We start from the raw sequence: 72089 nt of genomic DNA, 5'->3' as shown, positions 1-72089 counted from the left end.
TAGGTCCTTGTACAACTGTCTACTATGTGTTGACTAAATTTACATGATTTGTTGATCTGTACCCCCCAGGTACATTATCATGTCTCTCGTAGCAACTGTCCACATAGCATTAGGTTTATTCTACCCATCATTCTTCTGCCTGTTAGTGTAATGTAATTTATAATATGTATTAAATTTTATTAGATATAAATATTTTTTTTTTAAATGTTCATGTGTTACCAGTTTAATTGACTTTGTAGATGTGTTTCACTTAAATAAAAATACATCTTCATTAAAAAAATATTTTTGGATGTACTTTTTTTAATAAAGAATGCTGCTCTTAGTTTTTTAGCGAATAAAACATGTAATGACATAAGATATTTATTGAATAAGTTATTAAATTTATATTTGCATTTTTTAATATTGTTTAATACAGGGAATCTACATTTGATCGCATTAATGTTTAATAAACAAAATTATTTTTGCAGCACCTTTTAAAACAATAAAAAAGTAATTATATTTGACTTTATCTGTTTTACTGATAATTTACATCCTTGGTTCAGAACATCAAGCATTTGTATCTAATTCAAAGAATTAGGGCTTGATACAGCTACCCTTTTTACTGGATTTCCATAACAGTCCTATGTTAAAGAACAATTCCCATGAGAGCTTGAGCGTTACAAATAATCCAGTCTACAATAATTACATTAACATTATTAAAAATATCAGCCATTAAAAAATACAAACACCTTACATTACAGTTATATTCAGCTTCTCGCATTCAGTCTATGAGAACCTATTTATTAAATATCTCTGCCATTACCATATATCTTGACTAAAGTTTATGTACTTTTCAAACTTGAGTAATTTTTAATAAAACTTTTAATTAATAATATAGTAGTAATCAATCTAAGAAATTGTGAGTCCACAGTATGAAGTAAGTAGAGGAGTTAGTTTTTGAGATAGTCATTAATAGGTTTTAGGCAGAGCTTACCAAAAAAAGAAGAAAATAAATGATTCAGTTTGTTGATGACAGAAAACATGTTCCTATATCATTATCACACAATAAAATTGTTTTATAATGATAATGTAATACGGGAAAACATCTAATAAACTTAAATAATAAGTTAACTATAAGCTTATATAATATTACTTTTTTCCAGTAAGCTGGAGATGTAATAAAAATTTTACAATATTGGTAAGTTAAAACAAATCTCACAAAAGCTTATTTGACATTTATAGTTTATTCTTGGTTTAAGGAGGAACCTTTAGTCTTCAGTGAAAAGGTGTTCTCGCAGGATGCACCATTCATTACATTTAAGCAATGGAAAAACTGCTAATGAAATAAATGCTGGTAGGTAGTATATATAATAAGCATAGGCTATTATCCAGATGGCAGGATAGATGGAGAGAGGAGGAACCAGGTCCGACTATGTCCTTATTGTAATAAAAATTTTACAATATTGGTAAGTTAAAACAAATCTCACAAAAGCTTATTTGACATTTATAGTTTATTCTTGGTTTAAGGAGGAACCTTTAGTCTTCAGTGAAAAGGTGTTCTCGCAGGATGCACCATTCATTACATTTAAGCAATGGAAAAACTGCTAATGAAATAAATGCTGGTAGGTAGTATATATAATAAGCATAGGCTATTATCCAGATGGCAGGATAGATGGAGAGAGGAGGAACCAGGTCCGACTATGTCGTTCCCGGGCCCTGCACGACGGCCGGGTCTCTGTCTTGATTTTATCTCTGACCTACGCTAGTCCTGGCGCCCACTGCTGCTCATCGGAACCGGCTCACCTAAGCATACTGGCACTCAGATGGGGCTGTCCACCCTTCCCTACACCAAAGTCTACGGCATCTCCCTTCAGCGCCCTTGCCGTGTAACACCTTCATAGCATACGTGTCAAGGGCCCTTCAGTTCTCTTCTGAGGACAGCATGAAGGACACCAGGTTTTCAGGTCTTAATCTGTCTAGGTCCGCCAAAGGTGCCATTGTGCACACATAAATATGGTGTGCTCCGCTGTGTCCTCTCTGTTGCAAAACATGCAGCACGGAGTGTCCCGTCTGCCAAATCGATTGAAGTAATGTTGAAACATTTCTTGGCCGGAGAGCAATTGTGACATATAAAAATCTATATCGCCATGTTTCCTTTACGTCCATATGTCTAAGTCTGTGATTAATCTCCTTGTCCAGGCTGCTTCATTTCCAGTCATCTATCTTTCATGCCATGTCTCCATTACATTAGCCTTGTCCTCACGCTTCCCCATACCATCGTAGCAAAGCTCTTGCACTCTAACTTGAAGGTCAATTGGCAAATCTGATGCCAACATGCTCACTGCACTGTATGACAGTTGTATAACACGCCGTAACACACCCAACAACGTTCACCTGTGGACTGTGTAAACATGCCCAGTTCCTCATGACTCTCATTGCTCCACTCCAAACCGAGGCAGCATACAATAACACTGAAATTATCGTTGACATGATTAATCGGCTTTTGGAAGCCCTTGGAGCCGACTGAGTAGTGATCAACACATTCAGTGATTTCAAGATTTTTTAGGTCCTTGTACAACTGTCTACTATGTGTTGACTAAATTTACATGATTTGTTGATCTGTACCCCCCAGGTACATTATCATGTCTCTCGTAGCAACTGTCCACATAGCATTAGGTTTATTCTACCCATCATTCTTCTGCCTGTTAGTGTAATGTAATTTATAATATGTATTAAATTTTATTAGATATAAATATTTTTTTTTTAAATGTTCATGTGTTACCAGTTTAATTGACTTTGTAGATGTGTTTCACTTAAATAAAAATACATCTTCATTAAAAAAATATTTTTGGATGTACTTTTTTTAATAAAGAATGCTGCTCTTAGTTTTTTAGCGAATAAAACATGTAATGACATAAGATATTTATTGAATAAGTTATTAAATTTATATTTGCATTTTTTAATATTGTTTAATACAGGGAATCTACATTTGATCGCATTAATGTTTAATAAACAAAATTATTTTTGCAGCACCTTTTAAAACAATAAAAAAGTAATTATATTTGACTTTATCTGTTTTACTGATAATTTACATCCTTGGTTCAGAACATCAAGCATTTGTATCTAATTCAAAGAATTAGGGCTTGATACAGCTACCCTTTTTACTGGATTTCCATAACAGTCCTATGTTAAAGAACAATTCCCATGAGAGCTTGAGCGTTACAAATAATCCAGTCTACAATAATTACATTAACATTATTAAAAATATCAGCCATTAAAAAATACAAACACCTTACATTACAGTTATATTCAGCTTCTCGCATTCAGTCTATGAGAACCTATTTATTAAATATCTCTGCCATTACCATATATCTTGACTAAAGTTTATGTACTTTTCAAACTTGAGTAATTTTTAATAAAACTTTTAATTAATAATATAGTAGTAATCAATCTAAGAAATTGTGAGTCCACAGTATGAAGTAAGTAGAGGAGTTAGTTTTTGAGATAGTCATTAATAGGTTTTAGGCAGAGCTTACCAAAAAAAGAAGAAAATAAATGATTCAGTTTGTTGATGACAGAAAACATGTTCCTATATCATTATCACACAATAAAATTGTTTTATAATGATAATGTAATACGGGAAAACATCTAATAAACTTAAATAATAAGTTAACTATAAGCTTATATAATATTACTTTTTTCCAGTAAGCTGGAGATGTAATAAAAATTTTACAATATTGGTAAGTTAAAACAAATCTCACAAAAGCTTATTTGACATTTATAGTTTATTCTTGGTTTAAGGAGGAACCTTTAGTCTTCAGTGAAAAGGTGTTCTCGCAGGATGCACCATTCATTACATTTAAGCAATGGAAAAACTGCTAATGAAATAAATGCTGGTAGGTAGTATATATAATAAGCATAGGCTATTATCCAGATGGCAGGATAGATGGAGAGAGGAGGAACCAGGTCCGACTATGTCGTTCCCGGGCCCTGCACGACGGCCGGGTCTCTGTCTTGATTTTATCTCTGACCTACGCTAGTCCTGGCGCCCACTGCTGCTCATCGGAACCGGCTCACCTAAGCATACTGGCACTCAGATGGGGCTGTCCACCCTTCCCTACACCAAAGTCTACGGCATCTCCCTTCAGCGCCCTTGCCGTGTAACACCTTCATAGCATACGTGTCAAGGGCCCTTCAGTTCTCTTCTGAGGACAGCATGAAGGACACCAGGTTTTCAGGTCTTAATCTGTCTAGGTCCGCCAAAGGTGCCATTGTGCACACATAAATATGGTGTGCTCCGCTGTGTCCTCTCTGTTGCAAAACATGCAGCACGGAGTGTCCCGTCTGCCAAATCGATTGAAGTAATGTTGAAACATTTCTTGGCCGGAGAGCAATTGTGACATATAAAAATCTATATCGCCATGTTTCCTTTACGTCCATATGTCTAAGTCTGTGATTAATCTCCTTGTCCAGGCTGCTTCATTTCCAGTCATCTATCTTTCATGCCATGTCTCCATTACATTAGCCTTGTCCTCACGCTTCCCCATACCATCGTAGCAAAGCTCTTGCACTCTAACTTGAAGGTCAATTGGCAAATCTGATGCCAACATGCTCACTGCACTGTATGACAGTTGTATAACACGCCGTAACACACCCAACAACGTTCACCTGTGGACTGTGTAAACATGCCCAGTTCCTCATGACTCTCATTGCTCCACTCCAAACCGAGGCAGCATACAATAACACTGAAATTATCGTTGACATGATTAATCGGCTTTTGGAAGCCCTTGGAGCCGACTGAGTAGTGATCAACACATTCAGTGATTTCAAGATTTTTTAGGTCCTTGTACAACTGTCTACTATGTGTTGACTAAATTTACATGATTTGTTGATCTGTACCCCCCAGGTACATTATCATGTCTCTCGTAGCAACTGTCCACATAGCATTAGGTTTATTCTACCCATCATTCTTCTGCCTGTTAGTGTAATGTAATTTATAATATGTATTAAATTTTATTAGATATAAATATTTTTTTTTTAAATGTTCATGTGTTACCAGTTTAATTGACTTTGTAGATGTGTTTCACTTAAATAAAAATACATCTTCATTAAAAAAATATTTTTGGATGTACTTTTTTTAATAAAGAATGCTGCTCTTAGTTTTTTAGCGAATAAAACATGTAATGACATAAGATATTTATTGAATAAGTTATTAAATTTATATTTGCATTTTTTAATATTGTTTAATACAGGGAATCTACATTTGATCGCATTAATGTTTAATAAACAAAATTATTTTTGCAGCACCTTTTAAAACAATAAAAAAGTAATTATATTTGACTTTATCTGTTTTACTGATAATTTACATCCTTGGTTCAGAACATCAAGCATTTGTATCTAATTCAAAGAATTAGGGCTTGATACAGCTACCCTTTTTACTGGATTTCCATAACAGTCCTATGTTAAAGAACAATTCCCATGAGAGCTTGAGCGTTACAAATAATCCAGTCTACAATAATTACATTAACATTATTAAAAATATCAGCCATTAAAAAATACAAACACCTTACATTACAGTTATATTCAGCTTCTCGCATTCAGTCTATGAGAACCTATTTATTAAATATCTCTGCCATTACCATATATCTTGACTAAAGTTTATGTACTTTTCAAACTTGAGTAATTTTTAATAAAACTTTTAATTAATAATATAGTAGTAATCAATCTAAGAAATTGTGAGTCCACAGTATGAAGTAAGTAGAGGAGTTAGTTTTTGAGATAGTCATTAATAGGTTTTAGGCAGAGCTTACCAAAAAAAGAAGAAAATAAATGATTCAGTTTGTTGATGACAGAAAACATGTTCCTATATCATTATCACACAATAAAATTGTTTTATAATGATAATGTAATACGGGAAAACATCTAATAAACTTAAATAATAAGTTAACTATAAGCTTATATAATATTACTTTTTTCCAGTAAGCTGGAGATGTAATAAAAATTTTACAATATTGGTAAGTTAAAACAAATCTCACAAAAGCTTATTTGACATTTATAGTTTATTCTTGGTTTAAGGAGGAACCTTTAGTCTTCAGTGAAAAGGTGTTCTCGCAGGATGCACCATTCATTACATTTAAGCAATGGAAAAACTGCTAATGAAATAAATGCTGGTAGGTAGTATATATAATAAGCATAGGCTATTATCCAGATGGCAGGATAGATGGAGAGAGGAGGAACCAGGTCCGACTATGTCCTTATTGTAATAAAAATTTTACAATATTCGTAAGTTAAAACAAATCTCACAAAAGCTTATTTGACATTTATAGTTTATTCTTGGTTTAAGGAGGAACCTTTAGTCTTCAGTGAAAAGGTGTTCTCGCAGGATGCACCATTCATTACATTTAAGCAATGGAAAAACTGCTAATGAAATAAATGCTGGTAGGTAGTATATATAATAAGCATAGGCTATTATCCAGATGGCAGGATAGATGGAGAGAGGAGGAACCAGGTCCGACTATGTCGTTCCCGGGCCCTGCACGACGGCCGGGTCTCTGTCTTGATTTTATCTCTGACCTACGCTAGTCCTGGCGCCCACTGCTGCTCATCGGAACCGGCTCACCTAAGCATACTGGCACTCAGATGGGGCTGTCCACCCTTCCCTACACCAAAGTCTACGGCATCTCCCTTCAGCGCCCTTGCCGTGTAACACCTTCATAGCATACGTGTCAAGGGCCCTTCAGTTCTCTTCTGAGGACAGCATGAAGGACACCAGGTTTTCAGGTCTTAATCTGTCTAGGTCCGCCAAAGGTGCCATTGTGCACACATAAATATGGTGTGCTCCGCTGTGTCCTCTCTGTTGCAAAACATGCAGCACGGAGTGTCCCGTCTGCCAAATCGATTGAAGTAATGTTGAAACATTTCTTGGCCGGAGAGCAATTGTGACATATAAAAATCTATATCGCCATGTTTCCTTTACGTCCATATGTCTAAGTCTGTGATTAATCTCCTTGTCCAGGCTGCTTCATTTCCAGTCATCTATCTTTCATGCCATGTCTCCATTACATTAGCCTTGTCCTCACGCTTCCCCATACCATCGTAGCAAAGCTCTTGCACTCTAACTTGAAGGTCAATTGGCAAAGCTGATGCCAACATGCTCACTGCACTGTATGACAGTTGTATAACACGCCGTAACACACCCAACAACGTTCACCTGTGGACTGTGTAAACATGCCCAGTTCCTCATGACTCTCATTGCTCCACTCCAAACCGAGGCAGCATACAATAACACTGAAATTATCGTTGACATGATTAATCGGCTTTTGGAAGCCCTTGGAGCCGACTGAGTAGTGATCAACACATTCAGTGATTTCAAGATTTTTTAGGTCCTTGTACAACTGTCTACTATGTGTTGACTAAATTTACATGATTTGTTGATCTGTACCCCCCAGGTACATTATCATGTCTCTCGTAGCAACTGTCCACATAGCATTAGGTTTATTCTACCCATCATTCTTCTGCCTGTTAGTGTAATGTAATTTATAATATGTATTAAATTTTATTAGATATAAATATATTTTTTTTAAATGTTCATGTGTTACCAGTTTAATTGACTTTGTAGATGTGTTTCACTTAAATAAAAATACATCTTCATTAAAAAAATATTTTTGGATGTACTTTTTTTAATAAAGAATGCTGCTCTTAGTTTTTTAGCGAATAAAACATGTAATGACATAAGATATTTATTGAATAAGTTATTAAATTTATATTTGCATTTTTTAATATTGTTTAATACAGGGAATCTACATTTGATCGCATTAATGTTTAATAAACAAAATTATTTTTGCAGCACCTTTTAAAACAATAAAAAAGTAATTATATTTGACTTTATCTGTTTTACTGATAATTTACATCCTTGGTTCAGAACATCAAGCATTTGTATCTAATTCAAAGAATTAGGGCTTGATACAGCTACCCTTTTTACTGGATTTCCATAACAGTCCTATGTTAAAGAACAATTCCCATGAGAGCTTGAGCGTTACAAATAATCCAGTCTACAATAATTACATTAACATTATTAAAAATATCAGCCATTAAAAAATACAAACACCTTACATTACAGTTATATTCAGCTTCTCGCATTCAGTCTATGAGAACCTATTTATTAAATATCTCTGCCATTACCATATATCTTGACTAAAGTTTATGTACTTTTCAAACTTGAGTAATTTTTAATAAAACTTTTAATTAATAATATAGTAGTAATCAATCTAAGAAATTGTGAGTCCACAGTATGAAGTAAGTAGAGGAGTTAGTTTTTGAGATAGTCATTAATAGGTTTTAGGCAGAGCTTACCAAAAAAAGAAGAAAATAAATGATTCAGTTTGTTGATGACAGAAAACATGTTCCTATATCATTATCACACAATAAAATTGTTTTATAATGATAATGTAATACGGGAAAACATCTAATAAACTTAAATAATAAGTTAACTATAAGCTTATATAATATTACTTTTTTCCAGTAAGCTGGAGATGTAATAAAAATTTTACAATATTGGTAAGTTAAAACAAATCTCACAAAAGCTTATTTGACATTTATAGTTTATTCTTGGTTTAAGGAGGAACCTTTAGTCTTCAGTGAAAAGGTGTTCTCGCAGGATGCACCATTCATTACATTTAAGCAATGGAAAAACTGCTAATGAAATAAATGCTGGTAGGTAGTATATATAATAAGCATAGGCTATTATCCAGATGGCAGGATAGATGGAGAGAGGAGGAACCAGGTCCGACTATGTCCTTATTGTAATAAAAATTTTACAATATTGGTAAGTTAAAACAAATCTCACAAAAGCTTATTTGACATTTATAGTTTATTCTTGGTTTAAGGAGGAACCTTTAGTCTTCAGTGAAAAGGTGTTCTCGCAGGATGCACCATTCATTACATTTAAGCAATGGAAAAACTGCTAATGAAATAAATGCTGGTAGGTAGTATATATAATAAGCATAGGCTATTATCCAGATGGCAGGATAGATGGAGAGAGGAGGAACCAGGTCCGACTATGTCGTTCCCGGGCCCTGCACGACGGCCGGGTCTCTGTCTTGATTTTATCTCTGACCTACGCTAGTCCTGGCGCCCACTGCTGCTCATCGGAACCGGCTCACCTAAGCATACTGGCACTCAGATGGGGCTGTCCACCCTTCCCTACACCAAAGTCTACGGCATCTCCCTTCAGCGCCCTTGCCGTGTAACACCTTCATAGCATACGTGTCAAGGGCCCTTCAGTTCTCTTCTGAGGACAGCATGAAGGACACCAGGTTTTCAGGTCTTAATCTGTCTAGGTCCGCCAAAGGTGCCATTGTGCACACATAAATATGGTGTGCTCCGCTGTGTCCTCTCTGTTGCAAAACATGCAGCACGGAGTGTCCCGTCTGCCAAATCGATTGAAGTAATGTTGAAACATTTCTTGGCCGGAGAGCAATTGTGACATATAAAAATCTATATCGCCATGTTTCCTTTACGTCCATATGTCTAAGTCTGTGATTAATCTCCTTGTCCAGGCTGCTTCATTTCCAGTCATCTATCTTTCATGCCATGTCTCCATTACATTAGCCTTGTCCTCACGCTTCCCCATACCATCGTAGCAAAGCTCTTGCACTCTAACTTGAAGGTCAATTGGCAAAGCTGATGCCAACATGCTCACTGCACTGTATGACAGTTGTATAACACGCCGTAACACACCCAACAACGTTCACCTGTGGACTGTGTAAACATGCCCAGTTCCTCATGACTCTCATTGCTCCACTCCAAACCGAGGCAGCATACAATAACACTGAAATTATCGTTGACATGATTAATCGGCTTTTGGAAGCCCTTGGAGCCGACTGAGTAGTGATCAACACATTCAGTGATTTCAAGATTTTTTAGGTCCTTGTACAACTGTCTACTATGTGTTGACTAAATTTACATGATTTGTTGATCTGTACCCCCCAGGTACATTATCATGTCTCTCGTAGCAACTGTCCACATAGCATTAGGTTTATTCTACCCATCATTCTTCTGCCTGTTAGTGTAATGTAATTTATAATATGTATTAAATTTTATTAGATATAAATATTTTTTTTTTAAATGTTCATGTGTTACCAGTTTAATTGACTTTGTAGATGTGTTTCACTTAAATAAAAATACATCTTCATTAAAAAAATATTTTTGGATGTACTTTTTTTAATAAAGAATGCTGCTCTTAGTTTTTTAGCGAATAAAACATGTAATGACATAAGATATTTATTGAATAAGTTATTAAATTTATATTTGCATTTTTTAATATTGTTTAATACAGGGAATCTACATTTGATCGCATTAATGTTTAATAAACAAAATTATTTTTGCAGCACCTTTTAAAACAATAAAAAAGTAATTATATTTGACTTTATCTGTTTTACTGATAATTTACATCCTTGGTTCAGAACATCAAGCATTTGTATCTAATTCAAAGAATTAGGGCTTGATACAGCTACCCTTTTTACTGGATTTCCATAACAGTCCTATGTTAAAGAACAATTCCCATGAGAGCTTGAGCGTTACAAATAATCCAGTCTACAATAATTACATTAACATTATTAAAAATATCAGCCATTAAAAAATACAAACACCTTACATTACAGTTATATTCAGCTTCTCGCATTCAGTCTATGAGAACCTATTTATTAAATATCTCTGCCATTACCATATATCTTGACTAAAGTTTATGTACTTTTCAAACTTGAGTAATTTTTAATAAAACTTTTAATTAATAATATAGTAGTAATCAATCTAAGAAATTGTGAGTCCACAGTATGAAGTAAGTAGAGGAGTTAGTTTTTGAGATAGTCATTAATAGGTTTTAGGCAGAGCTTACCAAAAAAAGAAGAAAATAAATGATTCAGTTTGTTGATGACAGAAAACATGTTCCTATATCATTATCACACAATAAAATTGTTTTATAATGATAATGTAATACGGGAAAACATCTAATAAACTTAAATAATAAGTTAACTATAAGCTTATATAATATTACTTTTTTCCAGTAAGCTGGAGATGTAATAAAAATTTTACAATATTGGTAAGTTAAAACAAATCTCACAAAAGCTTATTTGACATTTATAGTTTATTCTTGGTTTAAGGAGGAACCTTTAGTCTTCAGTGAAAAGGTGTTCTCGCAGGATGCACCATTCATTACATTTAAGCAATGGAAAAACTGCTAATGAAATAAATGCTGGTAGGTAGTATATATAATAAGCATAGGCTATTATCCAGATGGCAGGATAGATGGAGAGAGGAGGAACCAGGTCCGACTATGTCCTTATTGTAATAAAAATTTTACAATATTGGTAAGTTAAAACAAATCTCACAAAAGCTTATTTGACATTTATAGTTTATTCTTGGTTTAAGGAGGAACCTTTAGTCTTCAGTGAAAAGGTGTTCTCGCAGGATGCACCATTCATTACATTTAAGCAATGGAAAAACTGCTAATGAAATAAATGCTGGTAGGTAGTATATATAATAAGCATAGGCTATTATCCAGATGGCAGGATAGATGGAGAGAGGAGGAACCAGGTCCGACTATGTCGTTCCCGGGCCCTGCACGACGGCCGGGTCTCTGTCTTGATTTTATCTCTGACCTACGCTAGTCCTGGCGCCCACTGCTGCTCATCGGAACCGGCTCACCTAAGCATACTGGCACTCAGATGGGGCTGTCCACCCTTCCCTACACCAAAGTCTACGGCATCTCCCTTCAGCGCCCTTGCCGTGTAACACCTTCATAGCATACGTGTCAAGGGCCCTTCAGTTCTCTTCTGAGGACAGCATGAAGGACACCAGGTTTTCAGGTCTTAATCTGTCTAGGTCCGCCAAAGGTGCCATTGTGCACACATAAATATGGTGTGCTCCGCTGTGTCCTCTCTGTTGCAAAACATGCAGCACGGAGTGTCCCGTCTGCCAAATCGATTGAAGTAATGTTGAAACATTTCTTGGCCGGAGAGCAATTGTGACATATAAAAATCTATATCGCCATGTTTCCTTTACGTCCATATGTCTAAGTCTGTGATTAATCTCCTTGTCCAGGCTGCTTCATTTCCAGTCATCTATCTTTCATGCCATGTCTCCATTACATTAGCCTTGTCCTCACGCTTCCCCATACCATCGTAGCAAAGCTCTTGCACTCTAACTTGAAGGTCAATTGGCAAAGCTGATGCCAACATGCTCACTGCACTGTATGACAGTTGTATAACACGCCGTAACACACCCAACAACGTTCACCTGTGGACTGTGTAAACATGCCCAGTTCCTCATGACTCTCATTGCTCCACTCCAAACCGAGGCAGCATACAATAACACTGAAATTATCGTTGACATGATTAATCGGCTTTTGGAAGCCCTTGGAGCCGACTGAGTAGTGATCAACACATTCAGTGATTTCAAGATTTTTTAGGTCCTTGTACAACTGTCTACTATGTGTTGACTAAATTTACATGATTTGTTGATCTGTACCCCCCAGGTACATTATCATGTCTCTCGTAGCAACTGTCCACATAGCATTAGGTTTATTCTACCCATCATTCTTCTGCCTGTTAGTGTAATGTAATTTATAATATGTATTAAATTTTATTAGATATAAATATTTTTTTTTTAAATGTTCATGTGTTACCAGTTTAATTGACTTTGTAGATGTGTTTCACTTAAATAAAAATACATCTTCATTAAAAAAATATTTTTGGATGTACTTTTTTTAATAAAGAATGCTGCTCTTAGTTTTTTAGCGAATAAAACATGTAATGACATAAGATATTTATTGAATAAGTTATTAAATTTTTTATTTGCATTTTTTAATATTGTTTAATACAGGGAATCTACATTTGATCGCATTAATGTTTAATAAACAAAATTATTTTTGCAGCACCTTTTAAAACAATAAAAAAGTAATTATATTTGACTTTATCTGTTTTACTGATAATTTACATCCTTGGTTCAGAACATCAAGCATTTGTATCTAATTCAAAGAATTAGGGCTTGATACAGCTACCCTTTTTACTGGATTTCCATAACAGTCCTATGTTAAAGAACAATTCCCATGAGAGCTTGAGCGTTACAAATAATCCAGTCTACAATAATTACATTAACATTATTAAACATATCAGCCATTAAAAAATACAAACACCTTACATTACAGTTATATTCAGCTTCTCGCATTCAGTCTATGAGAACCTATTTATTAAATATCTCTGCCATTACCATATATCTTGACTAAAGTTTATGTACTTTTCAAACTTGAGTAATTTTTAATAAAACTTTTAATTAATAATATAGTAGTAATCAATCTAAGAAATTGTGAGTCCACAGTATGAAGTAAGTAGAGGAGTTAGTTTTTGAGATAGTCATTAATAGGTTTTAGGCAGAGCTTACCAAAAAAAGAAGAAAATAAATGATTCAGTTTGTTGATGACAGAAAACATGTTCCTATATCATTATCACACAATAAAATTGTTTTATAATGATAATGTAATACGGGAAAACATCTAATAAACTTAAATAATAAGTTAACTATAAGCTTATATAATATTACTTTTTTCCAGTAAGCTGGAGATGTAATAAAAATTTTACAATATTGGTAAGTTAAAACAAATCTCACAAAAGCTTATTTGACATTTATAGTTTATTCTTGGTTTAAGGAGGAACCTTTAGTCTTCAGTGAAAAGGTGTTCTCGCAGGATGCACCATTCATTACATTTAAGCAATGGAAAAACTGCTAATGAAATAAATGCTGGTAGGTAGTATATATAATAAGCATAGGCTATTATCCAGATGGCAGGATAGATGGAGAGAGGAGGAACCAGGTCCGACTATGTCCTTATTGTAATAAAAATTTTACAATATTCGTAAGTTAAAACAAATCTCACAAAAGCTTATTTGACATTTATAGTTTATTCTTGGTTTAAGGAGGAACCTTTAGTCTTCAGTGAAAAGGTGTTCTCGCAGGATGCACCATTCATTACATTTAAGCAATGGAAAAACTGCTAATGAAATAAATGCTGGTAGGTAGTATATATAATAAGCATAGGCTATTATCCAGATGGCAGGATAGATGGAGAGAGGAGGAACCAGGTCCGACTATGTCGTTCCCGGGCCCTGCACGACGGCCGGGTCTCTGTCTTGATTTTATCTCTGACCTACGCTAGTCCTGGCGCCCACTGCTGCTCATCGGAACCGGCTCACCTAAGCATACTGGCACTCAGATGGGGCTGTCCACCCTTCCCTACACCAAAGTCTACGGCATCTCCCTTCAGCGCCCTTGCCGTGTAACACCTTCATAGCATACGTGTCAAGGGCCCTTCAGTTCTCTTCTGAGGACAGCATGAAGGACACCAGGTTTTCAGGTCTTAATCTGTCTAGGTCCGCCAAAGGTGCCATTGTGCACACATAAATATGGTGTGCTCCGCTGTGTCCTCTCTGTTGCAAAACATGCAGCACGGAGTGTCCCGTCTGCCAAATCGATTGAAGTAATGTTGAAACATTTCTTGGCCGGAGAGCAATTGTGACATATAAAAATCTATATCGCCATGTTTCCTTTACGTCCATATGTCTAAGTCTGTGATTAATCTCCTTGTCCAGGCTGCTTCATTTCCAGTCATCTATCTTTCATGCCATGTCTCCATTACATTAGCCTTGTCCTCACGCTTCCCCATACCATCGTAGCAAAGCTCTTGCACTCTAACTTGAAGGTCAATTGGCAAAGCTGATGCCAACATGCTCACTGCACTGTATGACAGTTGTATAACACGCCGTAACACACCCAACAACGTTCACCTGTGGACTGTGTAAACATGCCCAGTTCCTCATGACTCTCATTGCTCCACTCCAAACCGAGGCAGCATACAATAACACTGAAATTATCGTTGACATGATTAATCGGCTTTTGGAAGCCCTTGGAGCCGACTGAGTAGTGATCAACACATTCAGTGATTTCAAGATTTTTTAGGTCCTTGTACAACTGTCTACTATGTGTTGACTAAATTTACATGATTTGTTGATCTGTACCCCCCAGGTACATTATCATGTCTCTCGTAGCAACTGTCCACATAGCATTAGGTTTATTCTACCCATCATTCTTCTGCCTGTTAGTGTAATGTAATTTATAATATGTATTAAATTTTATTAGATATAAATATTTTTTTTTTAAATGTTCATGTGTTACCAGTTTAATTGACTTTGTAGATGTGTTTCACTTAAATAAAAATACATCTTCATTAAAAAAATATTTTTGGATGTACTTTTTTTAATAAAGAATGCTGCTCTTAGTTTTTTAGCGAATAAAACATGTAATGACATAAGATATTTATTGAATAAGTTATTAAATTTATATTTGCATTTTTTAATATTGTTTAATACAGGGAATCTACATTTGATCGCATTAATGTTTAATAAACAAAATTATTTTTGCAGCACCTTTTAAAACAATAAAAAAATAATTATATTTGACTTTATCTGTTTTACTGATAATTTACATCCTTGGTTCAGAACATCAAGCATTTGTATCTAATTCAAAGAATTAGGGCTTGATACAGCTACCCTTTTTACTGGATTTCCATAACAGTCCTATGTTAAAGAACAATTCCCATGAGAGCTTGAGCGTTACAAATAATCCAGTCTACAATAATTACATTAACATTATTAAAAATATCAGCCATTAAAAAATACAAACACCTTACATTACAGTTATATTCAGCTTCTCGCATTCAGTCTATGAGAACCTATTTATTAAATATCTCTGCCATTACCATATATCTTGACTAAAGTTTATGTACTTTTCAAACTTGAGTAATTTTTAATAAAACTTTTAATTAATAATATAGTAGTAATCAATCTAAGAAATTGTGAGTCCACAGTATGAAGTAAGTAGAGGAGTTAGTTTTTGAGATAGTCATTAATAGGTTTTAGGCAGAGCTTACCAAAAAAAGAAGAAAATAAATGATTCAGTTTGTTGATGACAGAAAACATGTTCCTATATCATTATCACACAATAAAATTGTTTTATAATGATAATGTAATACGGGAAAACATCTAATAAACTTAAATAATAAGTTAACTATAAGCTTATATAATATTACTTTTTTCCAGTAAGCTGGAGATGTAATAAAAATTTTACAATATTGGTAAGTTAAAACAAATCTCACAAAAGCTTATTTGACATTTATAGTTTATTCTTGGTTTAAGGAGGAACCTTTAGTCTTCAGTGAAAAGGTGTTCTCGCAGGATGCACCATTCATTACATTTAAGCAATGGAAAAACTGCTAATGAAATAAATGCTGGTAGGTAGTATATATAATAAGCATAGGCTATTATCCAGATGGCAGGATAGATGGAGAGAGGAGGAACCAGGTCCGACTATGTCGTTCCCGGGCCCTGCACGACGGCCGGGTCTCTGTCTTGATTTTATCTCTGACCTACGCTAGTCCTGGCGCCCACTGCTGCTCATCGGAACCGGCTCACCTAAGCATACTGGCACTCAGATGGGGCTGTCCACCCTTCCCTACACCAAAGTCTACGGCATCTCCCTTCAGCGCCCTTGCCGTGTAACACCTTCATAGCATACGTGTCAAGGGCCCTTCAGTTCTCTTCTGAGGACAGCATGAAGGACACCAGGTTTTCAGGTCTTAATCTGTCTAGGTCCGCCAAAGGTGCCATTGTGCACACATAAATATGGTGTGCTCCGCTGTGTCCTCTCTGTTGCAAAACATGCAGCACGGAGTGTCCCGTCTGCCAAATCGATTGAAGTAATGTTGAAACATTTCTTGGCCTTAGAGCAATTGTGACATATAAAAATCTATATCGCCATGTTTCCTTTACGTCCATATGTCTAAGTCTGTGATTAATCTCCTTGTCCAGGCTGCTTCATTTCCAGTCATCTATCTTTCATGCCATGTCTCCATTACATTAGCCTTGTCCTCACGCTTCCCCATACCATCGTAGCAAAGCTCTTGCACTCTAACTTGAAGTCAATTGGCAAAGCTGATGCCAACATGCTCACTGCACTGTATGACAGTTGTATAACACGCCGTAACACACCCAACAACGTTCACCTGTGGACTGTGTAAACATGCCCAGTTCCTCATGACTCTCATTGCTCCACTCCAAACCGAGGCAGCATACAATAACACTGAAATTATCGTTGACATGATTAATCGGCTTTTGGAAGCCCTTGGAGCCGACTGAGTAGTGATCAACACATTCAGTGATTTCAAGATTTTTTAGGTCCTTGTACAACTGTCTACTATGTGTTGACTAAATTTACATGATTTGTTGATCTGTACCCCCCAGGTACATTATCATGTCTCTCGTAGCAACTGTCCACATAGCATTAGGTTTATTCTACCCATCATTCTTCTGCCTGTTAGTGTAATGTAATTTATAATATGTATTAAATTTTATTAGATATAAATATTTTTTTTTTAAATGTTCATGTGTTACCAGTTTAATTGACTTTGTAGATGTGTTTCACTTAAATAAAAATACATCTTCATTAAAAAAATATTTTTGGATGTACTTTTTTTAATAAAGAATGCTGCTCTTAGTTTTTTAGCGAATAAAACATGTAATGACATAAGATATTTATTGAATAAGTTATTAAATTTATATTTGCATTTTTTAATATTGTTTAATACAGGGAATCTACATTTGATCGCATTAATGTTTAATAAACAAAATTATTTTTGCAGCACCTTTTAAAACAATAAAAAAGTAATTATATTTGACTTTATCTGTTTTACTGATAATTTACATCCTTGGTTCAGAACATCAAGCATTTGTATCTAATTCAAAGAATTAGGGCTTGATACAGCTACCCTTTTTACTGGATTTCCATAACAGTCCTATGTTAAAGAACAATTCCCATGAGAGCTTGAGCGTTACAAATAATCCAGTCTACAATAATTACATTAACATTATTAAAAATATCAGCCATTAAAAAATACAAACACCTTACATTACAGTTATATTCAGCTTCTCGCATTCAGTCTATGAGAACCTATTTATTAAATATCTCTGCCATTACCATATATCTTGACTAAAGTTTATGTACTTTTCAAACTTGAGTAATTTTTAATAAAACTTTTAATTAATAATATAGTAGTAATCAATCTAAGAAATTGTGAGTCCACAGTATGAAGTAAGTAGAGGAGTTAGTTTTTGAGATAGTCATTAATAGGTTTTAGGCAGAGCTTACCAAAAAAAGAAGAAAATAAATGATTCAGTTTGTTGATGACAGAAAACATGTTCCTATATCATTATCACACAATAAAATTGTTTTATAATGATAATGTAATACGGGAAAACATCTAATAAACTTAAATAATAAGTTAACTATAAGCTTATATAATATTACTTTTTTCCAGTAAGCTGGAGATGTAATAAAAATTTTACAATATTGGTAAGTTAAAACAAATCTCACAAAAGCTTATTTGACATTTATAGTTTATTCTTGGTTTAAAGAGGAACCTTTAGTCTTCAGTGAAAAGGTGTTCTCGCAGGATGCACCATTCATTACATTTAAGCAATGGAAAAACTGCTAATGAAATAAATGCTGGTAGGTAGTATATATAATAAGCATAGGCTATTATCCAGATGGCAGGATAGATGGAGAGAGGAGGAACCAGGTCCGACTATGTCCTTATTGTAATAAAAATTTTACAATATTGGTAAGTTAAAACAAATCTCACAAAAGCTTATTTGACATTTATAGTTTATTCTTGGTTTAAGGAGGAACCTTTAGTCTTCAGTGAAAAGGTGTTCTCGCAGGATGCACCATTCATTACATTTAAGCAATGGAAAAACTGCTAATGAAATAAATGCTGGTAGGTAGTATATATAATAAGCATAGGCTATTATCCAGATGGCAGGATAGATGGAGAGAGGAGGAACCAGGTCCGACTATGTCGTTCCCGGGCCCTGCACGACGGCCGGGTCTCTGTCTTGATTTTATCTCTGACCTACGCTAGTCCTGGCGCCCACTGCTGCTCATCGGAACCGGCTCACCTAAGCATACTGGCACTCAGATGGGGCTGTCCACCCTTCCCTACACCAAAGTCTACGGCATCTCCCTTCAGCGCCCTTGCCGTGTAACACCTTCATAGCATACGTGTCAAGGGCCCTTCAGTTCTCTTCTGAGGACAGCATGAAGGACACCAGGTTTTCAGGTCTTAATCTGTCTAGGTCCGCCAAAGGTGCCATTGTGCACACATAAATATGGTGTGCTCCGCTGTGTCCTCTCTGTTGCAAAACATGCAGCACGGAGTGTCCCGTCTGCCAAATCGATTGAAGTAACGTTGAAACATTTCTTGGCCGGAGAGCAATTGTGACATATAAAAATCTATATCGCCATGTTTCCTTTACGTCCATATGTCTAAGTCTGTGATTAATCCCCTTGTCCAGGCTGCTTCATTTCCAGTCATCTATCTTTCATGCCATGTCTCCATTACATTAGCCTTGTCCTCACGCTTCCCCATACCATCGTAGCAAAGCTCTTGCACTCTAACTTGAAGGTCAATTGGCAAAGCTGATGCCAACATGCTCACTGCACTGTATGACAGTTGTATAACACGCCGTAACACACCCAACAACGTTCACCTGTGGACTGTGTAAACATGCCCAGTTCCTCATGACTCTCATTGCTCCACTCCAAACCGAGGCAGCATACAATAACACTGAAATTATCGTTGACATGATTAATCGGCTTTTGGAAGCCCTTGGAGCCGACTGAGTAGTGATCAACACATTCAGTGATTTCAAGATTTTTTAGGTCCTTGTACAACTGTCTACTATGTGTTGACTAAATTTACATGATTTGTTGATCTGTACCCCCCAGGTACATTATCATGTCTCTCGTAGCAACTGTCCACATAGCATTAGGTTTATTCTACCCATCATTCTTCTGCCTGTTAGTGTAATGTAATTTATAATATGTATTAAATTTTATTAGATATAAATATTTTTTTTTTAAATGTTCATGTGTTACCAGTTTAATTGACTTTGTAGATGTGTTTCACTTAAATAAAAATACATCTTCATTAAAAAAATATTTTTGGATGTACTTTTTTTAATAAAGAATGCTGCTCTTAGTTTTTTAGCGAATAAAACATGTAATGACATAAGATATTTATTGAATAAGTTATTAAATTTATATTTGCATTTTTTAATATTGTTTAATACAGGGAATCTACATTTGATCGCATTAATGTTTAATAAACAAAATTATTTTTGCAGCACCTTTTAAAACAATAAAAAAGTAATTATATTTGACTTTATCTGTTTTACTGATAATTTACATCCTTGGTTCAGAACATCAAGCATTTGTATCTAATTCAAAGAATTAGGGCTTGATACAGCTACCCTTTTTACTGGATTTCCATAACAGTCCTATGTTAAAGAACAATTCCCATGAGAGCTTGAGCGTTACAAATAATCCAGTCTACAATAATTACATTAACATTATTAAAAATATCAGCCATTAAAAAATACAAACACCTTACATTACAGTTATATTCAGCTTCTCGCATTCAGTCTATGAGAACCTATTTATTAAATATCTCTGCCATTACCATATATCTTGACTAAAGTTTATGTACTTTTCAAACTTGAGTAATTTTTAATAAAACTTTTAATTAATAATATAGTAGTAATCAATCTAAGAAATTGTGAGTCCACAGTATGAAGTAAGTAGAGGAGTTAGTTTTTGAGATAGTCATTAATAGGTTTTAGGCAGAGCTTACCAAAAAAAGAAGAAAATAAATGATTCAGTTTGTTGATGACAGAAAACATGTTCCTATATCATTATCACACAATAAAATTGTTTTATAATGATAATGTAATACGGGAAAACATCTAATAAACTTAAATAATAAGTTAACTATAAGCTTATATAATATTACTTTTTTCCAGTAAGCTGGAGATGTAATAAAAATTTTACAATATTGGTAAGTTAAAACAAATCTCACAAAAGCTTATTTGACATTTATAGTTTATTCTTGGTTTAAGTAGGAACCTTTAGTCTTCAGTGAAAAGGTGTTCTCGCAGGATGCACCATTCATTACATTTAAGCAATGGAAAAACTGCTAATGAAATAAATGCTGGTAGGTAGTATAGATAATAAGCATAGGCTATTATCCAGATGGCAGGATAGATGGAGAGAGGAGGAACCAGGTCCGACTATGTCGTTCCCGGGCCCTGCACGACGGCCGGGTCTCTGTCTTGATTTTATCTCTGACCTACGCTAGTCCTGGCGCCCACTGCTGCTCATCGGAACCGGCTCACCTAAGCATACTGGCACTCAGATGGGGCTGTCCACCCTTCCCTACACCAAAGTCTACGGCATCTCCCTTCAGCGCCCTTGCCGTGTAACACCTTCATAGCATACGTGTCAAGGGCCCTTCAGTTCTCTTCTGAGGACAGCATGCAGGACACCAGGTTTTCAGGTCTTAATCTGTCTAGGTCCGCCAAAGGTGCCATTGTGCACACATAAATATGGTGTGCTCCGCTGTGTCCTCTCTGTTGCAAAACATGCAGCACGGAGTGTCCTGTCTGCCAAATCGATTGAACTAATGTTGAAACATTTCTTGGCCGGAGAGCAATTGTGACATATAAAAATCTATATCGCCATGTTTCCTTTACGTCCATATGTCTAAGTCTGTGATTAATCTCCTTGTCCAGGCTGCTTCATTTCCAGTCATCTATCTTTCATGCCATGTCTCCATTACATTAGCCTTGTCCTCACGCTTCCCCATACCATCGTAGCAAAGCTCTTGCACTCTAACTTGAAGGTCAATTGGCAAAGCTGATGCCAACATGCTCACTGCACTGTATGACAGTTGTATAACACGCCGTAACACACCCAGCAACGTTCACCTGTGGACTGTGCAAACATGCCCAGTTCCTCATGACTCTCATTGCTCCACTCCAAACCGAGGCAGCATACAATAACACTGAAATTATCATTGACATGATTAATCGGCGTTTGGAAGCCCTTGGAGCCGACTGAGTAGTGATCAACACATTCAGTGATTTCAAGATTTTTTAGGTCCTTGTACAACTGTCTACTATGTGTTGACTAAATTTACATGATTTGTTGATCTGTACCCCCCAGGTATATTATCATGTCTCCCGTAGCAGTTGTCCACATAGCATTAGGTTTATTCTACCCATCATTCTTCTGCCTGTTAGTGTAATGTAATTTATAATATGTATTAAATTTTATTAGATATAAATATTTTTTTTTTTTAAATGTTCATGTGTTACCAGTTTAATTGACTTTGTAGATGTGTTTCACTTAAATAAAAATACATCTTCATTAAAAAAATATTTTTGGATGTACTTTTTTTAATAAAGAATGCTGCTCTTAGTTTTTTAGCGAATAAAACATGTAATGACATAAGATATTTATTGAATAAGTTATTAAATTTATAGTTGCATTTTTTAATATTGTTTAATACAGGGAATCTACATTTGATCGCATTAATGTATAATAAACAAAATTATTTTTGCAGCACCTTTTAAAACAATAAAAAAGTAATTATATTTGACTTTATCTGTTTTACTGATAATTTACATCCTTGGTTCAGAACATCAAGCATTTGTATCTAATTCAAAGAATTAGGGCTTGATACAGCTACCCTTTTTACTGGATTTCCATAACAGTCCTATGTTAAAGAACAATTCCCATGAGAGCTTGAGCGTTACAAATAATCCAGTCTACAATAATTACATTAACATTATTAAAAATATCAGCCATTAAAAAATACAAACACCTTACATTACAGTTATATTCAGCTTCTCGCATTCAGTCTATGAGAACCTATTTATTAAATATCTCTGCCATTACCATATATCTTGACTAAAGTTTATGTACTTTTCAAACTTGAGTAATTTTTAATAAAACTTTTAATTAATAATATAGTAGTAATCAATCTAAGAAATTGTGAGTCCACAGTATGAAGTAAGTAGAGGAGTTAGTTTTTGAGATAGTCATTAATAGGTTTTAGGCAGAGCTTACCAAAAAAAGAAGAAAATAAATGATTCAGTTTGTTGATGACAGAAAACATGTTCCTATATCATTATCACACAATAAAATTGTTTTATAATGATAATGTAATACGGGAAAACATCTAATAAACTTAAATAATAAGTTAACTATAAGCTTATATAATATTACTTTTTTCCAGTAAGCTGGAGATGTAATAAAAATTTTACAATATTGGTAAGTTAAAACAAATCTCACAAAAGCTTATTTGACATTTATAGTTTATTCTTGGTTTAAGGAGGAACCTTTAGTCTTCAGTGAAAAGGTGTTCTCGCAGGATGCACCATTCATTACATTTAAGCAATGGAAAAACTGCTAATGAAATAAATGCTGGTAGGTAGTATATATAATAAGCATAGGCTATTATCCAGATGGCAGGATAGATGGAGAGAGGAGGAACCAGGTCCGACTATGTCGTTCCCGGGCCCTGCACGACGGCCGGGTCTCTGTCTTGATTTTATCTCTGACCTACGCTAGTCCTGGCGCCCACTGCTGCTCATCGGAACCGGCTCACCTAAGCATACTGGCACTCAGATGGGGCTGTCCACCCTTCCCTACACCAAAGTCTACGGCATCTCCCTTCAGCGCCCTTGCCGTGTAACACCTTCATAGCATACGTGTCAAGGGCCCTTCAGTTCTCTTCTGAGGACAGCATGAAGGACACCAGGTTTTCAGGTCTTAATCTGTCTAGGTCCGCCAAAGGTGCCATTGTGCACACATAAATATGGTGTGCTCCGCTGTGTCCTCTCTGTTGCAAAACATGCAGCACGGAGTGTCCCGTCTGCCAAATCGATTGAAGTAATGTTGAAACATTTCTTGGCCGGAGAGCAATTGTGACATATAAAAATCTATATCGCCATGTTTCCTTTACGTCCATATGTCTAAGTCTGTGATTAATCTCCTTGTCCAGGCTGCTTCATTTCCAGTCATCTATCTTTCATGCCATGTCTCCATTACATTAGCCTTGTCCTCACGCTTCCCCATACCATCGTAGCAAAGCTCTTGCACTCTAACTTGAAGGTCAATTGGCAAAGCTGATGCCAACATGCTCACTGCACTGTATGACAGTTGTATAACACGCCGTAACACACCCAACAACGTTCACCTGTGGACTGTGTAAACATGCCCAGTTCCTCATGACTCTCATTGCTCCACTCCAAACCGAGGCAGCATACAATAACACTGAAATTATCGTTGACATGATTAATCGGCTTTTGGAAGCCCTTGGAGCCGACTGAGTAGTGATCAACACATTCAGTGATTTCAAGATTTTTTAGGTCCTTGTACAACTGTCTACTATGTGTTGACTAAATTTACATGATTTGTTGATCTGTACCCCCCAGGTACATTATCATGTCTCTCGTAGCAACTGTCCACATAGCATTAGGTTTATTCTACCCATCATTCTTCTGCCTGTTAGTGTAATGTAATTTATAATATGTATTAAATTTTATTAGATATAAATATTTTTTTTTTAAATGTTCATGTGTTACCAGTTTAATTGACTTTGTAGATGTGTTTCACTTAAATAAAAATACATCTTCATTAAAAAAATATTTTTGGATGTACTTTTTTTAATAAAGAATGCTGCTCTTAGTTTTTTAGCGAATAAAACATGTAATGACATAAGATATTTATTGAATAAGTTATTAAATTTATATTTGCATTTTTTAATATTGTTTAATACAGGGAATCTACATTTGATCGCATTAATGTTTAATAAACAAAATTATTTTTGCAGCACCTTTTAAAACAATAAAAAAGTAATTATATTTGACTTTATCTGTTTTACTGATAATTTACATCCTTGGTTCAGAACATCAAGCATTTGTATCTAATTCAAAGAATTAGGGCTTGATACAGCTACCCTTTTTACTGGATTTCCATAACAGTCCTATGTTAAAGAACAATTCCCATGAGAGCTTGAGCGTTACAAATAATCCAGTCTACAATAATTACATTAACATTATTAAAAATATCAGCCATTAAAAAATACAAACACCTTACATTACAGTTATATTCAGCTTCTCGCATTCAGTCTATGAGAACCTATTTATTAAATATCTCTGCCATTACCATATATCTTGACTAAAGTTTATGTACTTTTCAAACTTGAGTAATTTTTAATAAAACTTTTAATTAATAATATAGTAGTAATCAATCTAAGAAATTGTGAGTCCACAGTATGAAGTAAGTAGAGGAGTTAGTTTTTGAGATAGTCATTAATAGGTTTTAGGCAGAGCTTACCAAAAAAAGAAGAAAATAAATGATTCAGTTTGTTGATGACAGAAAACATGTTCCTATATCATTATCACACAATAAAATTGTTTTATAATGATAATGTAATACGGGAAAACATCTAATAAACTTAAATAATAAGTTAACTATAAGCTTATATAATATTACTTTTTTCCAGTAAGCTGGAGATGTAATAAAAATTTTACAATATTGGTAAGTTAAAACAAATCTCACAAAAGCTTATTTGACATTTATAGTTTATTCTTGGTTTAAGGAGGAACCTTTAGTCTTCAGTGAAAAGGTGTTCTCGCAGGATGCACCATTCATTACATTTAAGCAATGGAAAAACTGCTAATGAAATAAATGCTGGTAGGTAGTATATATAATAAGCATAGGCTATTATCCAGATGGCAGGATAGATGGAGAGAGGAGGAACCAGGTCCGACTATGTCGTTCCCGGGCCCTGCACGACGGCCGGGTCTCTGTCTTGATTTTATCTCTGACCTACGCTAGTCCTGGCGCCCACTGCTGCTCATCGGAACCGGCTCACCTAAGCATACTGGCACTCAGATGGGGCTGTCCACCCTTCCCTACACCAAAGTCTACGGCATCTCCCTTCAGCGCCCTTGCCGTGTAACACCTTCATAGCATACGTGTCAAGGGCCCTTCAGTTCTCTTCTGAGGACAGCATGAAGGACACCAGGTTTTCAGGTCTTAATCTGTCTAGGTCCGCCAAAGGTGCCATTGTGCACACATAAATATGGTGTGCTCCGCTGTGTCCTCTCTGTTGCAAAACATGCAGCACGGAGTGTCCCGTCTGCCAAATCGATTGAAGTAATGTTGAAACATTTCTTGGCCGGAGAGCAATTGTGACATATAAAAATCTATATCGCCATGTTTCCTTTACGTCCATATGTCTAAGTCTGTGATTAATCTCCTTGTCCAGGCTGCTTCATTTCCAGTCATCTATCTTTCATGCCATGTCTCCATTACATTAGCCTTGTCCTCACGCTTCCCCATACCATCGTAGCAAAGCTCTTGCACTCTAACTTGAAGTCAATTGGCAAAGCTGATGCCAACATGCTCACTGCACTGTATGACAGTTGTATAACACGCCGTAACACACCCAACAACGTTCACCTGTGGACTGTGTAAACATGCCCAGTTCCTCATGACTCTCATTGCTCCACTCCAAACCGAGGCAGCATACAATAACACTGAAATTATCGTTGACATGATTAATCGGCTTTTGGAAGCCCTTGGAGCCGACTGAGTAGTGATCAACACATTCAGTGATTTCAAGATTTTTTAGGTCCTTGTACAACTGTCTACTATGTGTTGACTAAATTTACATGATTTGTTGATCTGTACCCCCCAGGTACATTATCATGTCTCTCGTAGCAACTGTCCACATAGCATTAGGTTTATTCTACCCATCATTCTTCTGCCTGTTAGTGTAATGTAATTTATAATATGTATTAAATTTTATTAGATATAAATATTTTTTTTTTAAATGTTCATGTGTTACCAGTTTAATTGACTTTGTAGATGTGTTTCACTTAAATAAAAATACATCTTCATTAAAAAAATATTTTTGGATGTACTTTTTTTAATAAAGAATGCTGCTCTTAGTTTTTTAGCGAATAAAACATGTAATGACATAAGATATTTATTGAATAAGTTATTAAATTTATATTTGCATTTTTTAATATTGTTTAATACAGGGAATCTACATTTGATCGCATTAATGTTTAATAAACAAAATTATTTTTGCAGCACCTTTTAAAACAATAAAAAAGTAATTATATTTGACTTTATCTGTTTTACTGATAATTTACATCCTTGGTTCAGAACATCAAGCATTTGTATCTAATTCAAAGAATTAGGGCTTGATACAGCTACCCTTTTTACTGGATTTCCATAACAGTCCTATGTTAAAGAACAATTCCCATGAGAGCTTGAGCGTTACAAATAATCCAGTCTACAATAATTACATTAACATTATTAAAAATATCAGCCATTAAAAAATACAAACACCTTACATTACAGTTATATTCAGCTTCTCGCATTCAGTCTATGAGAACCTATTTATTAAATATCTCTGCCATTACCATATATCTTGACTAAAGTTTATGTACTTTTCAAACTTGAGTAATTTTTAATAAAACTTTTAATTAATAATATAGTAGTAATCAATCTAAGAAATTGTGAGTCCACAGTATGAAGTAAGTAGAGGAGTTAGTTTTTGAGATAGTCATTAATAGGTTTTAGGCAGAGCTTACCAAAAAAAGAAGAAAATAAATGATTCAGTTTGTTGATGACAGAAAACATGTTCCTATATCATTATCACACAATAAAATTGTTTTATAATGATAATGTAATACGGGAAAACATCTAATAAACTTAAATAATAAGTTAACTATAAGCTTATATAATATTACTTTTTTCCAGTAAGCTGGAGATGTAATAAAAATTTTACAATATTGGTAAGTTAAAACAAATCTCACAAAAGCTTATTTGACATTTATAGTTTATTCTTGGTTTAAAGAGGAACCTTTAGTCTTCAGTGAAAAGGTGTTCTCGCAGGATGCACCATTCATTACATTTAAGCAATGGAAAAACTGCTAATGAAATAAATGCTGGTAGGTAGTATATATAATAAGCATAGGCTATTATCCAGATGGCAGGATAGATGGAGAGAGGAGGAACCAGGTCCGACTATGTCCTTATTGTAATAAAAATTTTACAATATTGGTAAGTTAAAACAAATCTCACAAAAGCTTATTTGACATTTATAGTTTATTCTTGGTTTAAGGAGGAACCTTTAGTCTTCAGTGAAAAGGTGTTCTCGCAGGATGCACCATTCATTACATTTAAGCAATGGAAAAACTGCTAATGAAATAAATGCTGGTAGGTAGTATATATAATAAGCATAGGCTATTATCCAGATGGCAGGATAGATGGAGAGAGGAGGAACCAGGTCCGACTATGTCGTTCCCGGGCCCTGCACGACGGCCGGGTCTCTGTCTTGATTTTATCTCTGACCTACGCTAGTCCTGGCGCCCACTGCTGCTCATCGGAACCGGCTCACCTAAGCATACTGGCACTCAGATGGGGCTGTCCACCCTTCCCTACACCAAAGTCTACGGCATCTCCCTTCAGCGCCCTTGCCGTGTAACACCTTCATAGCATACGTGTCAAGGGCCCTTCAGTTCTCTTCTGAGGACAGCATGAAGGACACCAGGTTTTCAGGTCTTAATCTGTCTAGGTCCGCCAAAGGTGCCATTGTGCACACATAAATATGGTGTGCTCCGCTGTGTCCTCTCTGTTGCAAAACATGCAGCACGGAGTGTCCCGTCTGCCAAATCGATTGAAGTAATGTTGAAACATTTCTTGGCCGGAGAGCAATTGTGACATATAAAAATCTATATCGCCATGTTTCCTTTACGTCCATATGTCTAAGTCTGTGATTAATCTCCTTGTCCAGGCTGCTTCATTTCCAGTCATCTATCTTTCATGCCATGTCTCCATTACATTAGCCTTGTCCTCACGCTTCCCCATACCATCGTAGCAAAGCTCTTGCACTCTAACTTGAAGGTCAATTGGCAAAGCTGATGCCAACATGCTCACTGCACTGTATGACAGTTGTATAACACGCCGTCACACCCAACAACGTTCACCTGTGGACTGTGTAAACATGCCCAGTTCCTCATGACTCTCATTGCTCCACTCCAAACCGAGGCAGCATACAATAACACTGAAATTATCGTTGACATGATTAATCGGCGTTTGGAAGCCCTTGGAGCCGACTGAGTAGTGATCAACACATTCAGTGATTTCAAGATTTTTTAGGTCCTTGTACAACTGTCTACTATGTGTTGACTAAATTTACATGATTTGTTGATCTGTACCCCCCAGGTACATTATCATGTCTCTCGTAGCAACTGTCCACATAGCATTAGGTTTATTCTACCCATCATTCTTCTGCCTGTTAGTGTAATGTAATTTATAATATGTATTAAATTTTATTAGATATAAATATTTTTTTTTTTAAATGTTCATGTGTTACCAGTTTAATTGACTTTGTAGATGTGTTTCACTTAAATAAAAATACATCTTCATTAAAAAAATATTTTTGGATGTACTTTTTTTAATAAAGAATGCTGCTCTTAGTTTTTTAGCGAATAAAACATTAATGACATAAGATATTTATTGAATAAGTTATTAAATTTATATTTGCATTTTTTAATATTGTTTAATACAGGGAATCTACATTTGATCGCATTAATGTTTAATAAACAAAATTATTTTTGCAGCACCTTTTAAAACAATAAAAAAGTAATTATATTTGACTTTATCTGTTTTACTGATAATTTACATCCTTGGTTCAGAACATCAAGCATTTGTATCTAATTCAAAGAATTAGGGCTTGATACAGCTACCCTTTTTACTGGATTTCCATAACAGTCCTATGTTAAAGAACAATTCCCATGAGAGCTTGAGCGTTACAAATAATCCAGTCTACAATAATTACATTAACATTATTAAAAATATCAGCCATTAAAAAATACAAACACCTTATATTACAGTTATATTCAGCTTCTCGCATTCAGTCTATGAGAACCTATTTATTAAATATCTCTGCCATTACCATATATCTTGACTAAAGTTTATGTACTTTTCAAACTTGAGTAATTTTTAATAAAACTTTTAATTAATAATATAGTAGTAATCAGTCTAAGAAATTGTGAGTCCACAGTATGAAGTAAGTAGAGGAGTTAGTTTTTGAGATAGTCATTAATAGGTTTTAGGCAGAGCTTACCAAAAAAAGAAGAAAATAAATGATTCAGTTTGTTGATGACAGAAAACATGTTCCTATATCATTATCACACAATAAAATTGTTTTATAATGATAATGTAATACGGGAAAACATCTAATAAACTTAAATAATAAGTTAACTATAAGCTTATATAATATTACTTTTTTCCAGTAAGCTGGAGATGTAATAAAAATTTTACAATATTGGTAAGTTAAAACAAATCTCACAAAAGCTTATTTGACATTTATAGTTTATTCTTGGTTTAAGGAGGAACCTTTAGTCTTCAGTGAAAAGGTGTTCTCGCAGGATGCACCATTCATTACATTTAAGCAATGGAAAAACTGCTAATGAAATAAATGCTGGTAGGTAGTATATATAATAAGCATAGGCTATTATCCAGATGGCAGGATAGATGGAGAGAGGAGGAACCAGGTCCGACTATGTCGTTCCCGGGCCCTGCACGACGGCCGGGTCTCTGTCTTGATTTTATCTCTGACCTACGCTAGTCCTGGCGCCCACTGCTGCTCATCGGAACCGGCTCACCTAAGCATACTGGCACTCAGATGGGGCTGTCCACCCTTCCCTACACCAAAGTCTACGGCATCTCCCTTCAGCGCCCTTGCCGTGTAACACCTTCATAGCATACGTGTCAAGGGCCCTTCAGTTCTCTTCTGAGGACAGCATGAAGGACACCAGGTTTTCAGGTCTTAATCTGTCTAGGTCCGCCAAAGGTGCCATTGTGCACACATAAATATGGTGTGCTCCGCTGTGTCCTCTCTGTTGCAAAACATGCAGCACGGAGTGTCCCGTCTGCCAAATCGATTGAAGTAATGTTGAAACATTTCTTGGCCGGAGAGCAATTGTGACATATAAAAATCTATATCGCCATGTTTCCTTTACGTCCATATGTCTAAGTCTGTGATTAATCTCCTTGTCCAGGCTGCTTCATTTCCAGTCATCTATCTTTCATGCCATGTCTCCATTACATTAGCCTTGTCCTCACGCTTCCCCATACCATCGTAGCAAAGCTCTTGCACTCTAACTTGAAGGTCAATTGGCAAAGCTGATGCCAACATGCTCACTGCACTGTATGACAGTTGTATAACACGCCGTAACACACCCAACAACGTTCACCTGTGGACTGTGTAAACATGCCCAGTTCCTCATGACTCTCATTGCTCCACTCCAAACCGAGGCAGCATACAATAACACTGAAATTATCATTGACATGATTAATCGGCGTTTGGAAGCCCTTGGAGCCGACTGAGTAGTGATCAACACATTCAGTGATTTCAAGATTTTTTAGGTCCTTGTACAACTGTCTACTATGTGTTGACTAAATTTACATGATTTGTTGATCTGTACCCCCCAGGTACATTATCATGTCTCTCGTAGCAACTGTCCACATAGCATTAGGTTTATTCTACCCATCATTCTTCTGCCTGTTAGTGTAATGTAATTTATAATATGTATTAAATTTTATTAGATATAAATATTTTTTTTTTAAATGTTCATGTGTTACCAGTTTAATTGACTTTGTAGATGTGTTTCACTTAAATAAAAATACATCTTCATTAAAAAAATATTTTTGGATGTACTTTTTTTAATAAAGAATGCTGCTCTTAGTTTTTTAGCGAATAAAACATGTAATGACATAAGATATTTATTGAATAAGTTATTAAATTTATATTTGCATTTTTTAATATTGTTTAATACAGGGAATCTACATTTGATCGCATTAATGTTTAATAAACAAAATTATTTTTGCAGCACCTTTTAAAACAATAAAAAAGTAATTATATTTGACTTTATCTGTTTTACTGATAATTTACATCCTTGGTTCAGAACATCAAGCATTTGTATCTAATTCAAAGAATTAGGGCTTGATACAGCTACCCTTTTTACTGGATTTCCATAACAGTCCTATGTTAAAGAACAATTCCCATGAGAGCTTGAGCGTTACAAATAATCCAGTCTACAATAATTACATTAACATTATTAAAAATATCAGCCATTAAAAAATACAAACACCTTACATTACAGTTATATTCAGCTTCTCGCATTCAGTCTATGAGAACCTATTTATTAAATATCTCTGCCATTACCATATATCTTGACTAAAGTTTATGTACTTTTCAAACTTGAGTAATTTTTAATAAAACTTTTAATTAATAATATAGTAGTAATCAGTCTAAGAAATTGTGAGTCCACAGTATGAAGTAAGTAGAGGAGTTAGTTTTTGAGATAGTCATTAATAGGTTTTAGGCAGAGCTTACCAAAAAAAGAAGAAAATAAATGATTCAGTTTGTTGATGACAGAAAACATGTTCCTATATCATTATCACACAATAAAATTGTTTTATAATGATAATGTAATACGGGAAAACATCTAATAAACTTAAATAATAAGTTAACTATAAGCTTATATAATATTACTTTTTTCCAGTAAGCTGGAGATGTAATAAAAATTTTACAATATTGGTAAGTTAAAACAAATCTCACAAAAGCTTATTTGACATTTATAGTTTATTCTTGGTTTAAGGAGGAACCTTTAGTCTTCAGTGAAAAGGTGTTCTCGCAGGATGCACCATTCATTACATTTAAGCAATGGAAAAACTGCTAATGAAATAAATGCTGGTAGGTAGTATAGATAATAAGCATAGGCTATTATCCAGATGGCAGGATAGATGGAGAGAGGAGGAACCAGGTCCGACTATGTCGTTCCCGGGCCCTGCACGACGGCCGGGTCTCTGTCTTGATTTTATCTCTGACCTACGCTAGTCCTGGCGCCCACTGCTGCTCATCGGAACCGGCTCACCTAAGCATACTGGCACTCAGATGGGGCTGTCCACCCTTCCCTACACCAAAGTCTACGGCATCTCCCTTCAGCGCCCTTGCCGTGTAACACCTTCATAGCATACGTGTCAAGGGCCCTTCAGTTCTCTTCTGAGGACAGCATGAAGGACACCAGGTTTTCAGGTCTTAATCTGTCTAGGTCCGCCAAAGGTGCCATTGTGCACACATAAATATGGTGTGCTCCGCTGTGTCCTCTCTGTTGCAAAACATGCAGCACGGAGTGTCCTGTCTGCCAAATCGATTGAACTAATGTTGAAACATTTCTTGGCCGGAGAGCAATTGTGACATATAAAAATCTATATCGCCATGTTTCCTTTACGTCCATATGTCTAAGTCTGTGATTAATCTCCTTGTCCAGGCTGCTTCATTTCCAGTCATCTATCTTTCATGCCATGTCTCCATTACATTAGCCTTGTCCTCACGCTTCCCCATACCATCGTAGCAAAGCTCTTGCACTCTAACTTGAAGGTCAATTGGCAAAGCTGATGCCAACATGCTCACTGCACTGTATGACAGTTGTATAACACGCCGTAACACACCCAACAACGTTCACCTGTGGACTGTGCAAACATGCCCAGTTCCTCATGACTCTCATTGCTCCACTCCAAACCGAGGCAGCATACAATAACACTGAAATTATCATTGACATGTTTAATCGGCGTTTGGAAGCCCTTGGAGCCGACTGAGTAGTGATCAACACATTCAGTGATTTCAAGATTTTTTAGGTCCTTGTACAACTGTCTACTATGTGTTGACTAAATTTACATGATTTGTTGATCTGTACCCCCCAGGTACATTATCATGTCTCCCGTAGCAACTGTCCACATAGCATTAGGTTTATTCTACCCATCATTCTTCTGCCTGTTAGTGTAATGTAATTTATAATATGTATTAAATTTTATTAGATATAAATATTTTTTTTTTTTAAATGTTCATGTGTTACCAGTTTAATTGACTTTGTAGATGTGTTTCACTTAAATAAAAATACATCTTCATTAAAAAAATATTTTTGGATGTACTTTTTTTAATAAAGAATGCTGCTCTTAGTTTTTTAGCGAATAAAACATGTAATGACATAAGATATTTATTGAATAAGTTATTAAATTTATATTTGCATTTTTTAATATTGTTTAATACAGGGAATCTACATTTGATCGCATTAATGTTTAATAAACAAAATTATTTTTGCAGCACCTTTTAAAACAATAAAAAAGTAATTATATTTGACTTTATCTGTTTTACTGATAATTTACATCCTTGGTTCAGAACATCAAGCATTTGTATCTAATTCAAAGAATTAGGGCTTGATACAGCTACCCTTTTTACTGGATTTCCATAACAGTCCTATGTTAAAGAACAATTCCCATGAGAGCTTGAGCGTTACAAATAATCCAGTCTACAATAATTACATTAACATTATTAAAAATATCAGCCATTAAAAAATACAAACACCTTACATTACAGTTATATTCAGCTTCTCGCATTCAGTCTATGAGAACCTATTTATTAAATATCTCTGCCATTACCATATATCTTGACTAAAGTTTATGTACTTTTCAAACTTGAGTAATTTTTAATAAAACTTTTAATTAATAATATAGTAGTAATCAATCTAAGAAATTGTGAGTCCACAGTATGAAGTAAGTAGAGGAGTTAGTTTTTGAGATAGTCATTAATAGGTTTTAGGCAGAGCTTACCAAAAAAAGAAGAAAATAAATGATTCAGTTTGTTGATGACAGAAAACATGTTCCTATATCATTATCACACAATAAAATTGTTTTATAATGATAATGTAATACGGGAAAACATCTAATAAACTTAAATAATAAGTTAACTATAAGCTTATATAATATTACTTTTTTCCAGTAAGCTGGAGATGTAATAAAAATTTTACAATATTGGTAAGTTAAAACAAATCTCACAAAAGCTTATTTGACATTTATAGTTTATTCTTGGTTTAAGGAGGAACCTTTAGTCTTCAGTGAAAAGGTGTTCTCGCAGGATGCACCATTCATTACATTTAAGCAATGGAAAAACTGCTAATGAAATAAATGCTGGTAGGTAGTATATATAATAAGCATAGGCTATTATCCAGATGGCAGGATAGATGGAGAGAGGAGGAACCAGGTCCGACTATGTCGTTCCCGGGCCCTGCACGACGGCCGGGTCTCTGTCTTGATTTTATCTCTGACCTACGCTAGTCCTGGCGCCCACTGCTGCTCATCGGAACCGGCTCACCTAAGCATACTGGCACTCAGATGGGGCTGTCCACCCTTCCCTACACCAAAGTCTACGGCATCTCCCTTCAGCGCCCTTGCCGTGTAACACCTTCATAGCATACGTGTCAAGGGCCCTTCAGTTCTCTTCTGAGGACAGCATGAAGGACACCAGGTTTTCAGGTCTTAATCTGTCTAGGTCCGCCAAAGGTGCCATTGTGCACACATAAATATGGTGTGCTCCGCTGTGTCCTCTCTGTTGCAAAACATGCAGCACGGAGTGTCCCGTCTGCCAAATCGATTGAAGTAATGTTGAAACATTTCTTGGCCGGAGAGCAATTGTGACATATAAAAATCTATATCGCCATGTTTCCTTTACGTCCATATGTCTAAGTCTGTGATTAATCTCCTTGTCCAGGCTGCTTCATTTCCAGTCATCTATCTTTCATGCCATGTCTCCATTACATTAGCCTTGTCCTCACGCTTCCCCATACCATCGTAGCAAAGCTCTTGCACTCTAACTTGAAGGTCAATTGGCAAAGCTGATGCCAACATGCTCACTGCACTATATGACAGTTGTATAACACACCGTAACACACCCAACAACGTTCACCTGTGGACTGTGTAAACATGCCCAGTTCCTCATGACTCTCATTGCTCCACTCCAAACCGAGGCAGCATACAATAACACTGAAATTATCATTGACATGATTAATCGGCGTTTGGAAGCCCTTGGAGCCGACTGAGTAGTGATCAACACATTCAGTGATTTCAAGATTTTTTAGGTCCTTGTACAACTGTCTACTATGTGTTGACTAAATTTACATGATTTGTTGATCTGTACCCCCCAGGTACATTATCATGTCTCTCGTAGCAACTGTCCACATAGCATTAGGTTTATTCTACCCATCATTCTTCTGCCTGTTAGTGTAATGTAATTTATAATATGTATTAAATTTTATTAGATATAAATATTTTTTTTTTAAATGTTCATGTGTTACCAGTTTAATTGACTTTGTAGATGTGTTTCACTTAAATAAAAATACATCTTCATTAAAAAAATAGTTTTGGATGTACTTTTTTTAATAAAGAATGCTGCTCTTAGTTTTTTAGCGAATAAAACATGTAATGACATAAGATATTTATTGAATAAGTTATTAAATTTATATTTGCATTTTTTAATATTGTTTAATACAGGGAATCTACATTTGATCGCATTAATGTTTAATAAACAAAATTATTTTTGCAGCACCTTTTAAAACAATAAAAAAGTAATTATATTTGACTTTATCTGTTTTACTGATAATTTACATCCTTGGTTCAGAACATCAAGCATTTGTATCTAATTCAAAGAATTAGGGCTTGATACAGCTACCTTTTTTACTGGATTTCCATAACAGTCCTATGTTAAAGAACAATTCCCATGAGAGCTTGAGCGTTACAAATAATCCAGTCTACAATAATTACATTAACATTATTAAAAATATCAGCCATTAAAAAATACAAACACCTTACATTACAGTTATATTCAGCTTCTCGCATTCAGTCTATGAGAACCTATTTATTAAATATCTCTGCCATTACCATATATCTTGACTAAAGTTTATGTACTTTTCAAACTTGAGTAATTTTTAATAAAACTTTTAATTAATAATATAGTAGTAATCAATCTAAGAAATTGTGAGTCCACAGTATGAAGTAAGTAGAGGAGTTAGTTTTTGAGATAGTCATTAATAGGTTTTAGGCAGAGCTTACCAAAAAAAGAAGAAAATAAATGATTCAGTTTGTTGATGACAGAAAACATGTTCCTATATCATTATCACACAATAAAATTGTTTTATAATGATAATGTAATACGGGAAAACATCTAATAAACTTAAATAATAAGTTAACTATAAGCTTATATAATATTACTTTTTTCCAGTAAGCTGGAGATGTAATAAAAATTTTACAATATTGGTAAGTTAAAACAAATCTCACAAAAGCTTATTTGACATTTATAGTTTATTCTTGGTTTAAGGAGGAACCTTTAGTCTTCAGTGAAAAGGTGTTCTCGCAGGATGCACCATTCATTACATTTAAGCAATGGAAAAACTGCTAATGAAATAAATGCTGGTAGGTAGTATATATAATAAGCATAGGCTATTATCCAGATGGCAGGATAGATGGAGAGAGGAGGAACCAGGTCCGACTATGTCGTTCCCGGGCCCTGCACGACGGCCGGGTCTCTGTCTTGATTTTATCTCTGACCTACGCTAGTCCTGGCGCCCACTGCTGCTCATCGGAACCGGCTCACCTAAGCATACTGGCACTCAGATGGGGCTGTCCACCCTTCCCTACACCAAAGTCTACGGCATCTCCCTTCAGCGCCCTTGCCGTGTAACACCTTCATAGCATACGTGTCAAGGGCCCTTCAGTTCTCTTCTGAGGACAGCATGAAGGACACCAGGTTTTCAGGTCTTAATCTGTCTAGGTCCGCCAAAGGTGCCATTGTGCACACATAAATATGGTGTGCTCCGCTGTGTCCTCTCTGTTGCAAAACATGCAGCACGGAGTGTCCCGTCTGCCAAATCGATTGAAGTAATGTTGAAACATTTCTTGGCCGGAGAGCAATTGTGACATATAAAAATCTATATCGCCATGTTTCCTTTACGTCCATATGTCTAAGTCTGTGATTAATCTCCTTGTCCAGGCTGCTTCATTTCCAGTCATCTATCTTTCATGCCATGTCTCCATTACATTACAGACAGACGAAAGGCAACTGGGTTTTTAAAAATTAGAATCGGGAAGGGTGGATAGCCCCAGCGGTGAGAGTCGGCATGCTTAGGTGTGTCAACATCAATGATCCGCTGGGGACTCAAGGGGATAATAGGTACGTGACATTAAGAGAAAAGATGTGACACACGCTGCGACTAGCCAAGGTATGGTGTGATGTCAAAAACACAAATAAAGAGCACTCAAAAGATCTGACCGGCGGGCCGACCTACCATGCCGGATATTAAGCTGGTAGGTGGGAAGGACCGTTAGAGTAAAACAGACACTCCTCTGGGTGGCGAAATACCAACCAGTTGATCCGACCCAGGGGAGGAGTGAAAAAAAAAGATACCATACCTAAAAGAAAAAATAAATCCTTATTAAAAAAACAATTTATTTAAGATATTTAAAAATAATTTAATTAAGATTTTTTATCAATCCAGGCTGTCCCTGAGCCAGTCATATAATTTTTTTTCTTTTTTTCAAAACAAAAAAAAATAAATAAAATTTCACATTTTATTTATTTTTTTTTGTAATAAAATGTGAAATTTTATTTAGCCTCTTTGGTAAATCAATATGTTATCGTAGTAACCGATACATTTTCTTAAAATTACTAGTTTATTTTCCATAAATTGTCAGTTGGAAATTCAAGCAATGTCTTAAACAGTTTTACCAGCAGTATTACCAACTTGATTGAGCTCCTACACATTTCACATTTAATTTTTTGTAACATTTTCTTCTAAGTTTTTGTCGGTTTTGTTGTTAATAAGAGTCAACATCATTTAAAATTTTATTTGTTTTCTGTTGACATTATTTATATCAATCTTCTAATTAAATTCTCTACAATCTTATGTTTAAAAAATGTATGATTTATTACCAATTTAACGTTGTTAAATTGGTAATTTTTACGTCAAACGTAAAAAAATGTTTTTTGACCCTATTTTTGGCATTTTACATGGATATCTATTTTTTCGATTAAAAACCATAAGAAACAATTGAATTTGCCCCTTAATTGAACTTCCAGAATTTCAGAAAGCCTTAATTTACCCGGAGGAACTGAAACTCAGGTGAAATCTTTCACCTGTATAACTGGCTAACGAAGCGTTTTCGCATGTATGAACTTTTTTCTTATTTTTAGCCTCTAGAATGAGTTGTCAAAGTATTGCCTTATCCTCCTGAATCACTCTGTATTTATTGTATTTTTTAAAATTAAATGTAGCTTTATTTTTTTAATTACAAATAATCAAAAAACTTACTTAAATTTGCATCATGCATTCAGTTCTTCTGCAAGTTTGCTATCTTCATTGGAACAATCACTTACACTATAATTATCAAAGTCTACACGAAGCACATAACAGATTTTTCAGTCATTTTTTATATCGACAATTCAAGTTTCAAGTGGATCTAGATTTGCAATAACAATTACTGTCATTCTATACTTTTGAAGAAAATAGCCTTTAAAACTTACTTTTACAGTACTTAAATGTTAAATTTCCCAATGGCCTTTACTTTAGAGATATTCCTTGTAGTATATCCTTCACAGCTATTGAAGATCGATTCTGTTTGGGTGATCACTGATGATTTTAAATGAGTGTGTTTACATGAACCCTTTGTCATGTTTAATTGTTAAGAAGTGGACATATTAAAATGATCCCTTCTGTAACAAGGGTAGCCACCAGGTACATCCCCATATTTGGGCTACCAACCCCGGATGTCCAACCCAGTATGCCAGTGGAACCAGCATGTCAAAGCAGAGACCAGAGAGCCCTATGAACCGACACAAATGGACACCTTATTACAAGCTTGCCATCGCAGGGAGCAGTGAGAAATGAATTGATCTCTGTTGTGTAACAGAGATCAATTCAAGCTGTAGTAGGTGTCTACTACAGCTTCAACCCTGGTCGCTGTATCACCAGCACAAAAGATGATGTAAACCAGTTTCCAAAATCCGATCTGTGTATCGATCTGAAGTTGAAAGTAAGATCAGCATTATTAAAAAAGAACGATCACATTTTTGAGGAAAAGATTTGGAGTCCCGCTAGCCAGCTATATGTTTTGTACGTATAACTGTTATTGCCCCAGATGGTATATTCCAGATATGGAGATGATCTACCTCAGGGCATTCTTTTTATTATTTTTTTTTTTTTATTTTAAGTGTAGAATTAACTACTGGTAATTTAAAGAGAATGAAACGATGATTGTCATTCATCTGGTTGTCATTTTCTTTAAATTGCCCTTTAAAGAGAAATTTAAATGATTAGATGAATTGATTATCACAGATTTTACGTAGAACAAGTCAGATCACCTTAAGAATATTGGTTTCTAATGTATTTATTTTAACCTGATATTACAATCTTATTAAATTTTATCTATAATTTAATAATTCCAACAAAAAAAAAAAAAATAATAAAGATCGTTGCTGCTCAATTTTTATAATCTTAAATATAAATAAAATCTTAAGCGTAATACCATGAAGTTTTGTTACGTAAAAAAATAATAAAATAAAACAATGCAATATAACCTACTTTTGTTTCTGGTATTAGCTAAATGAATGAATTTTTCACTACTTTTCAAAATTCTTTAATTCTCTAAAACAGTTAATTTCATTATGATATCAGAGAGCGGGAGAGAGAGAGAGAAAAGTAAAATATCTTGATTTTTGTATCAATTGAATAAAACTGTCCATATATCAATATTTCAAGTGCAATTGGTTAATTTATTTTTTAATTTTATTTCTGTGACATTTAATTATATAAACATAACAAATTCAGTTTGCCATGTGATAACAATTTTTATCTGAAATTTAAAGACAAGAAAAAACTTTTTTATTTGGTAAAATTGACAAAAGTAGGGATAAGAGATACAACTCCACTAGGACCAGTATTATTAATTTATCATATAAAGAACAAAATAAACCTATAAAAACCATTTGTCCAAGTGTGCCTCCATAAAGTTCTCTTGCATGGACTTGATACAACTCGATCTTTGATGTGAACTGTTACTACATTAACTCACAAATTCAATAGTATGTAGTTATCTAACTAAATAGAAATAGCATACATCATTATTTTTATAGATCACCACAGGTGATCGATAAAAATATAATATCAAACTTGGTTTTAATTATTAAATAATTCATACTTAACACCTTTTATGTCTGAGATGCTAATTTATAAGACATGCCACTTGCACTGGAACCATCAGGTTGTGAAGTATGAATGTATGTACTAATTCTTTAATTAACTTTCATATTTAATTGAAAGTTATTTTTGTATTTTTATAGAGATATCGAAGCTTTATTACATGTAGTCAAATCAAGCCTTGGTCCAGGAGTACTAGCGATGCCGGTTGCATTTAAAAATGTTGGCCTTCTGCAAGGGTTTTTGGGAACTATATTTGTCGGTTTACTTTGCACACGTATAAATTATCATTTTATCGTTCCCGATTCATTAAAACTTGGTTTAAACTTCATCCTTAATTTTCTATAAAAGTGTCTCTTCCATTCAAAATATGTGGTAGGGTTAATATCATAAAATAATTCAGCAGTATGTTGAATATTTACAGTTTATATACAAATACAATATACAGCAATATATAGAACTGTGTAGAAAAGAAAGTAATTTACGAGCAATCTGGTAATAGCTGTAATTATTAAAGAGAATGAATTAATAATTATTTAATTAATTACTTCCTGGTACCATTGTTTTTATTATATGGAACACAGTTAATACAGTGAAACTCCGTACAAGAATAGCAATCACAGAGACAAAAAATATTCCATCAAGTGAATCATTTCAATCTCTGGTGTAGGGCGATGCCGAACTCAATATAAATGTATTCACATAATTATAATAATGAATTTATTTTTAACGTTTCTTATTTGCGATTAAAAAAATATTTTAGCTCAGCAAATATAGAAAAACAGTAAAAATAAATAAAAAATGTTAATTTATTAACCGCTTCAGAATTATCAGTTTTAATTATTTTGAGAAAAGGTGAAACCACAAACAGATTAATTTAATTAATAACTTGAATTCTTGAAACAAGCAGACCCCTCTTTTTTGCTGGCCACAGGTCATAATTAGATGCGAGTGTTAATAAGTTGTTTTAAGTGGAGTTAAATAAAATTTAGTTCTAATCATAAAATGTGTTAATATATTTACTACAATTTTCACCTGTTAAAACTTATCCACAACTTAATTTACCGTTGTAGGATTAATACTTTAGTATCTATAATTCAGCCTACTTCATTTTAATTGTATATACGATTCATTATATCCCTTACAGAATTGAGGTAATGTGTATAACATATTGTTTCAATACAGAAAGACCTATGTTAATTTGTTGTTATACACTATCTAACCCGGTCTTTATCGTGGTTATAGCGCTTGTAACATAAGTTGCAAGAATGACAGATTACGGTTGTTTTCTCTGAGATAATGATTTCTATATAGCGTTAATTCCTGTGGTGGATAGATCAATAAATAGGGTTGTCTGTAGGGCTGAATATCATCTGCATTTTGGTAAGTTCAATAAATAGGGTTGTCTGTAGGGCTGAATATCATCTGCATTTTGGTAAATTTAGCAGAATGAAATGATAACAACATATTTGACCGATGAAGAAGACAACATGAAGTCTCTTCACTCATGATTTTAAAGGTAAGCCTTAATTGAATTATATTTTTTCTAAAATTTGGTAGATTTATAATTTACGCTAATAAAAGTATTATAATAATTCCATTAAAGTTTGTTCAAGCAGATCATGGTAATAATTAAGTTAAATATTATATTGTAGTATCTTTGTCTAGAAGTCTGGTTATATGTTATGCGTGAAGTGTTTTGTTGGTTTGAAACTGAAACAGTAAAAAGAGATTAATTCTTCTTTACTGCCTCCTATATTAAAAATTACGTGTAGTTTTGGCATCAATTAAGACGTTGCAGTGGTATTTTTCTAATGCATGTAATCTTCGTGCATTACACTAAGATTGTGTCCATTTTTTTTCTTTTTCTAACGCTATTTGTCAGTCATTTATATAAATATGTGTGTTAGTTATTAGTGTTAGGAGCTGTGCAAATTTCTATGTTGTTTAAGATCCAACTTTGTCGCTTCTAGTGACGTCTTAGTACCTCTACCATACAGAAAGGGAAACCAACAGAGAACATAGAATAAAATACCTTACCGTAAATATACAAATAGGACATACTTGACTCGTACCTTATCTTCCTTACATGTTTCATTTGATTATCTCTTTTCATTTGCAAGTAATGAACAATTTCATATCGTATTTTATCCACAAATTTAATTTTTTTATTCGTAAATATTAATATTTTGATAAAAAGAAAAAATCATTTATGAATTAAATTTTGGCCGTCCAAGTTATATACATTATAAAAGTCTACTTTGACAAGCTATAAAAAAACATTATCGTTTAACACACACACTATGAAGTGTGGTGTGTGTGTTTTATTTAAATAAACTAATTAGTTTGCAAAATTTACGTTAATGAGACAAATTTATTTATATGATTACCATTGGCGGTTCTTTAGAAATTTTTTGTATATTTCATAAGAAAGTGACCTATTGTAATAGATACCATGATTTGACTTCGGGATTTCAAATCCCCCATACCACATAACCACATAAGTTCAAAATTTTACATGTATATTTATATATATACACGAGGAGTATATATTTCACTTTCTTGTGAACACGATAACTGCCGTAATTTTAAATTAATTTATGAAATATAATGAACCAAAATCTCGGTTGAGTTTGTTAAAAGGAAAAATCAAACCATGCGGTTAAAATGGGGGGGAGTTTCGAAAAAAAAAATATCTCTAAGTTTCTTATTAGCTAAAATATCGAATTCGTTTAAAGTCCTTACTATTGTTTTTGGATAAAGATCTAAATAAAGATTTTTGATATCGCCAACCATTGGTCCAAGGGATGGAAAGAATGGGGTTTTGAAGACAAAGAAAAACATACCTTCCTTAATAGATACAGTATCGAATCTGTTTAGAATGGTTGTTAGTCCACCAAACAATACCTAAAACTTTTATCTGTAACAATTTTTGATATGATCAACCCTTGCTGCAAGGGATGACCAAAATTTTGCTGCAATTGTAAGAAGATTGGGCTTATAGTTTGCTAAACATGTGAAATTTTTTTTCACATGCAACCATTATCATATCGAGTAAATATGAAGTTTTTTTTAACTTTAAGGTGGAAATCTTTTTTATCTCCTTCTTGGAGATAAACCTCTACCTCCACCTTCCGGCGTACCGAAAAGGATTTTTGTTTTTAACTTCCGATGGAAATGTATATACATACATATGATTTGGAAAATAACAATTTTTAATAAAGGGGAAAAAGTTTAGCCTGTTTTTAAAAAACCGTTGGGGTTCTCAGCTGGTTTTAACTCTATTTACAAAGAAATAAATATTTTATTTAATCGATAATATATATATATACATATATATATATACACACACACACACTATTATATAAAGAAAAAAAGTACTTATTGGGTTGGGATAAACATAAAAAAACTACTCGATCAATCGTAACCAAATTTTTACTCATTTTTCTCGGATAACTGAGAAGGTGTTTAGATATATTTCATCTAGAAAATATATATATTATTTTCCTGTCTAGCACTGTAACAGAGCTACAGTTTTAAAAGGGAAAGTATTGTAATCTGTCCAATTTGGGTATATGGGGTTTTCACAGGATCTTAACGGTTTGACACCTAAGGAACCCAAAAACCGGATGGAAATTTTCCGGATGTTCGTATGTAGGTTCGGTCTTGTACTCCTGATATCTCCAGAACTAATAATTCAATTTTGGCCAAATTTTGTCAGATTACTTCTATATTTGGGGCATTTGTGCCATTAAATTTTCAACTTGATAGGTCAAGGAGGTGAGGCTGTAAAATAAGGTCATCTCAGTATCTTGACATTTCGCCTAATTAAGATCTTATTTTTCTTAGGAAAATTATTTAAAAAATAATATTTAAAAAAATTTTTTAAATCGCACTCCTGCCATAAAAAATAATCTGAATTACCTACCGGCTAAGTGGGTATACTGCCTGTCATAATAGTTGTTCAGTTACATGTATCTTTTCCTCCTTAATGAATGCCGTCTCGTCTCCTTCTCCTTCTTCTTAGTATTAATTAGGTATTTAATTCAGTTGGATCATCAATCACTGATAGTTTTGTAATATTTTTTTTTCTTCTATTTTTTACTATATTTTATATAATGTACAAGTAAACATGCATTTTCATAGTTCTATTTTTATAACAATATAATACATATAATAATTCAAAATTTAATCATATATTTCAATGTAATAAACATTACAGTTAATTAAAGGTACATTACAATCGTAATCGATGAGTTATTATTTAATATTAAAAGTGAATCAGTGACACTAGAGTTACGTAGAAACATTTCATCAATAGTACCCCCTCTTACCAAAAGGTGTGCTAGTGTAGCAGTGACGTTATAACGGTTAAATAAATGAATAATATTTAAAGAGTAAAAAAGTATTTGAAGTAGCCGCTAATACAGTCACACCCAAGCCACCGGGTCAGTGTAGTGGTGAACACATCTTCCCAAATCAGCTGATTTGAAAGTCAATAGTTCTAGCGTTCAAGTCCTAGTAAAGTCAGTTGTTTTTACACGGGTTCGGATACTAGATCGTAGATACGATGTTCTTTGGCGGTTGGGTTTCAATTAACAACACATGTTAGGAATGGTCGAACTGAGACTGTACAGGACTACACTTTATTTACACTTTTACAAATCATCCTCTGAAGTATTATCTGAACAGTAATTCCCGAAGGGTAAACAGGAAAAAGAAAGTATCGCCACACTCGCGTGAATGAAATATGGTATGTGCGCGCGCTTTAGTTAGAATCATTGAATTAAATAAACATAAAATATTATATTTAAATAAAATTATAAATATTTTTAATTAGTTGTATGTGTAAGCCGTGCATCAGAAAAAAGCCACGTGAAACTGTGTTGTCAACTTTTATAACTGTAGTAGTAGAGATTTGCCAGTTGAAATACAATCTTTAATGAACTGCGAGCCTCTAATCACTGTGTTAGCTGGGTTTCTTTCTTTCTTTTTCCTGTTTAGCCTCCGGTAACTACCGTTTAGATATAACTTCAGAGGATGATATGTATGAGTGTGAATGAAGTGTAATCTTGTACATTCTCAGTTCGACCATACCCGAGATGTGTGGTTAATTGAAAACCCAACCACCAAAGAACACCAGTATCCACGATCTAGTATTAAAGTCTGTAAAAATAGCTGGCTTTACTAGGACTTAAACACTGGAACTCTCGACTTCCAAATCAGCTGATTTGGGAAGACGCGTTCACCGCTAGACCAACCCGGTGGGTTTGTGTTAGCTGGGTTTGAACTGAATGATTTGACAGGAAAGCCCTTATAAAACTGTGTTGTCAACTTTTATAAGTGTAGTAGTAGAGATTTGCCGGTTGAAACACAAACTTTAATTAACTGTGAGCCTCTAATCACTGCGTTAGCTGGTTTGAACTGAATGATTCGGATGAATAATAGTAAAAAATAGATAGAAAAATAATGAATATTTTTAATATTTTAGCCTTTAAAGGACCTAGGTCCTCAGCCTGTGACTTAAAACCTTCCACAGTATATAATACGAATGTAAACTGAAAATTTGAAAGCAATCGATCGATTGGTTCTTCAAGATGAAATACATCTTAAAAACATCTCAGTTATGCCAAGAAACATGGGTAAAAATTTGTTTGCGATTGATCGAGTATTTTTTTTGTTTATCCTTAACAAATGCCTTCTAACTTTTTATATAATTTCTTCACCCCCAAGGAGAAAGAAGTTTTATATTAAAGATATTCATTAAGGAAAAAAAGATAATCTTTCATTATATTTCTGCTTCCAAAATAAGTTATAAATTTTTTGTCTTCAATGATGTGTGTACTTTAATTACCGCAGTTACTATTATTTTGTTCTTTATAACTTAATTTCTTTTTCAGGTTTCTATAAAGCCTGAATATTTTAATTTTTATTTGTCAGTATTATTCTCACAATTATGAGGATAAAACGAACAGTGTGGAGGTGGAGCCCTCTGTGTAGTTGGGAATGGCGACTGAAGCAAGCTCTGCGGGTGTCCGAAGCGCCATCCCCCTGCAAGAGAATGGTGAGCTAAGCGTGCTCTGCGACCCTGGGGTAGGCCCCGTGGCTCCGGTAGGCTTCGAGGAGCCCCTGAGTGTGCTACGAGATTCGCCTGGGGCGACTTGGGTCCAGGTTCTGGCTAGAGGGACCAGCTAGTATATACGTATATACATCGTATTCAGGGACGAATAACTTTCAATAACTATTAAGTGGAGTCGAGGTTCTGGGTCAGTAATGAGAGGCAAAACTGCCTGAATTAAGCTCACCTACATTGATCTCAGCTATATATACATATATATAATCTCCTTCCAGAATTTAAACAACTCCTTCCAGAAAACTATATTTACACAACTTCTGTCTTACCTCTTAATATTTTACTATTTCTTCTGTTTTTTTCTGTTTTTCCCAAAAAAGTTAATCTTTACATGTTGTAGTTTACAAGAAGCAGAAATGCAGGTATGTGCTGTTTAGAGACTATGCCCTCCCCTCCAATGAATACTTCAAGTTGGGCATGTAGTTTTCATATAAGAACTGCTCACTTATTTATAATTTTTAATAATTCTAAAGTGTTTTCATACTTTATCATGCTGCTCAACATTTTATTTTAACCTAAAAATATACTGTTCATCATTTATAATCCACGTAATCATTCTTTCATATATGTTGATTCTTAAAAGCAGTTCTAAAATTTACAAAACAAATTAAACTGCTAAACTGTTATTACTGTAGAAGTTAAAACACTTTTAATCTACCATGAATATACCAGGAAAATTATAAACATTTAAAGTAGTGATTATTTTGTTTTCCTAGTTTATCCTTAACTGATGACATTAGTCACACTCTTGTGTTTCTCAAAGGTTTTATCAATATTAACTTCAGTTATATTCAATGTACACAGTTGTTGCTGCATTTTCTTTTCTACTAACTGAATAAATTATAAATTTTTATAACTCTAATTATGTCTTCTTCAGCTACTCAAAAACGGAAATGCTGAGTTCCTAGAGCAAATCAAGTACTTGATTGTTTTAAAATTATCATTAAAACTATTTATAATTTATTTAAATGAAATTTATTTTAGGTGCCGACTTCTCAGCCAACAAGATTATTTTCTTTTATGAACCCTTTGGCTGTTGAAATTTGGTTGTATGTGTTAGCGGCTTACATACTTGTTTCCATAACAATGTTCATCGTTGCCAGATTTTCTCCATATGAATGGCAAAATCCACTTCCATGCGATATTGAAAATGACCTGATAGAAAATCAATTTTCTCTCGCCAACAGCTTTTGGTTTACTATTGGAACTCTTATGCAACAAGGGTCTGATTTGAATCCTAAGGTAATGACTTTTTATTTATGTGCTGTGTCCTGCTTTCTTATCAATAAAACATGTGCATTAATTATAACAAAATACTACTGCATTATAAATTATTTTTATTTTCTTACATTAAAAAACAAAGTTTATTTATTTAGCAAAGATAGTTACAATTTATTACATCATTACAGAACAATTAATTATTAAACAGTCAAATGTCAGTAAGATGCGCTGTTATTAGTTATATTTTTCTGAACTGAAATTATTTTCAGTGTTTAAAACCATATACAGCAGAAGATTTGCCTTTATGTTCCTGAGATTAGTATCTGGGGGTTTTTTTTAAAGCAATTGCTACACTTTTTTTTCCATTTATACATTATATTTTATAAATAGTCGTATTTATGTATGTTTATGTAAATATGATCACTTTCTTTGAAAGCAAGAATTGAAAACTTTAAAGATTACCCACAGATACAGTAAAATAAATAAAAACTGGTTTAATTAATTAAAAGTTTAATCAGCAAAAGAAAAAGTCAAGTGAATCAACTGCATCTGTATACTAACATAACTTGAAGATTTTACTTGTATCACATTAAAGTCACACATATATATATATATATACTAGCAAGTCAGGGCTCCACCTCCTGGACCTCTGATGTGTTTGCATAATCCTCTTGGTTGTGAAAATAATACTGATAAATAACTTAAAGCCTGAAAATTTCTCTTTCTTCCAACACTTCCCTGGTTCTTGACATAGAAGTTCTGATGTGCTCCTGCTGTAGATGAACATATTTCTTTTGATTCCCCTTTCCTTTACCCTAGAATTTCCTATCTCTTGGGAAGGGACCAAGATAGAGAGCTGAAAATCAAATATACTTCAAAATGCATAGTCTATTATTTTTATGTGGAAAAATGAAATCAAAAGTGGTGTTAGGTTGTCTTCCAAGAAGAAAATTCTTAAGTTCACCCCCAAGGAGGCCGGGGCTCAATCTATGGCTTAAAAGCTTAACTGGGAAAACACAAATGTATCCTCAAAGGTCGATTGATTCTCATGTGATCCTGTTGCAAACGAACAGAACCGCAATAAACTTTCACATTTATGTATATGAGTATATAATTTCTAGAACCATCTTAATGTAATAATGTAATTGCAATTCTTAATAAAATCATCTTAATACATCTTAATAAAATGTAATTGCAATTCATTTGAACTACTTTAAATTTATAAATACATTGAAAAATGTCTTTATTAGACATACACAAATCAACTATTTGAATGATACTAAATGGATTTCTCAAAAATTAGTATTATTTCTAATTTGTAACATCATGGTGGAAACAAATGAATTCAGTTAAGGTGGTGCTGGTACCTAGACCAAATGGATGGATACCAAATGAAATGGGGAACAGAAGAAGGATTTGGATGGATTCAGTTAAGGAGGAAATGCATAGAAGTTACCTTGGAAGACTAAACAAAGTCTTCCAAGACTTCTCAAAGTTTGTTTATTCTGAAAGTGTTTTTGAGAATAAACAAATAGTTTCTGCAGAGGAAAACATTAGGATAAATTTTTGACAGCCTACTAGGAACAGGGAAACAACTAAAGAAGAAGATAGATTATAAATGAATATTTTTCAAATTACATCGAAATTGTTCTTCCAGAGGATCTTTTGCAGCTAATTACACAATTCCTTCTAAAGAAGGGTCACCGATGATGGACTGCTTTTAATGATGCTTATGTTAAAGTGATTAGTAAACATTTTTAGTTTGTACTCAAGTAGTATATTCAATATATGTTGTGTTTGTTCTTAAATATGCTTTTTTTGTAAGATTTATTGTTTAAATTTTGTATGATTCAAATATACTGAGATCTAATGTTTTGTGTGCTGTGTATACAATTATGTGTAATAGTTACTCTCTTTTTATGAATGTCCTGCTTCTTTGATGTGATTTGTAAAACTGAAATATCAGAATTAATCTTTGTAAATTACCTTATAGAAACTTGATGTACAAACAAAATACTAATCACAACTAGCAAATTTTGCTCACAGTACATAAAAACCTCAACATGCTTGAACAATATGAAATTTACTAATATACTAAATTTGACAAAAAACAATAAATTATAACAGATAAGAACAGGTATTGAACAAGCGATAACATATATTGAACTGGTGAGATTCAGGATCAAATAAGATTGTAAGTCACATAAATATATTCAACAAGAATTTTGAATGAAAAATATAAACAGTATAATTTACCAGTATATCTGGAATAAGGATTATGAAGAAGCGTTTGATTCTATAAGGCAGTGTCCTATGTATTAACATTGATTAGAAGGGAAAAAAAATAAATGTGAAATGTGGCCGCTGATTAAAATAACAGTAGAAAGAAAGATGAAGAAAACAGAGAGAAAAATAGAACGAATTGTATTAGGAATAGATGGTTAAGGAGATAAAGAAAAAAATAGCCGAGAAAGAAAAATGTAAGAATGCAGGTGACTTCTTACAAACTAATGAAAATAATAGAAGTAGAAAGATTAAAAGATATGGACAGAGAAAATGGTTCAATGGTACAAATATAAGGTGAAAAGAAAATCTGGTTGACATGAGAGAAAGCACATTAATGTTAAAACTGCTAAAATAGAAAGAGTTGTCTAATACAGAGCAAGGTAAAGATTTTACAAAATGCCTATATCATGAAGGGAGTAAGAGATGACTGTTAATTTTAAGTTTTGAAGATAAAGAAGCAGTAGGAAGATAAAGAAAAAAGACTGATCTTATTAAGATGGAGGAAAGAGAAAGAGAAAGAATTGTAAGAAGGGAAGTAGGTGGCAAGATAGAAAATGCAGGAAAAAACCTGAGACCAGTGTATGGCAATATTTCCCATATGGAAACATACAACTGACAACCTTAAAAAAAAAAATATTTTTTTTTACTGCAGCTAATTATTTATTATTAGCTATAGTAGGCTACAAGATTATTTCTAGGGATTTTTTTCTTATAGAAGAATTTTCAATAAAATGAACTTAATTAATAAAACATTCAATTTGTAATTTTAATTACTAAGTTACTTTTTATGTCCCAAAGATTTGTTGCATACATTTTTTTTTAATTTCAAATGACTTTTATTAGCTAAGATGAAACACACCTGAAAATAAATGATTAATTAAAAAATATAAGATAATGTACAAAAATATCAATATGTCATTCATAACCTTTGGATTAAGTCCAGCACCCTGACGAAGAAGAGTTCCAGTAATAAACCAAACGCTGTTGCTCAGTGTAAAAGTATTAACCAATTCAGCTGACTGCTTGGTTTTCCATGGACGTGGATTGTACCACTCATAAGGAGAAAACCTTGATATGGCATATAGACAAAGGCAGACTGTAATAAAAGCCACCAGAGCTAACAACCAGATTTCCAAAGCTAGTGGATCAAGAAATGTGAAGAATCGAGATTCTTTATCGGTCGGCACCTGATGTCACACAATATACAAAATGCTAGTACAACTAAAATTAAGTAGATACATTTCATTAATTTAAATACTAAAAAGCTAAACATGCAATATAGATTAAGTATTATTTCACTGTTCTACGTTCTGTTTTTGAGGACATAAATAATTTTATTGAAAATATTTGTTAAATAGTATTTCTGATTTATGTCAGAGTAGCACTTGTGTGCAGTTAGTTTTTCCTTGTGAAAGTTAGGAAATAGTTTGGCCTGGTCAAACTAATTGTGATTTAACATTAATGCCTCCTTGATACAGTTTTCTGGCCGCTATTCTGTTATCTGATTCTGATTGAAAACAGATCCTGGTCTGTGCTGCAAAAATACAACAAACTATTGTTACAAACATTACATGGACAAGAATGCAAATAAATGCATCCTGGTGGGCACCAGGATCTTTAATTCTGGTGGATTACTTCACCAGAATTAAAAATGTTGCAGAAATATCTTGAGATTCCTGGAATATCATAAAAATCGATCAATCAATTCAAGAAGTATTTCTATGATGATGATTAAATATAAAATATTTCATATAATTAATAGAACTAATAATAATTATTTCTTCCTACAGGTATTACAAGAGTATATCCATTTACTCTATACCAAAACTTTTATATTTACTTTCTTGTGTGAGGATGATTAAAACTGAAGTTTTACATGTGGGATTTTGATGTGAGAATTTTATAATTTTTGAAAAATGGACAAGGTAACTCGGATTCAAACTAGAAACTTCCAAATGAAAAGCAGATATGCTACTATCCATCATATGGTTTAGAAATTCTTCGGTAATAATATTGTAAGCATTCACCAGAATTGTTTTAAAATGCTCATCTAATGTGTAAATATAAGAAATTAAAATGAGTTACGGTTAGAAATTATAATATGACAATAACTTACTTATTTTTCATAAATTGCATCTCTGTTAAGATTAATTAACAACAACAGAGAAATATAAACTGTAATAATTAGAATAAAATAAATTTAAATTGTATGCTTGCATATATTAACAGCAAATCTCAACTCCAGTGGAGCAAAGACTATAAGCAGCAATTCCTTAATTGATTTGAGATGGAAATACTCTAATCATGCGGCTTTCAGTTATGTTTTTTGTGTTCTAATTGATAAACCATAATATCTATATAAATAACCTAAACTGCAGCATCAGAATGTAATTTATGATTTGAAAGAGATTTTTAGCAGTTAATTTCTTACAAATAAATTTCATTTCTAAACACGCAAGTAAATTTCCTTTCACTACTGAACACTGCCATGCTAATGAATTTTTAATGAAATTAATAAACCATATAGAAATGCTTTTCTGGTTTTACAGCCTTTGATGGTTTAAGCTTTTAATTTCTGTGATACCTGGAATATCTCTCAGGTATTACAGAAATAAAATATTATATTTCAATGACCAAAAAATATTTCTTTTCCCGCATTGTTTTCACACCACTACTTACTATTCTGTAATTGGCTTCACAAGTAGCTGCTTCGTATTATTATTTTTGTCTGTACAGAAACAAAAGTACTCACAGTAGGTGTTTCAATAATATTTCCTTATTTAACAATAACTGACTTAAGTTTATTCTTTTACAATATTTTTCATAATTTCAAGACTTACATCTTTAATACAGTATTAGTATTTTAACACTCCTTGTCATTATAGTAAGAAGTCAACCAGGTAAGTCAATTATTGCTCACAGTTGTAGTTAGCTGCTGCATGGCCTCATCAAGAAACCACAAGCTAATCATAGGTTTATATATAAATGGATCTTGTATAGTATATATGACGTCACACTAATTTTTTCCAGAAAGACAATAGTGTGTTGTATTATTGTTTGATTCTGAGCAAAACGTGAAATAAAAAATACTTTTTCTTTTTTTTTTACCATTTTATGTTATTGCTTTCATTATACAGAAATAGTTTCTCCTGTTTATTCACGTAGCATATTTGTGCTTGTACTACAGAAGATTTACATCAGTGATAAATGAAAATTTGGATTTACCACATAATGAATAAGAAGTATTTGCATTTCTTCAGAATAAGAGTTTCTTTTTTTGGAACGGTTTAGAAATAACCGTATAATGACTTTTAAGCTACAATACATCGAGAGAGTCATACGACGTTGTAACAAACCACGGATGAGTCCCACGAAAGTCCAGATGCGAGTCTGTTATTGGCCAAGATATTCCCGAATTGATTTCGTGACCAGAATTCATTTTATTTATTCATGGGAACAAGATAACATCACGTGAGTTGTATGTCCGTGAGTTTGTGTCATTCACAACTGATTGGAACAATTATATGCAGGAGATTAGTCGATCGTGTCGAAAATGTGATAACAGAAATTACAAAAATTGGCGGTGTCAGAACAATAATAAAAATCGATGTGAAACTATTTTAAAGATGGGAAATTCAATTTGGCCGCATTTACCGGCTACAGAGAGTATTTGAGGGTGAATTGTTTTACATAAAAATTCTCGACCGATTATTCTAAAACTTCTTTAAGGGCGGAAATAATAAAGCATGTAATAGAATGAATATGTATAGAATGAATGCATGTAATAGAATACCTTTCAGATAATACTTAAGAGGATGATATCTATGAGTGTAAATGAAGTGTAGTTTTGTACAGTCTCAGTTTGACCGTTCGTGAGATGTGTGGTTAATTGAAACCCAACCACCAAAGAACAGCGGTATCCACCATCTACTATTCAAATCCGTGTAAAAATAACTGACTTTACTAGGACTTGAACGCTGGGACTCTCGACTTCCAAATTAACTGATTTGGGAAGACGCGTTCACCACTAGACCAACACGGTGGGTTAGAATGACAACACTTAATATTAGGATGTACATCAAACTACGAATTTGAAGGCATATGATTTCGAACATTTTAAGGTGACTGTACTTATAATTTCGTTCATCCGGACACTTTAGTACACACCCAGATGATAGAAATCTTATCGGGATTATTAAAATTGACATAACAAAACGTTAGTGGAATTGTTAACTAAAGTTATTTGTCCGAATTTATCTGGCTACGCCGTACCATAATGCCGACTCATTTGACGGCATATAGGATGATATCGGAAAGTGTTAGACTCATTAACATCAAATATACTCGTAGCTAAAAGAGGTAAGTAATTTGTTATCTAATTCCAAAATATTAAAGGTGGTGCTCCTACACAATAAAGAACCCCAAAACAAAAATTAAAACATATCTTAATGACTGTTTTAACAATTTATGATCTCTAAAATGATTTATTTGTACTATAACCAGATGAATTAAATATTGTTACCACATATATGTCAAATTAAATATCGGCGGGCGAACACGGTAGCAACGATGTGAGCTGGCGTACAGTATACGTATGAGCTGATACAAGTATCACTCCCACCGCGCAGTTCTCCCACCATAGCGGCGCTGCAGCCTCACCACTCTCAGGCTCTAATAAAAGAGCGTGCACGAGAGTAAATTTTCAAGGACCATTCCCCTGTCCTGTTGAAACTAGGTCAGGCAGGGGGTGGCCGAGATCCCCCGCCTATACCCCGAAGGTCAGTTAACTGGAAAAGGTTCTACGAGACCCTCCAGCGGGAGTACAGGCCGGTAAATCCTGAGCTCCTGAACACCCCGGAGGAAATCGACGACACTGTCGGGCGCGTCACGTCGTCAATGACCGAGGCCCTGGCAGGCAGCTCATCGGCCAAGACTCGAGCAGTTGTTCGAAACGACCTCCCTCCTCATATCTCCGAAGCCATAACGGAGAAACGACGACTGAGGAGGAGATATCGAATCACCCTGTCCCCCGCTGATAAGCGGGCCTTTTATAATCAAACGGACAGGGTAAAACAACTGCTAAAAAGCCATCGAGAGGATTCGTGGAACGAATACCTCGCCTCGGTCTCTGACGACATCTCCTCGGTGTTCAGGTTGAACAGGAGACTGCGAGAAGGGAAGAAGCCTCGCCATCCGGTTGTGGGGCAGCGAGGTTTTCTTGCATACTCGGAGGCGGAGAGGGCCGAGGTATTCGCCGATACCTTGGAGGAGCAGTTCACTCCAAACCCCCCTCCCACCCCGAACGACGAGCACACAACCGAGGTGGAGTCCTTTCTTGTAGATTATTTCTCACAGGTGGAGGACGCCCCTCTAGAGATTGACCAAGTCACTGAAGCGGAAGTTTCCGCAGCCATTAAGGCCACAAGCCCCGACAAGGCCCCGGGTGTCGACGGGATCAGCGCCCGTGCATTCCGGAACATACCGGCCTCCGTGATTACAGCAATTTCGGTGATATTCACGTCCATTTTGTACGTTGGATATTTCCCGAATTGTTGGAAAACGGCCAAAGTCGTATGTTTACCCAAACCGGGGAAAAGTTTACTTTTCCCACGGAATTATAGGCCAATCTCCCTGTTACCGTTATTGTCTAAGTTGTTCGAGAGGATTTTTCTCGAAAAACTGAGGCGATACATGGAGGGAGAAGTGCGGCCCGAGCAATTTGGGTTCAGGGAGGGTCACTCAACTACCCTCCAACTGGTAAAAATAATAGACGACCTTGTCGGAGGCCTGAACAGGAAACGGGTGACTGCAGCCGTTTTTCTGGATGTGGCCAAGGCCTTTGACAAAGTTTGGCATAGCGGGCTGCTTTATAAGCTAGCGCGATCGGCGATCCCGTACCGCTATGTCAGACTGATGCGGTCATATCTGCTAGACCGACATTTTGTCGTGCGCGTAGGGGAAACGATTTCCTCTACCAGAGAAATAGCCGCTGGGGTTCCCCAAGGAGCAGTACTTTCCCCGTTCTTGTACACTTTGTACGTGAACGATATGCCGCTGTCGGAAGGGGTCAAAACGGCCCTTTACGCAGACGACACGGCATATTTCTACGAATCCGCAAATGTGGATTACGCGGTCCGGAGGCTCCAAAGGCAGCTGGACTTAGTGGAACCGTGGCTCGACATGTGGAGAATCAGGGTCAACGGTGAAAAATCGGTGGCCATGATGTTCACATGCAAGACACGAAAACCGACCAGAGAGCTGGAAATCTCAGGGGAGAAAATCCCTTTTGAGAAAACAGTTAAGTACCTGGGGGTGGTGTTGGACAGGCGGCTTACCTTCGGCGAACATGTAAATTATGCGACCCGGAGGGCTAAGGCCGCCAGAGCCTCGCTATACCCAGTGCTGAACAGTGCCAGCCCGTACCCACTGGCAACTAAGCTCCTCATTTTTCGGCTGTACGTACTGCCGATTCTAACATATGCTTACCCGGCATGGGGGGCAGTGTTGAGCTCCTCGCTTCAAAAGAAGATCGAGGCCGTCCAAAACATCGCGTTGCGGACGATCTTTGGAGCTCCGTGGTTCGTCAGGAACGCCACTCTCCGATCTGATGCGAGATTTCAATCCGTGTCCGAGGTGGGGGTGGCGCAGGCGCGCAGACTGTTCGGGAGAGCGGCTGTGTCCGAACACAGTCATCTTCGGGACATCCGCCGAGAGGACCCAACTCCGACAGTTGTAAGGAAGCGGCCTCACGCCGTACTGGACGAGCCACCGTGAAGGTGCGGTGCGGTAGCCGAAAATTGACAAACCAGGCTTAGGGGCCTCCATATCGCATGAGCCACAAACGGAATAGTGCGTCAGACGCGTTTCCGGGGTCGCGAGTGAATAGTTTTCGCGAGTTATATAGTTTGAAGACGTCAAACACGGTAAGTCGCGCATAAAACAAAAATGCGGTCTAAATTTAAATTTTTTATTTATTTATTTTTTTTTTCGCGTGTGTGTTCTGCTTCTTTTGTTGCAGATACCAACAGCCACCACAAAAACAAATGGTTTCTTCACTGCGGCCACGCGGTCCCCCCAACCCCTTTTCAGGCACACGTGTGTCTGAAGGTTAATAATTACGTGGAGTGAATAATTACTGTTTACTTCTTTCCACAAAAATCGCCGCCCCAAAACCGCGATCGCGAATAGGTACCACCATTTGTAAGTTCCCTATTACCTTCCTTTCATTTCAAGAAAGAAGAAAGAGGGAACGAGCCCAGCAGCCATCAGCCCAGCAGTCGCAAGCCCAGCAGCCACCTGCCCAGCAGCGACCTGCCCAGCAGCCACTGACAGCACAGAAGAACGAAGAAACCTGCACTTTCCCCCGTTCAGCCCTTCGGGGCTTCGGGAATTACAAGGTTAATGGTATGTAACTTCGGTTACTACCAATTCTGGAAAGTGCAGGCCAAAGAAGAACGAAGAGGTCTTCGGGAGAAGAAGAGGGAGAAGATGAAGAAGAAGGAAGACCAACCACTCGCCTCAACATCACGGACTGGAGTCCGGAACGGAGCCCAGCAGAGATGCGTCCTGAAGGGCAGCCATACCAGAAGCGGATGAAGAGCTTCTACACAACCTCTCCTATTTCAAACTTACAATCAGACAAAATAACCCAGCAATTGCGACTCCTCCGGAAAAGGGGACGCAATGCTCCCTCCTTATAGCTAGTGCCCCGTTGTGGCGTATTCCTGCTAGCCTATTAAAGAGTTAGCACCGAAAGGACTTCAGTGGACGGTCTGAAGGGGAATTACGTCGGGAGGACAGGCTTTATAAGCCTAGCCTTCCGCGGTCGGCCCATGAAATGGGTTCGATAACGCTGGTTTAACAACGGATTGGAATGCAATTAAATCCGTCCTTAAAACACTAAATTAATAAACAAAACTTGTAAAAATTAGACCCGCTATATAAAATTAACCAATTAAAAAAAAAAACAAGCCCGATTAGAATGATCCAGCAGCAAGGGACTCTGTCCAGGTTCTGCGATAAAGTAGGGAGTAATAGACTCCTGCCAACTTTGCATTCCATTCCATTCCATAAATTTTCAATTCACCGTCGATTACCACCTGGAGAAGACCAAGAAGAAGAAGAAGACAGAAGAAGTTCCCTGGCCGGCTCAACATGGGACCTCCCGGCGGATGCCAGCATTCCCGCCGGAGCAGCAGTCCTGGCCGGCCAGCCGAGGGAGCCGCTGGATGCGAATGATACCTTCCCGCTCCAGCTCGCCGGACTTCAATCGCCCTGGCTGGCGGACTTAGCAGCAGTAGTCGGCCCAGCGTGGGATCGCTCGGGAAGAACCGCCTGGGCCGCACCGGCGAAGAATGACCGACGCCGACTCGACACTGCGGGGCTCTGGGGGCCACCACTGCCACGCTGTAGTGGAGACCAACTGCCGTTGAGGGAAAGCCCGGTCGAACTTCAATGGACGAACCGCAAATCCTCGACTTCACCGGAGACCAGCTTCCGCACCCAACAGCTCTTCTCAGAGCTAACGCAAAAAACGGCCCTTTTCAAGGCCACCACAAGGTTATGAATTACGTGCCATCGAGGCCATTTGGCGACAATATTAATTGCAGAAAATCACTAATTTTACTGTTCATCACGACAATTCATCACAAGTTATTGGTTGGGCTTGTTTTCAGAATCATTTCATTACACATCAGATGTTATTTGGTTCAAATTCATTTAAATTTGAATGGTTGTGTGCCGTTTTCTAGGTAGTTTGGATTCAGTTAACGGCATTGTGCGTGCAATAGTCAGTCTATGGTAATTATCAACCGATTGTTGCGACTACAGTTTGGCAATTGGAGCAACTGTAATACACTTAGGTTGTTTTAAGGGAGATTAATCTCAATTTAAAAATAAAGTTGATAATAAAAATATATTTTGTAAATTGACAAGGTGAACCAATTTTTTTGATTTTTTATCTAAATGAAATATAAAAAAAAAATATTTTTCAAATAATAAAATTTTTCTAAAAATCCTCATCCTGCAGAAAGAAAAGAGTCAAGAAGAATTAATTTTTTTTTTTGTTTTATTAGGTAGCATAAAGTGAAGATTATTTTGCATTATGTTAGCTTCCGAAATCTTCATAAATATTCTAACGAATTAAACTAAAAAGATTTATTTATTTAAAAAAAGAACGGGTTTTTAAAGAATACTCCATATATATATATATATATATATATATATATATATATATATATATATAGAATTTTATAAAAATAACTCTCAAAAAACCCATATAATAATTTTATGAAAGTTGTGTTATTGAGAACACGCAACTGTATGCAGGTTAATGGCAAATTACGCGTAACTACGAGGTTAGATTCTAAGGACACGCTACTTAATTTACGATAGGTGCTTATTTCCTATTTCTAGAAGTATTTTACGTATCTTAATCTTTATCTTTATATTAATTCTCTGTTAAATTTAATGAAAAATATTCAGACATATTATCATGTTTAGCTGAAAAATTACACATTTATTCATTCGACTGACTGGATTTATATTCACCGTTAACATTATTGTTTTACTTTTACTGCAACAAATACTCTTCTTTTCCTAAAACCTTTTGTATTCGTAATCATTTTTTCACAGATGACAAACAGTAAAAAATATTAAGAACACAAGATTTTCGAAGTAAAAAAAAAAAAAATTAATATGCGACTTTTTTTTTTATTGCCAATCTACTGAAACAGAATTCTCTAAAAATTCTTCACCCTTAAGAAAACGATTAAGAGCCAAGAAGAATTAATCAAAATATTTTGTATATTACACAGAGTAGCTGAAACTGAAGATTAATTTACATGTAAGTCACTACAGAAGTCTTCATAAAAATTAAACTGACAACATTTACATATTTAAAAAATCGAAAGTGTACAGGAAAAAATAATATTAATATTAATATTAATAATAAATTAATATTTCAGATATAAAATTTTATAAAAATAGCTTTAAAAAAAACCCTTAAAATAATTTCGAGAAAATTGTAGTATTGAGAACACGCAATTGTATATACGAAGTTATTACATCCAAACTGATACAAATTACTTATAATAACGAGGTTTTGATCCTAAAGACACGCTACTTAATTTACTATGGATGTTTTTTTCTGTTATTAACTCAATTATCGATAGAGAATATATATTGAAATCTACCTCTTACTGCTTATAAATCTCTCTTTGTAGAGGATCTTATATATACATTCCAGAACGACCGATCATATGTATATATATATATATATATATATATATATATATATTCTTTTTGTGGAAGAAATAGTAATTTTTTACGTTAAGGAAATACGTTTAATAAGTTTCTTGTTAATCATTAACGAATGATCGGCATAAGAAAGAGACACAAATTCATATGATATGATTGCAGTAACCCGTCGATTATGATTTGCGAGGCCTAACCGCCTCAGACGAGTTGGTGTAGTGGTAAGAGGTAAAGTGATTACAAACGGTACGTGATATTAATTATTAAACGATTGTTACAGCAATATTATAAATGAAATTGTTACGTAACATAATTACCTTGTAATACCTCACGCGTTATATAAGCTATTGTAACTAATGATTTTGCAGTGCTGTAAAGCAACTACTAATTTACGGAATGGTGATCCGAGTTACCAGTTATAACTTGTTATAAAATTCGTAATTCAAACCTAGTTTTATTTGTATAAATTGAAACAGAAAAGTTAGATTTATGTTTTCTACCGATATTTAGTGAGAATAAAATAGAAGCGTTTTTGATAGTGGTTTTCTAACTAAAATAGTATCTTTTAAATTGCAGTTAGCCTGTATATTACGTAATAATTCATGAATATATTGCCGCCGAATTGCTTCGACGGGACGTAATTCATAAACTTCCGGTGGCCCTGAAAAGGGCCGTTTTTAGCGTTAGCTCTGAGAAGAGCTGTTGGGTCCGGAAGATGGACTGCGGCGAAGTCGGGGAGTTGCAGCTCGTTCATTGAAGTCCGACCTACTACAGCGTGGCAATAGTAGCTCCCAGAGCCCCGCAGTGTCGGTCGTCCTTCGCTGGCGCGGCCGAGGCGGTTCTCCCCGAGCGATCCCACGCTGGGCCGGCTCTTGCTACTGAGCCCGGCGAGCTGAAGCTGGAGCGGGAATGTGGCGTACGCGTCCAGCGGCTCCCTCGGCGGGCCGGCCAGCGAACTTCTTTTCTTCCATCTTCTTCTTCAGGTGGTGGTCGACGATGAATCGGGTTCACTCTCGTGGTGAAGCTCTTTTATGGGTGCCTGAGAGCGGTGGGGCTGCAGCGCCGCTACGGTGGGAGAACTGCGCGGTGGGTGATGTTTGTATCAAAGCGTCCGTATATTGTGCACCCCGCTCACATTGTTGCTACCGTTATCGCCCGCCGATATTAAATTTAGGCATAAATGTGGTAACAACTGCGTTGTTACCCCCCCCCCCCCCGTGGGCGCATACGGATCCAGATCCGATAGATCTTGCTGTAGTTGAGTTTATAGACGAGAGTGGAACATATGGTAGACCGCTGAAGGTTGTCGTTGCCACCGGTGGAAATGCTGCACGGATGCCCGCAACCAGGCAGTCAATGTTGTTGGGCGCCTTATATGCTGGTCTGTCGGCTAACATGTGGTCGGCAGAGGCGTGGCTATGTCCAGTCTTCTCGTCCAGACAATCGTGCCCCACGTTGGGCGCCACTCGTCACCGAATGGCTTTGACGACAAAAAAGGCCATTTTCAGGGCCACTATGAGGTTAGTAAATGCCACGTTCCGTCGAAGCCATTCGGCGACAATATATATGTATTTAATGTAATTAAATATATGTATATATGCAGTACATTTGATTGTTGTGTGCGGCGTGTTTGTCACTACAGTAGCATAAGGTGGCAAGTCGGGCGATTTTGTATTCATTGTTTACGGTTAGAACTTAATGTTAGGCTGCGTCCTTTTGCCCCTGGCATGAGTTTGCCAGCCGTTTGAAAAGAGACACGGCGATTCGGTGCAAGATACAAAATGAGACTGAATAAAAAACACGTGAACCGGTTCGCGGTTAACCTTCTAGATAACAGCGAGGACGTAAGGCGCCTAAAGCGACTGCATATATTATACCTGTAACTTCTCCGAGATTTGTGGTGAATCAGCTAGGTGAATAATCTCCTAGGGTGTTGTGCATCGTCAAAAGCCTTCATCTTCATTTCGTTTCGTTGGTTTTTAGATTTGTTTCACTGTTTGATTAATTAGTTATTTTTTGTGTTACTATTTTTGGTGTTTTATCTGCATTTTATGTTTTGAATCAGATCAATGTTCTTTGGACTCGTATTTGTATGTACTTATTTATATTTATTAAACCCACCGGGTTGGTCTAGCGGTGAACTCGACATCGTAAATCAGCTGATTTCGAAGTCGTGAGTTCTAAGGTTCAAAGTTTAGTAAAGGTAGTTACTGTTATACGGATAAAATACTAGATCGAGGATACCGGTGTTCTTTGATGGTCGGGTTTCAATTAACCACACCTCTCAGGAACGGTCCACCTGAGACTGTACAAAACTACACTTCAATTACATTCATACATATCATCCTCATTTATTCTCTGAAGTAATACCTTACGGTGATTCCGGAGGCTAAACCGTAAAAGAAAAAAAAATATGTTTATTATATATTTACGTATTCTGTATATGATATGTATACACATGAAAATATATGTATAAATATATAGTTACTTAAGGGATTTCATTGGCACTACTGTTTTTGTATTCAAATTTTATTATGGTTCTGGAAAATTGCAACCGATTGCAAATTTAGCACTGCGGCAAAAAAAAATTGTAAATAAAAAAATAAGCAGGGAAAGACGAGATCTAAAAAATGTAAATTCCCCTCCAAAAAAAAAAAAATCCGTAAATAATACATTTTTTAAATAATTTTAATCTTTAAAAAAAATATTTTATTGAAATATACTTTCACCCGCTTTTGATATATTTAATAAGAATTTAGCCTCATCAATACAGCAAGTCCCTCCTAAAAGTGATGTTCTGAATATTGGTATAATCGTATACACATTGTAATTGTGAAATATGAAATAAGTCAAAAAGTTTCCGATGACATAGTTATTTGGAAGCTGAGAACAGCCGCTATATTTTTATGCAGAAAAGTAATGTTGCTTTAGTATGATGGTTATTAAAAATAACCATTAAAATTTAGAATTTTCATGATTTTTAAAGGAAGCTTCTAAACCCTATATGGATATAATGTTGTACTCGTTGAAAATATATAATATATAACACAAGATATTTAACCCATATTTTGGACTACATTTTTTTTAATATCTTTATTTATTTATTTTTTAAAAAAATTTCATTTTAATAATTTTACACTAAATCGATGGTAATTTTTAAATATTGATAGCATTATCAACTAAATAATATTTATAATATGTTATAATAATTTGAATTATTTAAATGAATAAAGTAAATGAAACTGCACTCGGTATCCTGGATAACAAACAACAAACTTATTAAAATTTTATGAAACGTTCTGAGAAAGACAATTTTAAAATTTATCATTTTAAAAAATCACAAATAATTTGTGATTTTAATATTTTTATAAACATTATCTGAAGGTTAAAATAATATAAAAAATCCGTTAAAAATTTTTTAAATTTTAAGAAACATTTTTATGAAATTACCCTTTGAAAGTTTTAAGTAATTTACAGGAAATAAACTACTTTTGTCAAGACTATTATGTAAAAAATTGTTTTGTGTGGAACTACGTTTCGCACGAGATTTGAGCGTGACAACGTCTTGCAAGGACCGACAATGTCGCGGGCGCTATGATTGTTTTAAAAAATTACTTGTTTAAACAAACAAATTGAATCGAAGTGATTGTTTAATTAGCTAATGAAACACGTTAATATTCCATTTTTCATTTCATTTAATAATAATAATAATAATTTTTGCAAGTTTAAATTGAATGATTTGTTCAAAAATAATTATGAACAATTTGTATAGAAATAAATAAATTTATATAATAACAATGAATGGTGATTGCACTGAATGAAAAGTGTCCAAAAATGCCCGAAATTCAAAACAAATTTCATTTTGGACTTTTTCTTAACTGCATTAATAGGCCTTCGTTGAGAGCTTTTCAATTATATATCAGAAGCGGTACTTTTTTCCATCGGTTCTAGAGTACCTAAAGGAAAATTTAATTTATGAAATATCTGGATGTATAAGGGAATGGCATATTAGGTTAGAATCAGACATCAACTCCTTTTCCAATTTTTAACGTGTTTTTTTTGTTTAATTTAATGTATTAATTTATTAATAATTATTAACCCGTGATTGTAAAAAAAAATTACAATAAATAATTATTCAATAAAAAAAAAATGAAAAAAAAAATCAGAAGTTATTAGTGAAATAAAATTCTACGTACGTTTAAAAATGTGCATATGTAATTTAACAGGCATTATTACATATATGTATATGTAACAGAGATGGTGAAACATCTGATTATTTAATAATAATTGAAAATTATAATTTAGAATCGTATTATTTTTGGAAAGAAAGGTTAACGATTGTAAATGAAAAAGAAAGTGTACTAAACTGGTACAAGGGATATATTTAATAAATTTAAATATAGCATAAGGATATGATTAAAAGTTACGGTTGTCCTAAATTTATTGATGTAAATTAATTGAATCTGGAGGAAGTGCAACGCCGAATTACCAATAAACCTTACGAAGTTAAAATTAAAAAAAAATAAACTTACACAATTTTTCGATTTTCAGGAAAAATAATACGGTCACAGGTGATATATCGATTTGGGCAATAATATAATATTATATATTAATTGTAATATTATGTTTTTGTATTTTGATATATTTATAGGAAAACACTCCTGTTTCTGATAATTTGATCTTTAACCGTGAACAGTAAACTACGTTTTTCCCTTAAAATGGTTGAAGACCACCAAGCTAGGAAGCTTTTTGAGCAATTCTTGTAAGATTTAAAAAAAATGTATAATAAATTTTACTATCTATAAAAAATTTATTGTCGATTTAATAAAAGCACAAGTATTGTTTTCAGCTTTTGAAATACTGTATTTCTCGGTCAAGCGACTTTTTTGGGACACTATAATTTCTTATTCAAGGTAAGAAACGGAAATACGTACAGTTAATCTTTTATTTTTAGAAATCATCTCCAGTTATTAATTAAGAAATGGTCGGCAACCGAAAAAAAAAATATTTTAAAGGAAAAATTGAGAAAAGATTAAACAAATAATAATATTCATTTTTTTAATAATTCAAATGGAAGTGAATATATCTTTAAAGAAATGTTATTCTATTTATTAGAAAGAATATAACTGATTTAAGATAGAAAAGAACCATTTAAACCAACTGCAGACTAGAGGTAAAACATTACCGTTAAAAAACAAACTGACACGGCAAGACAACTAAAGACATAAATCATCTCTTATATTAGATAAAATGACAGTTGTCCAGTAAAAAAACAAGCCAAGGGTGATGTTATATCTCATGTACACGTGTTCATACGTTTTAATATATATATATATATATATATATACATATATATATATATATATACATATATATATATATATATATATATATATATATATATTTGTGTAGAGAGAAAGAGAGGGATAATAAGTGAGTAAACAAGCTCTGTAATATAAATGATTTATTATAAATAACGAACAAATCTGTTCATCTTTTATCTCACTTATGGTTTTTTGTCTATGCGATCTAAGTGTACGTCAAATATGTTTCAATACACACACACGCGCGCGCGCACGCATAGCAAAGCAAATCAAATGTTTAGACTGCGCAGAATTAAAGTAAAGAATTAGTATAATAATTTTATGTGTCTTTCATTAAATATTATTAAAATTTTTTACATTTCCAAGCACACAACGTAGAAGGGATAAAATATTAAAAGCTAATAATTTTTCTTAATTTACTGTTATTTATTATATTTAATGGAAGAAATAGAACTACGTTGACAAACAAAACTCGATTGTTTGTCAACGTAGTTTTACGAGGTGTCATTTTATTCAAAATAAAATTCTTAATAAATTTTGTAATTGGTAAAAATTTTATCAAATAAACAATCACAAAGATATTGAAGAATAAAAAATTAAGATGACTCCATTTTTAAATCTTTGAAGTTGATGTTTTCAATTTTTTTTATTTTGTAGAATAAAAAATTAAATTTTTAAAATTTATTTAATGAAGGTTAACCCGTTTCTGAGAAATAATTTTTTTGTTGAAAATCACAAAATTGCGTCCAGAAGGAAAACAAAGCAAAGCAGGACTTATGTTGATATAAACGTTTTTACTCATTTTGGTGTCCTGAATCAGTTTCTGGAGTTCGGCGAATACGTCCCGCAACACTCTGTACGTATGTTCTAATTATAAATATATTAAAATTATACATCAAACTGTATATTTGATGTTTACAATCGCTGATAAAAAATGAACTCTAATCTGTGCTCATCACTGAAATATGAATTTTTGTATTCCACTGAATATTTTACATTCAATTTATTCCGACGTAAATAAATTTTTGAAATAAAATACATTTAACTAATAGGTCAATCGATCTTGAAATTAAAAATAAAAGGATCGGATAAAATAATTAATAATGAATCTTAATTCTAATATATTTAAATTAAATGTAATGTTTATAAAATATAATTTGAAGATAAAAATTATTTTTAAAAAACGATATAACAAATAAATCGCTATCAGAATCATTTACACAGAAGTGTATTTAAATGTAATCCATAAATAGATATTTTTCTGACACATTAGGAAAACATAATCACATACTTTGTAGTAAAATATCGAGAATATATTTTAAATTAACGGCAAAAAATTTAAATACTTTACTGTGGAAAAATATACGTTAACAGCAAAAAAAAAATATAATTAACCTCAATCTATACATATATTGACGGAGTGCTTTTCGTTTGTTCCCGATAACCGCAAAAACTACTGAACCAGTCAATACGAAATTTTACTGTAACTTTCTTATGACACCTGGAAATTTAACCGCAGTTTAAATCTCATCAATCTCACTGCTATGTAAATCATTAAATAAATACCTTATAGATAAAAATCTATAACTTCCTTTACCAAGATTTAATGTCGTATATGTTAATATCGACTTCAAACAGTAATTATTTGATTTACTAAATTTAATTCGTTGTCTATAAAATATCAGTTTGTATTAGCGCCATAATATACGTAAAAATAAATTAATTTGATAATAAAATTATAGGAAATACCGACAGTTTACAAATTTACGGCTGTACAGAGTAACATTCTGTATATTTTTAGTTCCCAAACTAAGAATTTACATCATCAGGGTAAGCCATTCTCGTAATTGGCATAGATTCGACATTCGATTCGGTAGTAATATTTTCATATGCCAAATTATGCATATTGCGCGGACCAGGGATCCTAGTGATAAAATAAAATTTGAACATGATGAATTAAGGAAACAATATTACTTACAAAATGTTCTGATGCAGCGGAGACGTCAGTGAAAATAGTAACGTCGAAGAATAAAAAATAAATTTTAGTCGAGAAATGCGAGTAAAAAATACGGGATGTGTCATTTTTTTACTGATAAGAGAAGTACTTTCCTTCTGTTGTAGATTTAACAATAAGTAAAATAAGATTGCTGCAACTACTTACAAAACCCGACCGACTAAATCTATACCACATGTAAAGCGACTGAAATAATATTAGATTTCAGATATATATTTGAGTCAAGCCAATATTTTCCTTTTATATATATCTCAGTTCAGTTAAAAATTACGCTAATTTTAAAGTTATTTTTGCTGTAGATCAGCGGAAACGGAATTCAGTAACTTTTCTAGGTATTTAATTTATGAGTTTACTTAATTTTCCTTTACGGAAATGATCCAAAACTTAACGAAGAATTTACTATTCTGTTTAAAAATGAATAAGATGAAACGGGAGATTCGTTACAAAGAAAAACCTAGATTATCACTGCCAAATTCAGTTCTCTTATCAAAATGATATTTTATTTAAATTTTATAATAAAATAATATACTGTTAATCTATAAGGAAAAACAGTTATACAAATGAAATTCTATTAAAAAAAAAAACAGTACACGCGCGCTAGTAGATATAAAATGTTTAAAGCGTGAAAAATCAGTAATAAAACATAGGTTAAATGTATCATTAAATATTTTATTAGTTATCTGTTTGAGAATAGCTTTGTAATTACGTAAATCTTCAAAGAATCAGTCTTCTATCTCGCCTTAGAAGATCCCCCTTATCAGGAATCGAACCCAGGACTTTTAGTAAAAATGTTAAAAACTAAACCGTTCATCTAACGTGTACTTTTTAACGACAGGCAATGAAAGAAAACAGTAACGTATACACTTTTATAACATCAACAGGATATTAATAACTGCTACACAAAGCTTAGACAATATTAAAACTGTGTCCTCAGTCGAGATTTTGGTTACAAATATAATAGTGAATAATTATTAATAACGTTTGTTTTACATAGACCAAAATATTGTAATTTAAACTCATTTCAACTACATCTTATGTTACCTTAAGTCAGGGTTGAAACTATTCAAATTTTGTAAATTTTGACTACAGACTCATTAAACCTTGAATATTATTTATATTATTATCTTTTATTTAAGAAAATAAACAAGTAGCATAAGTTCAGAGCCGGGCGCTAGTTTCTACTTATTGTTAAAAAAATTGAATACAACTAATATAGACGACAATATTTAGAGATATATTTTTCACTTCGATATTTCATTAGTTTATTAAAATCATACATAGTCTGATAATTTGGTACTAATAAAATTCAGTCTAACTATAGTACTGCAACTATCAATTTTATTATACAAATAACCTTTTCGCTGTCTTCTAATTAAGACAAATTGGAAAATTAGTGCGAAAAGTACGGTCATTTTAACTTCATAGCAGAGTTAATTTCTCGAATTTTCGTTATTGTATATCGCTAAAATTTTATTAATACGCTGTTTTAACTAAATTTTATTTAAGGATTCTATTTCATTTCTTTTTAATGGTTTTTCCACAAAAGTTAATAAAATTTTAACTGCAATTTTTTTTTTCTTTAAATAAACTAACAAGAGTAGAATTTTCTGAATTACAAACAATTAAATTAATAAACAATACGGTTTTGTTTTTTTTTAGTTGCCGACCTAAATTTTAAGAGTAGAAATATATAATTAAATAGTCCCCAGACATAAATATGAATAAATAAAAAAAATTGTTAACCGATTAAAATTATAACTAATTAACGAAATTTATTTAGTATAATTTTAAAATATGATGTTTACTTAAGGTTAAAACACAAATTAAAATATGAATTCAAATATGAAAAACATAACGGCTGGCGATGAAAATTTACTTTATTTTTCACACGTCTCCTCTTTTTCGTCGAACTTTCGAAGGGATGACATCGTCGTTGTAGATATTACGTAAAAATTACTAGGAATTAAGATAAAATTCTTCGCTTTTAAAAACAATACACAATTTTTAAAAGTATTTTCAATCAGTTGTTCAGTTTTAGTTTAAGACAGACGAGTCTAGTGATTTCTAGTGAAAATTTATCTTATACCGAATATCACCAGGTATTATATTGTAGACTATATTATCTATATACTATATTGTTTATTATTATCTTAGTACTGTCTCAAGAAGGAATATTTTTATTCGGTGTCGTTTTTAAATAAGCGACATAACCATCTATTGAGCGTTGCTACGGACCGTCTACAAGCTGTTATTCCTAGCAACAGCGAATCATCGCATGCAAACAATAACCTACTATCTCGTGTAAACCCTAACCTACAAGGTAATAGAATACGCGGCTTCTTAAGTGTTCCGATAGGGACCCCTCAATAGCCGCGGCGTAATTTAATTAGTAACGACATTATCGATAACACGAGTGACTTTTCAGGACCAGAGAGTGAAAGCGATATTACGGATTTTAGTGCAAACCCTTCCCGACAAGCAATACTAATATTGCGCATACAAAACGAAAATGTTAGTCGGCAGAACGATGTAATTCCAGCGGCAAAAAAAACGCCGACGTACAAATTATACTGAACCTAATATTCGCGTACAATCGGCTAATATCGATACCTAATTTTGCTGTTCTACATCAAATAAATTTAGTCTTATTGAAAACACTGCTGACAACGAAGGTAGACGCGCAGAATTATTAAAACCCGAGTCTATTTTGAAATAGGCGTTAATGCGATAACCGAATTGAAAAATTTTCTGTCGACAATTATTATCTAATTGTAATGTTATTAAATATAAACTGACAACAATGAAATCGGGCCACACGGTAAATGTTCTGCCGGTTGATATTGAAATATATAATATTATAACGTCAAACAATATCTGTCATTATACATATAAACTTGAAACATGAAAGAGCATATAGAGCGGTCATCCGAGACGTGCATCACTCTGTAGATAAATCTGTAATCGTTGAATTGAAGTTAGGCCACGAGGTTAGAGACGTTATTAACGTTCTCCATCGTCAAACGAAGGAACCGTTGCCGCTTTATTTAATATATTTGGATCCCAGATCTAATAATAAAGAAACTTTTGACGTGAAATCTCTCAACTATACAATTGTAAGCTCTGAAGCTCCGTATTTTAAAAAATAAGCGGTCTAATGCAAACTTTGCCAACGCTTTGACCATACCAAAGATCTACGCAATCGCCCGCGCCGTTGTGTAAAATGCGGTACAGATCGTGTCACAACAGTCTGTATTAAGGCACCACAGGTTCCAGCTTCCTGCGTCAGCTGCGGCGAGTTACAAAGGGTGTAAAATCTATCAATACTATAAAACTAAGGTCTATTCTATCAAACCCGCCCTATCTTTCAGAATTGTAACTAATAACAATTCTACTGATAATAATAATTATACTAATGTCAATAATAACAATTTGAGTGCTAAAAGAAGAGATGTTCGTGTAGTAATAATGGTTTTCATAATTATAATAGAAGTAACAATAATAATGAATATAATAATAGGCTGAATATTTTTGGTATTACATACGTGAAAAAGTTAAAATGAATTGTACCTATGATCAACAAACTATTGATAACCAAAATTTTCACGGGCCGATTAATGTCCTTGACCGTATGTTGCAAAGATTTGAGTGAACGCTTGAAAATATGAACTTGAAAATATTCATCAATCGTCTTGAGAAAAAACGATCGACTGTCTGAGACTAGCAATCTGGAATGATAACGGGTTGTCTGATAAAAAAAT

This window comes from Lycorma delicatula, chromosome 11 (genome assembly GCF_047948215.1).
Source record: "Lycorma delicatula isolate Av1 chromosome 11, ASM4794821v1, whole genome shotgun sequence".
NCBI lineage: Eukaryota > Metazoa > Arthropoda > Insecta > Hemiptera > Fulgoridae > Lycorma > Lycorma delicatula.
This window is presented reverse-complemented; position numbering follows the sequence as displayed.